The following is a 72089-nucleotide window of genomic DNA, read 5'->3' as shown; positions in this document are numbered from 1 at the left end:
CATCGGTTTGGTAAATTTGAGACCGGTACCTATACCCGATACCATTTGCTAATCTCTTAATTTAAATAATTCTAATTCTAATTTAATTTAATAATAAATCACTACTGTTTATTATGGTACGGTTCGATACCGGTCGGTACTGGTACGACACCGGTATTTGAGGGTAAAAACCGGTGAATACCTATGCAGAACCGGTACCGAAAATACATCGGTTTGGTAAATTTGAGATCGGTACCTACACCCAATACCATCTCGTATTGGAAAAGTAGCAGTCAATCCCCCGGGCCCAAATAACTCAATTTTCTCCCATGAACTATTTGTGTTCTATTTCGTATGGTATTTTGTAGGACTGATACATGGATAGCTTACAAAATCTATTTTTTCTTGTCGTTCTTTTTTTTTTCTAAAAAAAAAGACTATTAAAATAAAACTAATCAAAAAGACTTCGAATCACTGAATCTATCAAAATTTCTTAGTAATAGCTAATGTCTGCTCACGTGATTTGGAATAGAGTACTATGTACTCTATCTAAAAAACATCAAGCAGATCCATCTAAGAACTTTTAATTGATATCTGAAATATACTAGGTTGCACAAAAAGTCGTTTTTGTATCAATCTAAAGTCAGAAAGGTTTTTATAAGATCAAAAAGGTCCGTTGAGCGCCTCATGGCTATGTCATAATAGATCCGAACACTTGCCCCGGATCGACTTCCAGATCATAATTGCTCTAGTGAATAACTAAAGAAAATAGATAGATGGGAGATAGTCCAATCTAGTAAAGGGGCTTTGATGGATAAGCCCCGGGGGAGAATGATGATGGAACCTCATTGGTGGTCTCTGACATCAAAATACAATTGGCTGAATCCCGTGAAATCATTTCATAGAAGTTCATTGAGATCTTCTTTTTATAAAGGAAATCAACTTCGACTCTTGAATAATCCACATCACTTCTGCTTCTATTGTAACAAAAGATTCCCCTTTTATGTGGAAAAGGCCCGTAGAATACCTGTTCAGAACCGGTACCGAAAATACATCGGTTTGGTAAATTTGAGACCGGTACCTATACCCGATACCATTTGCTAATCTCTTAATTTAAATAATTCTAATTCTAATTTAATTTAATAATAAATCACTACTGTTTATTATGGTACGGTTCGATACCGGTCGGTACTGGTACGACACCGGTATTTGAGGGTAAAAACCGGTGAATACCTATGCAGAACCGGTACCGAAAATACATCGGTTTGGTAAATTTGAGATCGGTACCTACACCCAATACCATTTACTCTTCTCTTAATTCTAATTTTAAATTATTATATAATTCTAAATTTAATTTAATAATAAATAATTACTGTTTCATTATTATGAATAATTATTATGAATATATGAATGAATATGAATATGAATGCTACATTATCTCTGCCATGTTTTAAGATGCTCTAGATTTTTTTTGAATTATGTATGCTATGTTTCACTAGCTACACACCTGATTTTAGGGTCTTAAAATCAGTAACATAACCAAACAGGTTTCTGGTTATATATATAATTAGATATACACACATACACATACAAATACGTACACTAACACATAAATAGACACTTATATACACATACAAAGATAAATTTACATATAGAAATACATATACATACACATCAATAAAAATTATCAAAATAGCTAAAAGTTTAATTTTATGTAAAAAAATGTCATATTTTTTTTAAATGTGCACTAAAAACTGGTTTACGAACCGAAACCCGCCTTTCAAACCGATCAAACGGAACCGTTTCCAAACCGAAACCGATTTGACGTAGAATCGGTCAAAGTCAAAACCGGTTCCAGACTGGTTTGGGTTCAAAAAATAAAAACGATATGTGCATACCCCCATGTGAAAAGACTCGCTTAGTCGCTTGTCTCTCAAGGGCCTTCCATTTATTTTACCTATTTGATCCTTAGAACCTCATTATAGTTAAATCTAAATCATTAACAAGCATGGTAAATACATTCTTTATTACAATTTTTGGGTGTTACAATTTTTTCGTGTTTTCGTTCTAATTGTTTTTTAACGATTTAAATTATACGAAATCCGTCAGTGACGAGCCAGTTGAATAAAATTCTTATTTCGGTGTTGTACTCAAGACTTTTCAGTCTACTCTAGATGATCATAAAGTCAAGAAATTTAAATTCTTACTTCAATCAAACAAAAATAAATATAGACTTAATCCATGAATCTATGTGTGGGTCTAAAAGTATCCACAATGCTAACACCAAATCCAATGCAACATTTTCCATCTACGAGGGATTTGTTTAACAGCAAATTTTCTTGATTCCTATAGTGTGTAGGACCTGAATAGAAGAGCTCATCCTCTCAGATTAGGAGTGGTTAGTATACCGGAGAAGATTAAGGAGGGAAGATTGAGATGGTTTGGGCATGTAAAGCAGAGGGAAACGATGACACCAGTTAGAGTAGTGGAAACTCTTACTGTCCAGGGGAGGAGAGAAGGAGACAGACCCAAACTGACATGGGATGAGCAGATTAGGCATGATTTAGTAGAGTTGCATCTTTCTGAGGACATGGTCCAAGATAAGACTTCATGGAGGCGTAGGATTAGGATTAAGGACTTTTAGAAGATATTGCAGTAAGGTCTTAGGTGTATTTTAAGGAGGTAGGTTTTTCTTAGTCTCTAAGGGACTTTTCCGGTGATTGCCTTCTTGTGTTTATGCCCAAATGATGTTGTATGCATGCTATTATACATGATTTACATTATATTGTGTCACTCGGATCAATTTCTTGGTATGAGGGACTTCTTATTTCTATATTCTTTGACTTGGTGTGTTGGTTTGTTGTTCGTTTTCGAGCCGATGTTCTCTCTGGAAGCAGCCTCTCTATCCCTATAAGTAGTTTTGCTATTTGTAGGATTTACTGAGTATGTTTGTTGTTGTTGTCTTTATTAGTGAAGCACCACCCATTGATGAAGGAAAAAAAATCATGATAAAGCTGCGCGTCAACAGGGCTTGGGCCTGCCCTATTGATTTGAAGGCCAAAAGTCCAAGCCTCAAAATACTTGGGCCGACCCTCCACGTCAATGCATATGGTTGTGGGGCCCATTTAATATAAATGTTTTTTTTCTTATTTTAAACATAGTTATAATTAGATAAATTAACAAAAGCGTGTTATGCTTTTTTTTATTAGAAAATAAGTTTAATACAGAAGTTACATGTTATAAATACTTTTCTAAAACTGAATTTATAATTTCGATTTCTAAAGTAAAATTTATTTTTAAATATATTTTAATAATATGAAAATAGAATATAGATTAATTATAATAAAGTATATTACCATTAAAATTATAATGTATAAAATAGTGATTACATGGAAATGTAAGTATTGGTAAATATATTTTTGTGTGGCTGGAGAGAAAATTTGTATTTTTGATGCATATGTAAATATCTAATGTGTCCTGACAAGTTGTTTTAGTGGTTAGTGACTTGATTTTTCTCCTTGACGTACCAAGTTCAACTCCTACTAGCATCACTTTGAAGGATATTGGTGGTGGCAATGAAGTTTAGAACCAGACATCTCTAGAGGTCGCCAATTCGAAACCGAGCTGAACCGGGTTTTACTGCAGTGGGCTATGGGAGGGCAGGGTTTCTCCGGAACTGATGGTTTGGTGGCTCGGGTATGCATCCAAATTTGACTGTTATGAAAGAGGAGATATATTTGCTCGATGCTTATCTAATGATTTAGTTAGCCGTTCAAAAAAAATATCTAATATGATAGCTGAGTGAATGCGTAAGGTTTTAAATACCAACAAACGTATCACCTTGATTATCACATTAGATTTCAATCACTTTTAATAAATACTCAGTTTTTTCTACAATCTTATATCCTTTTTCAAACACCTACTTTGTAAATAAAAATATCTAAATAATGTATTAAACATATCTTTTTCAAACACCTACTTTGTAAATAAAAATATCTAAATAATGTATTAAACATACGTCTGTCTAAATAATGTATTAAACATACGTCTGTGTGTGTGAAACCCACTCTCTCTCATTTAAAAGGTGTTTGAAATATAAATTCAATTTCTTGACGCGACCAACTAAAATCGAACTGAAAACAAACTCTAATTTTCTTGGTAAGTATGTTTGTGGGGTTGTGACGTGATGTGGTGCGTATATAAAAGATAGTATATTTTTAGTCTTTTTATAAACTAGTTTAAGTTTTAATATTAATAAAAGCACGATAAAATAATATCACGCTACACTTAACATGTTAAATTGGTAAGGTCACGATGAACACACAAACTCACAAATACACACACTCAGAAAATAAAAGATTGCACACTTGTTTTTACTGCTCAATATTTCTGAATGAATAGAACTGAAACTTCAACTTACATAAATAGGGAAATAAACTTAAACGTGCATATGCACTACTTGCAGAAAAATAGCTAACAAACCATAAAACTAGCAAGAATAAGCCTACGTGACTGACTCATTCTATTGACTTATTAGAGTGAAAAACCAACGGTAAATAAGTTGCCAACTAGACTGCCAAGTGAATGTTGACATTGACTTTCAACACCCCCTCTCAATGTCATATTCCACAATTCCCATACTTGCACTGTGCTGCTTCAGCTTCACTTCAGACAAGCTCTTTGTCAAAGAATCTGCAACTTGTTCTTCTGTACCAACAATTTCCAGGCTGATGTCACCACTTAACACTTTCTCTCTAATAAAGTGATAGTGAACTTCAATGTGTTTCGTCCTAGCATGAAACACTGGATTTTGAGCCAATTTAATGGCAGAAATATTATCACACCATAGCTGCACCGGATACTCCACCTTCTGGTTTAAATTCTTTAACAGTTCGACAAGCCACACACACTCTTGGGCTGCCATAGCAGCAGCCCGATACTCAGCTTCCGTCGAAGATAATGAAACAGTTGGTTGACGCTTACTACACCATGAAACAGGACTTGACCCGAACAGAAAAACATATCCAGTTGTTGATCTTCGTTTATTCACATCACCTGCATAATCGGCATCACAAAAACCAGACAGCTTAGGTTCAACTTCTTTTCTGAATTGTATACCCTTTCCTGCAGTAGCCTTAATATACTTCAGAACTTCTTTCAAAGCTACCATATGTGGTTTCCTCGGATCTTGCATAAAACGACTAAGGACCCCAACTGCAAATGCAATGTCGGGGCGAGTCAACGTGAGATAAATCAAGCTACCGACCATCTTTCTATACCTTGTTGGATCATCCAATTTTTTTCCTTCAGTGGCATACAATTTAATATTCCTGTCCATAGGAATTTTTGCTGGCTTACATGAAGCTACTTGGAACTTGTGCAACAGATCACTGGTATACTTTCTCTGATGTAAAACCATTCCATCTGTAGTGTAGTCTAATTCTAGGCCCAGAAAATGTTTGAGCCTCCCAAGATCTTTCATCTTGAACCGAGTGGACAGATTAGACTTTAATAGCTCAATTTCTTCTTCAACATCCCCTGAAATGATTAGATCATCTACGTATACAAGAATAAACACAACTTTCTCACCAAGTTTCTTGACAAACAGACTAGAGTCGGCTGAAGTAAGTTGGTATCCATTTTGTTCTAAAAATTCTGCAATCTTACCATACCACGCCCTTGGTGATTGCTTCAATCCATAAATTGCCTTTTTCAACTTGCATACATATTCCGGATGCTCTAGACTTTCAAATCCCATTGGCTGAACCATATGAATAACGTGATCGAGTTCACCGTACAAGAATGCGTTATTAACGTCCATTTGCCAAAGTTTCCAGCCCTTGCAGGCTGCTAAGGCAAGAAGAACACGTACTGTTGTGATCTTGGCCACCGGACTAAACGTATCTTCGTAATCTAACCCGTATTCTTGAGAGAATCCACGAGCCACCAAACGAGCCTTAAATCTGTCAACCGTTCCATCTGTTTTCTGCTTTACCTTGTAAACCCACTTACACGAAACCAAATTGACATTGTGAGGTTTCGGGACCAATTCCCATGTTTGGTTTGAAACAAGAGCATCCATTTCTGTTTTCATTGCGTCTAGCCATTCTTGTTTCTGACTAGCTTCTTGAAAGCTTTCTGGTTCACAAAGTATGTCTTCAACTGTAGCAACATGGGAATACATGAACGCATACTTAGAGTTCGGTCTCTTTTCCCTTTGTGAACGTCTCAACCCAGCTTCTGATTCTGATGTTTGTGACTGAACAGGTTGCTGAATAGGCTGATCAGATGGACTTTCTTCAATGGTTTCATGATTCTCAGTGTCTTCTTCCACCATTGACCATTTTACTAGAGAAGACTCCAAGTCTTCAACCAGCTGTTTTGTGTCTCCTACTACCTGATTATCAGCCCCCCACCAAGAGGATGTTTCATCGAATACGACATTTCGAGAAACATGTATGTTTCCGGTGTTTGGATCACAACACCTCCAACCTTTCCTCTCCGGGTCGTAACCTACAAAAACACAGCGAACTGCCTTTTTCTCCATTTTATGACGGAGATGATTAGGCACAAACACATAACACACAGAACCAAACACTCGAAAATAATGAACTGTAGGTTTGGTTTTGAATAACCTTTCAAACGGTGAAGCATATTTCAAGGTTTGAGATGGAGTTCGATTGATTACATAATTGGCTGTTCGCATCGCCTCAGCCCAGAATCGACTTGGAAGATTCTTGTCATGAACCAAACATCGTGTTACTTCACCAAGATGCCGATTCTTTCGCTCGGACACACCGTTTTGTTGGGGTGTGTTCGGGCATGTGAGTTGTCTCCTTATTCTCCTCTGCTTTAAATAGTTATCGAATTCATAAGAGAGGTATTCTCCACCATTATCCGATCGCAAGCAACCCACCTTATGGCCTGTTTCTCGTTCAGCCTCTGCTTCAAACAACTTGAATTTTTCGAACACTTCTGCTTTGGTTTTCATGAAATACACCCAACAGTATCTTGAATAATCATCTATAAACGAGACCATATACCGCATACCTTTAATTGAAGTGTGCTTGGAAGGACCAAAGACATCAGAATGCACCAGGGCCAGAGGCGACTCGGCTCGAGAATCAGATGACGAAAACGGCTGCTGTTGCGCTTTACCATATTGACATCCAGCACACACAAGACTTTTATTGACTTCGACTTTTGGTAACCCAGCAACCAAACTCTGCTCCATCATCAGTTTCAGTTTGTCGTATCCAACGTGTCCTAACCGATGGTGCCACAAGTCAGCATTTTGTGTACCCTTTGTCTTCTCGACATATGCATGTTCAGCAGACAATACATACACTGTCTCATTTTTATGGCCTTTTAGAATTGGAATTGAGGGAGTCTCAAATTCCTTAAAAACCTGCACATCTTTTGGACCAAATAACACATAATTACCTTCTGAAGTTAATTGAGGAACTGACAGAAGGTTCTTCTTAACCCCGGGTACATGATACACGTCTGACAATTTCAATTCCCGCTTACGATCTTCCGAGGGAAAATTGACATTACCAATGTGGGCAATGGAATGTCTAGAATTATCTGCTATGACTACAACCCTGCTGCCACCATACTTCACTGGGTTGCTTAATTTGGCTTTGTCACCGGTGAGGTGATTCGAACATCCCGAATCAACGATCCACTCATCAAGTCGGTTAGGGCGTTGGTCTATAGTTGTTGCTATGTGTGCAGTGACTCCTTCTTCTACATGAGCGGCTAGGGCATGAACATCCCATGCTTCTTCGTTTTCAACTGTTGCTGTATTCCCTTGTTCAGTTGGTGCCGATCGACAATCCTTGGCCATATGGCCCTTACGACCACACGAATTGCACCGGTATGGAAATCTCCGGCGTTGATTATTGGATTTACGGTATCCATGACTACCAGAGGTGTCGTTCTTTTCCTTTTCAGATCCCTTCTCTATCCCCCTCTTGGACTGGGCCTCTTCATTGTTGTTATTGGGCCTATTATGTTTGTAAGATGAGCCCTTATACCGATCTCTACCTCTAGGCCTGTTATTTGCATACAAGGCTTCTGCATCTGGTTTCACTGTTGTATTAATAGACAGATCTGCAAATTGCTTACCTAGGTTTTCCTGGGATGCCAATAAATTCTCGAACTCTGCTAGAGTTGGCTGTGTAGGCCACCCTTGAACCGCCGCTACGAAGCTTCGGAACTCTTGTTTTAGACCGTGTATTATGATACGCTTCATTCGTGCCTCACCGATCTTGGATTCTGGATCAAGCTCTCCTATTTCTCTGCACAAAGTCTTGATCTTATGAAAATATTGGGGGATTGTTAAATCCCGTTGGGACACCGACAACAGCTCGTTCTCTAGAAGTTGCAACTTTGAATCATTCTTCTTAGAGTACAAGGTAACAAGTATATCCCAAGCCTCCTTTGGGGTCTTGGAGTCTCGAATATGCTCCAATATTTCATCTTCGACTGTGGTCTTCAAAACAAATAGGGCTTTACCGGCTTTCACTCTCCATTTCCTCAACACGCCATTCTGATCTTCACGTAATGGTGCTACAGTCTCCGAACCGTTCACTACCTCCCATAAATCTTGGCCTTGCAAGTATGACATCAAACATGTAGACCAAGAATTATAGTTGCTGTTGCTCAATTTCTTCACACCACCAACGAGTTGGATCTCTGACATGACGTAAGCTAGAACCGATTGGCTCTGATACCAATTGTTAAATTGGTAAGGTCACGATGAACACACAAACTCACAAATACACACACTCAGAAAATAAAAGATTGCACACTTGTTTTTACTGCTCAATATTTCTGAATGAATAGAACTGAAACTTCAACTTACATAAATAGGGAAATAAACTTAAACGTGCATATGCACTACTTGCAGAAAAATAGCTAACAAACCATAAAACTAGCAAGAATAAGCCTACGTGACTGACTCATTCTATTGACTTATTAGAGTGAAAAACCAACGGTAAATAAGTTGCCAACTAGACTGCCAAGTGAATGTTGACATTGACTTTCAACATAACATTGGCACAGTGGCGAAGTATTATGGGTGCATGGGGGTGCATCCGTCCATCCCAATGTTTCGGTTAGAAGTGTATAAGTTTCGATTTTTCGTCCGAAAATTTTAAAATTATATAGGATCGCCCCCCCTCCCCCCCAATTATTTTTCCTAAATTGTATATTCTAGATGTTTATAAAATTTGTATATAAATGATGGGTAGTTTATTAAATATGCACTTTGTTTTGTTTGGAACTATTATTATTTGACCCGACTTGAATCGAATAACCAACCCGACCTGACCCAAAACATAACGATAGGAAAAAAAAATATTTGGGTCCCATCACTTTACGCCCCCACGAAAATTTTGGTCAAGCTCCGCCACTGATTGGGCAAGTGCACCCATCGTTGGTGTAATATAGTGATGGTAAGATACCAAGTTTGTCCAAGGATACAACGAGTTTTAGTACCGAGTCTTTGTTATCGTCTAGTCAAACAAAAAATAAACATTAAAAAATGGCTGAAAATAAAAAGTAGGAGGTAAATGAAAAGATAGTAATCAATGACAAGAAGAAGAGGGTGTTTAGGATACCTTACCTTTTGATACTTTGTTAACTAACTCTTATCACAGGGTAACAAGGACTCGATTGTCCAAACGAGGAGCTGTGTGTCTTATTACATAAAGTTGTGTAGTACCTGGGTCAGGATCTTAGCACACTCGACCATATCGTTTTGAATCAGCAGGGAAACGCCACTGAAGATCTGATCAAATCATATCCATACCGCCCAACAACAAGGAAAGTATATACCACTAGGATTTTGTATTAGTTAATTAAATGGTTTAGTATCGTTTTGTCGTTTAGTGTCGAGACATGTGGCGTGCCTTCTGGACACGAAGCGTATCTAGAGTTTTCTTGTCTGTGCTTTGCTCTGTGATCTTTTGGAGGTGTTGGTAGTATCCGGATAAGAGACATAGGGCGTGTCTAGCGAGTCATGAGGCATGTCTGGACATCTTTTATTTATTTCTTCAGATTTTAGCTCGTTTTGCTTCTTTTGGTCAACTTGCCTTCGTTTTGTTCTGGAAAAAAAAAATCTATTTTAAATATTTTTTATCAAAAATTAATAAAAAGTAGGTGTAAATTGATATAAAAGTATGTGCACTTTTGCTTATATCAAATATTCTCACACTTGAATCTTTGCTTATCCTCAAGCAAAATTTTACAAATTTTGGCTTTACAGTAAACCCAAGTTTTCATTTTGATGCGTGGCCCAAGAACTGAGCATCTTCACGCCTTTCGATTACTTCAACTTTTTAATTTTTGTTTTTAATTAATAAATTTTAAAAGAAACGTAAAAATATAAAAAGCCTACAAAACCATTTCTTTTATACTAAATCACACACTTCATAAATTTGTTCGCTCAACACTCAGCCGATATTATGTTAAGGTGAACACTCAAGTCGGAATGAACCAAGAAAATATCATAAGCTTGACAAGTAACTGAATTATCAACCGATTAACAAAAATGAGTAAGCATCAAGAGGTCTTTTATTGGGTTGTAAACTAGGCTTGGGGGTGAGGTGTGGATTATTTGGGAAGAGTGGCTAAAAATGTAACAAAAAATGTTTTTTTAAATTTTTCATAACTTTTCGGAATAGTTATAAAAACTTAAATCGAGCTATAACCATTTTGACGTTTGGTTTATAGACTTGATTTATATTTTTGAAATAGAGACGAACACACTATACAAGATGTACCGGAATTTTTTTATTTTTCATTCCGCACTTTGAGGGTCCGATCTTCAAAAGATAGAAAGTCACAAATAAGTATTTATTTTGAAAACTATATTTTTCTTACAAATTTTGGGTTAAAAAAGAATTTATTTTTGGGCTTTTGTTGAGCTTTTATGTGGGCTAAGAAATGAAAAGATATAGGGCTCAAAAGGGCTAACTAGTGGGAATGTGTAAAATGGTTATGCTAAGAAACGAATGGGCTAAAAACAAAAAAAAAGCTAATGCCTCTATCACTTGTTTACTAGCATCCAGTTTCGGGTTTTTAGACCGTATATGTTATTCACATTCTAAATTTGTAGGGAATGTTCGACTATCACACTTTTGACAAATGAAGGAAAACACAATATATATATATATATATAGGGTAAGGATAGTGTAAAAAGGGCCTAAAGTGTGAGAAGTGTGAGAAGTGTATTATAACACTATATATAATACTATATAACACCATATAAACACCGTATAACAATATGGTTAATACCATATAACACTATGTGACATTATATATCATTATATAACAAATATAACACTATACATCTATCATAGACATGCTATCAGACAACCTATAGTGTTATATTTTTTATATAATGATATATAGTGTTACAAAGTGTTATATGGTATTATATGGTGTTATATATTGTTATACGGTGTTTATATGGTGTTATATAGTATTATATATAGTGTTATAATACACTTCTCACACTTCTTACACTTTGAGCACTTTTTACAGGATCCTCTACCTATATATATATATATATATATATATATAGGCTAATTATAATGAGAAAACTCAGTCCAGTTGACTAAACCCTGAAAACTCTAATGTGTGGCTAGGATTGATCCACGTTTAAATTGTTATTTGAAGAAGGAGGGGCATGATAGTAATTTTGCATGTCTCACTTTTGACATCTATAGATGGCGATGGTGATGTCTGCACACGCAGACTTCTTTCCTTGTATCAAACCTACCTTCATCTTGTCATGCTTTTAATAAATGCTTGTACTTGGAGACTTTCTTCTTCTCTCCTTTCTTAATATCACAACCTTCCAATATCATAAAGAATGTGTTAAACAAGCCGCTCTTCTCATCAGTTTCTTTCTCTTCATTTACTCACCATTGAAGAGAACTTGCATTTAACATGGCTGATTTGAACAACCAACAACATCTAACTGTTGCCGGCGGTACGGAGGTAGCCAACCTCAATGATGATCCCGGTTCACCATTAAATGTTGTCCCACATAATCTTTCACTTCATTTTGCATTTAATGAAGATGAAGATGCTTTGGTTGAGGGTAGAGTTTCTCCAGATCCTAAACCTATTTCTTCAGCGATTACACGTGAGTGATTTTTTTTTTATGTTTCATTAAATGTACAGCTTTAAATGCTTGTGTAGATATTCGTTCGATTCATGTTGGTTCCTTTATTTTTTCTGTTGTGTAAAATAAGGATTTATTTGTTTAGTTGTACATTGGATTCTTGTTGCTTATTTTTTTTTTTTATGTGTAGCCTCAATTCTGAATCAAAATGGACTAGATGATGATGAAGATGGTGTTCAAGATTGTACTTTTACTCAGTTGTTATCAACAGGTCATTGTTTTTATCTATAGTTTAATTGTTGTTTGTAGTTTATTTTTATTATTATTATTATTATTATTATTGTTATTATTATTATTATTATTAAACAGATGATGTTTTGGGTAGTTTGGTTGAAAATGTGGTATTTTTTTTTCCAAGGCAAAAAACAAGTGTAACCATTTTTTTTAAGAAACAAGCTTTTAGAAAACATGTCGTTACACTTGTATTAATTTTTTATATTTTTTTGGAAACCAAGGTATTGAACTTGGTACTATGGTTAGGTTATATATGATAGTATGTATTGAAAAGGTGACACTATCGCATACCATAATAATAATTTAGTAAGTATACGTTAACAAAGTATGACATATGGTCACCATTAAAAAAATGCAATAGCATCTACACTTTTTGGCGTCATCAATAAAATGTACTTCCACGTTTTATTTGAATTTTTTTTTGGAAAAGGTGTTAATGTTGTATTTTTGGAAACTATAGTATCAGTTTGTTATGTTTTCATGTTACAAGTAAATTTGTGTTTTAACCTATACGTGTTATGATTTATTTTAATCAATACACTTTTTCTAGGTGTTCATGCGGACGAGGAATTTTATGTTCACCACACACCCAATGGGACTAGAATGTGGTGTCCTAATGTTCCTATTGTTTTAAAGCCTGTTGTTGGTTCTGTTTATGAAACGTGGAAGGATGTGTTCAGTATGTACAAGGATTATGCTGTGTATTCTGGGTTTTCTATTCGTAAGGGGCAAACCAAGAGATGGAAGGGGGTTGTCACTCACCAGTACATAAGGTGTACTAAATATTCAAAACCACAGATTAAGCGTAAAACTGATACTTTGGAGCATTCAAGCTTGACTATTAGGCAAAGTAATTTCACAGTGACAGATTGCAAGGCTAGCATACTGGTTAAGTTTTGTGAGGGCAGCTCTACGTGCACAGTGGTAGGGTTCAATGAGCACCATAATCATCCGTTTGTTGAGCGTTTCAATCGTGACCTAAGTAGGACTTCAAGGAAACTACCATTTGCATCCAAACAGTTTATCCATAATATGAGTTTGAACAGAATTGGTCCGATTGTTTCTCACAGAGTTTTAGTGTCCCTGATGGGTGGACATCACAATGTACGTGGCACGCCAACTGATTTTAAGAACTGGAGCCAGTCGGTTAGGCTTTATATTGGCGATCGTGATGCGCAACTTGTTATAGATCGTCTCAAAGAAAGATCCGAGAGCTTACCAGACTTTTACTATGAGTTTGTTGTTGAGAAAGGGCAATTGAGATCGATTTTTTGGGCAGACGAAATTTCCAAGATAAACTACGAGGTGTTTGGGGATGTGTTAGCTTTTGATGCGACTTATCACACTAACAAGTAAGGTTTTTGATAGTTCACTTTTTTTCCCTTTAACATATTATTTAACTTTTGTTTTTTTTTTCTTTGTCGCACAGGTACAACATGATTTTTGTTCCTTTCACAGGCGTTGATAATCATAAACAATGTGTGACATTCGGTGCTGGCTTGTTATTCAACGAAACCACTGAGTCTTACAAGTGGTTACTTGAATCATTTCTGAAGGCACACAAGAAGCAACCAAAGCTAGTTCTGACGGACCAGGATCCTTCAATGAAAGCTGCCATTTCAGAGGTTTTCACAGACTCTCGGCACCGCCTTTGCATGTGGCATATTATGAAGAAACTTCCCACCAAGGTTTTTATTAATTTATGAATCTATTTTGAGAAGTTTTTTTTTTGTTTCATTTATTTTAACAGTTTTTGTGTTTTCATTTGTATAGATTGCTGGAGACTTGTTTCAAAACTCTGAGCTAAGAGCATTGATGCATCGTTTGGTGTGGAGTATTCACATGAAGCCATCTACATTTGAGACGCGGTGGCAACTTTTGATGGAGGAATATGGGTTACAAGATCACGACTGGTTGAAGGACATGTACTCAATTAGGGACCAATGGGTACCTGCCTACTTCCGTGACATCCCAATGTGTTGTTTGATGAAGACTACATCAAGATGTGAAAGCTCTAACTCAAGCTTCAAGGTCAACTCTTCTAGTGCTAACACACTAGTTCAGTTCATGCTATGTTACGAGACTAGGATAGACAATCAGCGTTACAGGCAACGCGTTGCAGAGTTTAAAACTTCATCTAGTGTATTCATGGACAGTACTGACCTAGCTATTGAGAAGCATGCTTTTGAGTTGTATACACATGCAATTTCTACGGAAGTAAGAAAAGAGATATACAAGGGGAAGCTGTTTTGTTACATTGTAAACACGGAGGATTGTGAGGAAGGTTGTGTTTACTATGTGAATCATTTGGACAAACGTAACAATGCAACCAACACATTTACGGTAATTTTGATGTATCCTTATAGTTGCATTTTTTGTTTTAAGTTATTCATTACGCTTTTTTTCATAGAAGCTTAATTATGTGTTTTGGTGTTTTTATAGGTTATACTTGAGTTGAGTAACCAGTCGGTATCCTGTTCATGCAACAACTTCATCCGTATTGGATATTTGTGTAGGCACATTTTTTGTGTTTACCGGGTAAACAATATTGAAAGAATCCCGGCCCAGTATGTTGTTAAGCGTTGGACTAGGGACGTGCTTCCTAAAAGTTTATTTTCTATTGAGAGTCGATATGGCGTTGACACTCGTCCACAAGCTGCTGCTAGAAGTCAGATCCTTGAGATCGTAACTGAATGTGTGGACGCATTAAGAAGCGATGTTGGAGGACTTTCCTCGTTCGCTGAGCAGATAAAGGAACTGAAATGCAAGTTACTAAATGGAGGACCAGTTGATGACGAAGCCAACAATGATAACTATGCTGCTGTTGAAGAATTGCTTGGTGTTTCTTTAGATGGGGACGTAACTCTCGACAACCCAGACGGGATCAGGAACAAAGGACGCGGCAAACGCCGGCGATTGTCTAGAGCACCTCAGGATGGAACGAGCAACTCTGCTGTCAAACCTCCCAAAACACCCAGGCTTTGCCGAACCTGTATGAAGTACGTGACTGGGCATGATTCAAGAAATTGCAAGAAAAAGAAGAACAAGAATAAATCAGGTAACGAGGACGAGGACGAAGACTCAAGCTCTGCGAGCCAGGAGTCCACTTGATTTGGTATTTTTATGTTGATGTGTGTGATGTGCGTGTTTTGAAAACTTTTATGACGCCAGCTTTTTCGTCTCCATTTTAGTGGAGCGCAAGTAAACTTTGATCACCCCTTTTGGACATGCACATGTTTGCATGTGTAGATTATCTGAAAGTCGATGCACATGCATATGTTTGCATGTTAGGATGTATGTGGTTTTGGTATGTCGTATGGTTTTAAGTTTAATGACTATGTTTTAACTGATCAGTTGCATTATGAAATGATATCCCTAATGTTTTGTGTTAGAAGTAAACGTTGCATTGTTTGTTGAGATTAAGAAATGGGTGGTACTTAGTTGGATTTATCTTTTGTTAGTATGCTAATGATATTTTCGTTAGTATGTACCTGTTTATGCTATGTATTTTTTAGTTTTTTTTTTTAATGTGTTACATTTTTTTTACCATGAGTATTTTTGTAGATTCTTTGCTGTGTTTGAATCTGAGATTTTTCAATCTTATGGATTTTTTGTTTTTTTTATACCATGTTACATATTTTTGGTCGTTACATCCATTTTATGTATATAATTAGCTAGAAAATGTCCCTTTTCGTTACAAAAGCCAGTAACAAAAAAAAAAAAAAAATTATAAGCACATATAGTAGTTTGTGTTTTTTTTTTCTGTTTGTATTTTTTTTTTTTACAAAACACTAGCCGTAGATACATTTTTCCATAATACATAGAACAAGATGTATCTTTTTGTTACTTTTTCCCTTTTTTACCTGGTGGTGCATTTAATTTGTCATTTACTTTCATATCTAATCACCACCATCCTTTTTCATTATAAATAAGTTTCAGCACCCCCCAATGTGTATATCCCCAAAGCATTGTTACCTACTTATCACACACAAAGCATAACAATGCACAAGAGGCCATGTTTGGTTTCCAAAGTTCCGGATGTTGAGGCGATCGATCTCAAGCCTGAAAAAAATGAGTTCAATAATGTTGGCAAGAGACTTCGAAAGTATGCATCGACTCCAGTCGGCGTTGGCGATATTCCTGAAACAACCCCTCTACCCGTTATGCCCATACGCAAGCTTAGGGAGATTTTTACCAGTGATGGGCACCCCCGCGGGAAGAGAACTAGTTTTCCGACCCCCAAGGTTGAACCCGATGTGAAGCCTACGGCGCGAGCAATACCGAAAAACGAGCCTACTGTTAACGCTACAGTCAAGATGGAGCCAAGAGTAGTGCCCAAGGGTGAGCCTACAACATACCCAAAAAAAAGAGATGTTGAAGATCCCACAACCAGCGATTGGGTTGATGATGTCTCATGGATGTGTGAAATTGAGTGGGATTCATATTTCCCAATAAACATATCAGTTTCCCCTGTGCCAGCAAACCCTTGCAAGTGCAAAAAATGGTTCACATGAACAAGCTCAAGTAGAAATTAGGTGTTGTTGGTGTGTTTTATTAATTATGTTGTTTTTTAAGATGTATGTATGTTTTTAGGTTAATTAGAAATTAGGTGTAGTATCAGGTTATCAACATTATGTAAGGAGTAATTTATGTGTCTAATGTTTTTGTAATCTTTTGTGGTGTAATATGTAATGGAAAAAAAAACTATCTACTTTGTGTGTTGTTACTTTATTTCTTGGGATGTATTATGTTTTTGGTTTATTTTAAAAAAATTAATGAAAAGTTAAAAAAGTAGGAAGTAGATGGACGTGGGTAATGACAAAAGGATATATTTACCATGGGACCCACAAATGGTTGGTTCATATCTTTATATTAGATCCATCATTTCAACTACAAGCTTCCAACTATCTCCATCTCCAACTACCCAAACTATATTCATCTATCTCTCAAAAAAGATGAAAAGGTGTTCATGTGGGAGGATTGCTGTTATTCGGACATCATGGACCGACGATAACCCAGGAAGAAGGTTCTATTCATGTCCATTTAAGGTAAAAGATTCAAACCCTGGTTTTATTAAGTAAACGTGTGTTCTAATCGTGTTTTTTGCCCTTTTTTTTTTAATGTAGCCTAGCAACTGCCCTTTCATTGGTTGGGTCGACCCACCGATGTGCTTACGGTCAACTAGGATCATACCAGGTCTTTTGAGGAACATCAACAACCTGCAAGCTGAACTGTTTACCCGCGAACAAGAAATTCGGAAGAAGAATAGGGTTATATGGTTACTGATATTAGCGTTAGTGTTTGGCAGCTTACTTGTTAGCATTGTTTGTTATGATTAAGAATTAGTTAGTACTTAGTTGGATTATGCTTATTAGTATGTTTAATGACATTTTCTAGTATGTACTTGGTGATGTTTGGTTGAATCTGAGATTTTTCTATGTTATGGGGTTTTGGGTTTTGTTTTTACCATATTACATTTTTTTCCCACTAAGATTTTATGTAGACTTTTGATGTTTTGAATCAGAATTTTTTATGTTATGTTTTTTTGGTTCTTGTCTTTACCATGTTACATTTTTCTTTTGCCTATGATTTTTTTAAATTTTTGGTGTATCCGAGATACATTTTTTTCAGCGAGTTTTTTTTGTACATTTTTTGTTATATGTGTGTTTGATCATGTGCCTTTGAACCTTCCTTGAGTATTTTTTTTTCCCCAACAACATTGTATGTTTTTTTTAGATTTGATCACTTGACTCTTTTTTATTTATTTATTTTTTTTCCCTAAAGTGTGTAACCTATGTATGCCCTTTTTTTTTAAGATATCAATTTTTTTTAAAATCATATAATAATGACACGAATTATTGAATAAGATACACTGGGAAAAACATAGATTTATCTCAATAGTTGAGTACATAATAACTTCAACACTAGATATGGTAAACAACATAGGATAAGTAAAGTAGCCCCTATATTGCATGAGAGAGGGAAAATTGGGGCACATTTTTTTTCACACCGATAATAGCAACATGATGTAAACACCACTATTTAGTCAAGAAACGATCTTGGTGTGCCATACTCAATTTCAGTGCTAAGTGGTTCTGGGCTAAGCTCACTCTCCCAGGGGTTGTGGTTGGCCCACGAGATAAGGGTGTTTTGAGAGTAACAAGAGTAATCATCATCTATAGGATCATCTTCAGGATCATCGATAGTTTTTTGATCAACTGCCGGGGAGGTCTCCTGGGTGCCGTTGACTGGTTTTGCTTGGTCTTCGAGCACCACAGATGAAGTTTTTTTGACGGGGGTAACTTGTGTGGTGAAGTAAAATGATCCCCAGTCAACATCCAAAAGTTCATCATCTAGCGACATCTCATCATGTGTTCTTGCTTCAGCTTTAGTGTTAGTAAGGAGATCACTTATAAGCTTAGCATCGATATCCAGATTTTCTTCAACAGTGGGCGGCATTGACGGAATGCAAGGGGTTTTTGTGATTTGAGAACACTCTGGGTTGCAATCCGATTTTGGAGTTTGGAGTTCGAATGAAAGAGTTCTCCGTAATCGTTTGGTAACCCGTTTTGAGTTCGCTGGTGATGATGGACTAGACATAGTAAGGTGTTTTTTTAGTTCTTTTTTATGGTGAACAAGTGATGAAACTAAATTTTACATTTCACCTTATTTTTATAGACAATCAAATGATGTTAGGTGGAAAAATTAATTATATTGTTTACATCAGTTTACATCAACATTAAATGTACTACACTGACCAACATAGGAGATAATTATTTTTTTGATTTAAGGAGTTTCAATTTTCTTTAAAGATTTGGACTTTTGATTTTGGCATCGTTTTTTGTTTTACCCAAATGCGACAGGTGTATATATATATTTTATATTTTTATTATTACATGCAAAGAGTCAATTTGGAATTTATTAGATGTGTGTACTGTAGTTACGAAATCATGACAGAGATACATTAACAATGAATATACTTAGAGATAGAAGTAGTGATTTATTCCTTTTTTATTTGGACATAAGAAAGAGCTAGAAGTACACATATTTTTTCCTTTTTATTATTTATGCCTTTTCATTGGTGTAAACATTAATAAGTGACAAGTTTCCTTTTTGTCCAATTTAGATTCCCCATATTGGGGCAATTAATGAGACTGTACTTTTATATATTTCTTGGATATAGTGTTCGATATGTATGTACTTATGCAGTCACTTCCAAGTTGGCACAACTACTTTGTAAGACTTCACCTTTTTTTCTTTATAAAAATACTATAATAGTATTTCAATTGAGTTAACATATAAGTTCAACGTTTCCCACAAGTACAATCTGAGAACTATCATGGCTTTTTGTCCATCTTAGATTCCCCATAACAACTACTTTATATATATTATTATAAATATTTCTTGGATATGGTTTGGGGTACATGCGTGTACTTTTTTTTTGCAGATTTGACAATTCAAAGCTGGCATTTATGAAAATATATTATAATGAGTAGTTAGGTTTTGCATAGCAGGTAACTCGCCCCTCAATTTAATATATATTGTTACATTTTTTTTTGGTACTGTTTGTTTGTACAAAGAAAGGTATTTTTTTGTAACAAAGCAATTCTGTAATGATAGTTATGGCCGCTTGACTAACGCTAATTATTATAGCAAAGAACACACATATTGATAGTTATGGTCGCTTGTCAAACTTTCCAGTAGTTTACTTATGCTTCACCAAAATGTTTAAGATGTCCGGATCAACGACAGACATTAATAGTTAGATACATATAGGCAACTGACAAAGTACGAGTTTAAATTGTTTAAGTTGTACACCATAGTCCCATCCACAAAAAAACATAACATTACCATACGGAGCAGCAACTTACACTGATAATGCAGCATCACGAACCTTTCCCTTCACCACATTGACACCACAGAGTAGTATGCGTGTAGCGAATTTTTTTCGGAGGGTAAGAATCTGTTTTTGCTTTTGCTTCCAGTTGCTACTAAAACCACATTCAAAGTGTTTACCAACGCCGTTAAAATTCTGCATGTGGTGCATAAGGAATACTGCACTATCCATTGGATGTGCACTTGTCGCCCAATGGATATCACACCTTTTAATCTTGGCTGGTGCAATTTTATCCTTTAACGGATGTTTGCAATGCTCCAAATAATTGTCCAGCATATGCTTCTGTAAAAAAAAAAACGATAAACTAATCAGTTTTTGTATGAGTTCTTGTTTTTCATCCTAATGTTTTTATGGGAAAAGAAAATGACTAACCACTTTGTATGGTGTATCTTTTTTGTAGTAGTCTTGATGATCCCTAATGCCAGCTAAGGGTGTGCGATCAGGCTTGTGGTCTATGACGGTTATTTCACCGTTTTCCAGATCGAAAACAAGCATGTAATTTTCATCATTCTCGAGGATTGGAAAGAAACCCATTTTGATCCCAATGAAATCATATGCGCCGCCTACGACCATCCTTTCGCCGAACGTTTGCATACGTTCATCATCATCACAAGTAGAATCCGTCAAAAGCCAGCTGTCCTGTTTTTTTTCCAAAATAAGTTGTGTCAATAAGGTGGTGCAAGCCGCGAATCACCATAATTCAAAAGATGCATTTAGATAGACATACTTACAACGTTCCCAAAGACTTAATAAATCCAAAATCACAGTCAAAGATCAAGTAATATAGTATGAATACTTACTATCACAGTTGTGTTAAAATAAACCCGCGTTGGGCAGCCGTCGGTTCTGTCAAGTTCTTCATAATTCATCACATCTACCCAAGCATCAACTACATCAGAGCAGACCTTCACTTCCTCCCTCAAAGTGCGCATCAGCGTTTTTGTGAGTTCTAAGCCGTATATACTCTCGAAGATAACATCTCTGCGCAAGACAATGTTAGATATGTAGATTAGATTCTGGATATCAAGAAACTAGGCCTATTATGTTTTATGTATATCTTTTATAGGTGAACTTACCCAGCAGATTGACCAAATTTTTTTGTTACCCCGCTAGACAAGGAGATGACCATTCCACATGTCCTGTTTTGCGAAAAATCATATGCAGTTATACATTTAAAACATAATAGACTATTTAAAAAAAAAACATACTATTTGGAGCAAAAACATTCCATAATCTATCAGAGGACCAAAGTTTTACATAATGTAACAAGTAATATTTTTAATATTTTTAAACTGAAGCTTACATTGAGTACTTCACATCGAATAGAAAATCCCAAATACGCTGTTCTTCCGTTGTAATGTCTATTCCCATTTCGTCTTCATGGTCATCACGTGAGCGGGCGAACCTACCAACTGGTTTTCTTCGTCTTGATTCGAGTTCCTTTATCCAAGCATTACGTGTGATATCCTTTTCAGCCGTTCCCTTCCCTGCTCAATTTTAGTTATTGTTTGTTAGTTTTTAATAAAAAAATGCCAAGTTTATTATAATCTTCGAAAGAAGTAAAAAAAACATGTAGAACTCACCTTCTTGATTTTTGTCATGCGTATCATCGACATCATCACCTGCAATTTTTTTTTCGTATTGATAAGTCGGGTTATCCGTTGTGTACAGAAATAACACATGTTCATTTTTTTTGGGGAATTATGAGTCACCTAATTCGGTGTCTTGTGTGAGCAGGTGAAAGGTAGGCGCATCAAACAATCCTTGCATGTTTTGTGTTTCGTTGTTCTTGTCTTTTTATATTCATTCACATGTACACAGACACATACGTGTTAGTTTGTTTTGTGTGTGATTTGGTTTTATTGACTTTTCTACACTTGTGACGGGTTATATGTAAGATGTAAAACTTACTTGTTGTAGTTATCGTCTCTTGATCTTTTGCCTCATTTTCTTTGTTGCCTATGTCTCCACACCTTTCTCCGCACCTTTCTCCATCTATCATCTCTGGTGTTTTGTCAGCCCTACCCCGATCTATTTATTTTAATGTGGCCACATACACACATGTTACGCTTAGTTTGCAATTTTAGGACATACATTTGGTGGTTTACTACTTATAGTTAGTTAAACATTTTACATTTTTTCATCTGTAGAGAAATGTAACATTGATGTCATTAATTTTTTTTTATTTTTCCATCTACAATTACTGCACGTGTATGTTGTCGTGTAGGAAATTAAAGTGGAGTTTCTATTTCAAATAAAGAAATTAAAGTTAGCTTTTCCTCACATAACGTTTTTGTTAGGATTGTCATCACTAAAGTTACCTTTTGCCGACACATCATTCTTCATTTGCTTACCATCGCCATTCCCCTGATCATTGCCAGATGCTATATACGTTTAAAAAAAATAGTATCAGTTTATTATCACCCAAGACGTTTTTGTTAGGATTGTCATCAATAAAGTTACCTTTTGCCGACACACCATTCTTCATTCGCTTACCATCGCCATCCCCCCGATTATTGCCAGATGCTATATACGTTTAAAAAAAATAGTATCAGTTTATTATCACACAAGACGTTTTTGTTAGGATTGTCATCACTAAAGTTACCTTTTGCCGACATATCATTCTTCATTCGCTTACCATCGCCATCCCCCCGATCATTGCCAGATGCTATATACGTTTAAAAAAATAGTATCAGTTTATTATCACACAAGACGTTTTTGTTAGGATTGTCATCACTAAAGTTACCTTTTGCCGACACATCATTCTTCATTCGCTTACCATTGCCATTCCCCCGATCATTGCCAGATGCTATATATGTTTAAAAAAAATTGTATCAGTTTATTATCACACGTGCGTGTATTATACTTTTTTTTGCACCTTACCTTTTTTCAGTAAATCATCACTCGCTGCACTGCGTTTTTTATTTCGCACATCCACATGATTCGGTTTATTCGAATATGTCAATTCTCATTATTTTTGTGTTAGAAATGAATGGGTTTAAAGAGTCAGTACATGACCACGATACATTAAATGTACCCTAAGTTTTTGAACTACTATACATAGGCATTTCTAATGGCACTGTTATTTTTTTCGGGAAAATGTAATCAAAATGGAGCTTGTTAATCCATATTTCAAATAAATTTTTAACGTGTAGGAGTAAATTGATTGTACGAAGAACGTAAAAAGCACTTTTATGGCTCAACGAATCTGAACGAATTACGATAAGTATATTCTTCTTCCAGTAAGTCTTACCAAAAAAGTTATCTCGAACTCTATTTTTTTTGAGCTACAAATACATATGAATACTTTTTTCGTGTAAACGATTATTTGCAAAATAAAAAAAGATAAATATTTTTTGTAAAAAAGGTCATACCATTGATCTTTGCCACTGCAGCCGCGTTTGGCACATCATCTTCAGGGTCTGCATTTAAAAAAAAATATTCAAATTAGTAACAGCTTGTAGAAAAAACTGAGTACATATTCAATGAAGTGATACATATCCGTTTTCCTGTTGTACCTTCCGTGTAATCATTATCTGGGTTTTGGACTGTCTTGTTAAGAGACATGAGCACCCCAACAATTTTTTCCCTTGGGGAATCAGGCCACAGCCATCCCCTTGTTTTTTTTGAGTGTACAATTTTCTCAAATCGTTGTATCAATTTTTTAACTTGCTCGTTGTCTGGATGAGCATTGAACACTACTTCCAATTTTTTTTGCACCGTAACTCTTTTCGCCTCCATCACGTCCAAATGTTTTTCTATCAATGCAATCTCATTCTACAAACAAAGTTATAAAATACATTTTTAACCAATTTTCGAAAGAACATAATTATTTTGTAATTGGTTGTAATTATTAATCTTACACTCACAACTTCATCATTAGCATGTAACTCTGTTTTTCTTGGATCCCGTCTAACCACACCAACTTCATGCAAATCCTCTCCACCAAAGCCACCTCTTTTTATCTCAAACCGTTCTCTTTTTTTCAGTTCGTATTTGCTCCAGAATACGATTGGGTATATTGTCCGGTCAACTGGAAATCCTGTGCATTTAACTCTGTCGACATATAGCAACTGTGTAACGGCGAAAAAAAAAAAACAAGCGGTAAGATAACAAAACAAATGTTGTATGCCTATATTGTTAGTAAGTTTTGTTAAACAGGCCACTTACAGCCAAAAGTGTGAGTGGTCCAGAAAATGGAGATTCAGGATCAGAACTCTTCCAGCCATCTTTACATGATTTGATTTGTTGGATCAGATAGGCACACCAATTGATTTTACTAAAATCCGTGTCTCCTGTAAAAGTTTTCAAAATCCACTCTTTCATTCGCCCATTTTTGTTACACTCAACCATGACGGTTAAGAATAACATCAGGAAGTCTAGTCGGAAATGAAAACTGTTGGCTTCATCACTTGTGAGTATAGATCGTGCCAGGTTCGTTGGTGCCATAAATCGTTTACGATATCGTTTTCTCCATGCTTCAACAGCAACATCAAGCTTTGAATATGTTCGTACATTTTGCATGTCTATGCCCTTCTTAGGAATCCCTAGAAGGTCATGGACAGACTGAACATCAACATGTATTGACCCACATGGCAATTCAATAGCCATTTCTTCTGGGTTAAAGTGGTCCACAACATAGTGGGCAATTTTTAGAGGTATCCCACTGATGTTGAATGACAACATTTTTCCAAAACCCATCCTATTAACGTCTTCTTGTTGGTTCCTCGTTAGAGACTTGATGCATTTGAACAACTGCATAGGTGACGAACGTGTTTTTAATTTAGGCCACTTATGCGTCGTTTTTGCGTGTTTGCCACTTCGGGTTTCCACCCGATCATGTTTTACTTTTTTTGTTTTTTTAACAGCAATTGCATCCTGTTTTGGTAGAGCTGTATCTGCAGTCATCTGTGAGTCACCATCTGCTGAAACTAAGATAACAACTTTTGGTTAAGATTTACATATTTCATAAAGAAGGAAAGTAGTAGTGGGGTGTGTTTACGTACTTATTAGTTTCCTTTTGACATTTTTCTTTGGTTTGCTATCTTCACGCCATCGCTGAGCTGTAAATATACATTTTTTTGTAAATAATTAGCATTAAAGTACCTAAGCCAAGTATTGAAACATATATTCATTTTATTTAGACTCTCAAAGATCATGTCTAGCACAGTTTTGTACCTCCTCTTGTACCTGTTGCCGGCCCGTCCTGATCGCCCTCGCCTTACAAATGTTTTACAAAGTCATGTACACATAAATATTAGATTCAAGAAGAATGTAACCAAAGCTTCCATACATTAAAAAATGTACCTTTATTTCTTTTCTCAATGTTTTCCATCGGAGTGTCCAAGTCACTATCTGGTAAAACTGTGGCACCATATTTGTTTTATTATTTATATAAAGCATTACTATTAGACAATCGAAAGAAAAAAAATGCTTTTTTACGTACTTATTAGCTTTCTCCTGCGTACCTTCTCCTCACAATGTGCATCCTTAACTACATTTTGTACAAGTTTTATATAGATCACGAACTAGTAACAACCTTTACCAGAATATTTATTAAAAAAAAAGAGTAATTTTAAACCTTTTCTAGCCCCCCTTGTCCGCATTGCTGGTCCGCATGTATTAGTATCCGGTGTCACTGTTTTTTAGAAAGCTTATGGAAATTAGACATAACATGACAAACAAACATGTAATGAATTAAAAGTAGTTACGTACATATTTGTTGCCTGTTTTTGCGCTTCTCAACCACCGGGGTATCACGAACCTTTTTAGCTGCATTTTTTATTTGTAGTCAACATCAATAAATACAAAATGGTTTTTAATCTGTAAGCATAATTGATCATAGTTTATCTAATTTATAAGCACCTGTGGTCATTTTTTTGTCGGATTTTTTTTGCTATTCTTAGCTGTTACAACGGATCCTGCAAAAGTATGAGATAAAGAGGCAGTCAATATATGGACCACATATCACCAGTAGATAACAAATATAGGACTCCAATCAACAGTAGATCACTATGGCCCAGATCAGTTTATAGCAAGCAGAGTTTTGTTTCCTTAGAATGAACAAGTACACACTATAATTTTTTTTTCTCAATCAAAATTAACCCACAAACCACCCCCCCACCCCCCCACCCCAAATTGATCATCTGTTCATCCCGAAAAAGCCCTAATGTCACCCCTGTCATTAACAGAAAACCAGATGTATGAAGTAACCGAGCACTTTGAAAACTGCTCTTTGACACTTTAAAACTATATTTTTGTTTCAAAGATTTTCATATGTACTTTTTTTTATTTTGTCAGATTGCTTCAGAAGGTCTCAAACATTAAGATCACATCTAAAATAGTTTTTGTATATTCTCCATGTTTTTTCCGCGTGTGCCCACTCGAATCGTTGCAACTCAGAACGTTTTTTTCAATGTGCAAGTACATAAATATTAGATTTTAAAAAAATGTAACAAAGAAACTTTTATACGTAAGAAAAAACATACCTTTTTGTATATTATCCATGTTTTTCCCGGGTGTGTCCAAGTCACTGTCTGTTGTAACTGAGACAACAAGTTTGTTTTATTATTTTTTTCCAAAACATAAATGTAAGACTAGTGGAAAAAAATGCTTGTACGTACTTATTAGCTTTCTTTTTTGCAACTTCTTATCCTGATGCGCTTGCTTATCGACAACCGGCGTACGGCGAGTCTTTTTAGCTGCAGTTTGTTAATTGTAAACAACATTAATAAACTAATTTCCAATTGAATGCGTAAGCATAAATTATGAAAGGTTTTGTAATTTTAAACACCTGGGCTCATTTTTCCTTGGATTTTTAGTCGTAAATGCGGATGACTGCAAAATGTCACGTATGCCAACAAAGCATCAGTTTACACATCAGAGCAAAATGTCACGTATGCCAACAAAGCATCAGTTTACACATCAGACGACCATTATTCGGACAATATTTATGCCCTTTATTTTTATTATCCTCAGAATTCTTGATTTTTTTTACTTATGATTTCTGATTATGTATTGATAAACCGCGAATAGCCGTTTTTTCTAATTACAGATTATTAGTGTAATTTATTTTCTCAATCAAATAGAAGCAAGAAACATATACTACAAAAAAATTGTGATGTTCAATACTTTCAAACATAAACCCCCAAAAGTCAATTCTTTTAGAACCACACACAAACTCTAACCCTTATAAAAAATTAAAGAAACAACATTAACAACAAATCATAAGCCTTTAAAAAAAAACCAGAAACAACAAATCTATGAAACACACCCAAACCTGTATATATAAAAGTCCGGATTCTACATAAACAAAGGCTTACAAAATATATAAAAAAAAACCTTCATTTTTACCCCTCCCCCCCCCCAAAACAAACCAGCTTAGTCGGCACCAGGCTATGCAAATGGAAGAAATTTTTTTGGGAAGAACCATGTCTTTTTAAGAAAACCCAAATGTTATTTGCAGAACATAATCCCCATAAAGTCCATTCTTTTTAACATCCTTCATTGTTATGACGCACAAGACTAAAAAAACCATGGCAAATTGTGAATCTATTTGACACTTACATAATCAAAGAGTAAGTAAAAACCTGAAACGACGTACCGGAACCCTAATTTTTCCGGCGAACGTTCTTTTCTTCGGTGATTGTCGGAAATCTTCGTCGATTGATGAAGATTCAAGAGACTCAGTGATGAAGATGAATGACAGAGCGTGAATCTCAGGTGATTTTGGGGTTAATTTCAGAGGTTTGTTGAAGACTACAAGAGAGAGAGAGTTTTAGGAATTTTTGAAGAATTTGAGGGTTGTGAGTCTCCGGTGAGTTTTGGGTATTTTGAATTTTTTGTAGACTGAGATAGGTTTTGTAGATTAGGGGGGTAATGATGTAGTTGATGTAAGTTTGATGTAAACTTCTTACACCATGCAGTCTTTATTTTGTTATAAGAGATTATATCACTTTCGGCTTTCCCATATTTCCCTTCAAGTACCATCAATATATTAAAAAAATGTACAAAAGGCATTCAAAATCCAACAATGAGAAGATTAAATCTCAGCCATCCATGAAGGTTAATCAATGGCCATTAATCGGTTTTCAGGGTTTAGTCAACTCAACTGGGTTTTCAATTTATCCTTGCCCTATATATATATATATATATATATATATATATAATATAGGGCTTGGTTATATAAGAAACCCTATCTTTTTTAGAAAACTATGGAAACCCATTGTGAACCATTGATTACCTTTCATCTAACTTGATCAAAGGCTCTCATAATTTTGGTAAGAATTATATTTAAAAGAAATCTTATAATACATATTAGTAAAGGAGAAAGGGCATTTAAGGCATTCAAAATTCTGAATTTTCTCTTACACACATCAACTTTATTTCTCTTACACACATGTTATCTCTCTCTCCTCTCACCTCTCTCCTCTCTCTTCAATCAAGAACATGATGAACACCAAACACAAGTTTCTATCTTCAAGTTCAGATCTAAATCGTATGAAAGAAAAAATGTTTGAAGATTGTTGTTTTAGAGAGAGAACGACGGCAGGATGAAGGTTTTTAGAGAGATGAATTTTTTGTTTTAGAGAGAGAAACAACAATCTTCATCATGTTCATCTATAACACCAAGAACACACATACAAGTGTGTGAGAGAGAAGAAGTTTGAAGTATGTTGTTTCAGAGAGAGAACGATGACACACGCACGAGTGTGTGTGTGAGAAGAAGGTTTGAAGATCTTCTTCGTGTTCATCGGACGGTTACAGATCCGGTAAGTGTTCTTGAAATATCATTTCACACTTGATTTTTTGTTGAAATGATTATTAATATGATTTTTTTTGAACGAGTTTTTTTGGTGGTTGGTGACGCCGGAGTTCGAAACGTCGTCGGAGTCAAGATCTAGTAATGGTTAATGTTCTCTCTCTCTCTCCTCTCCTTTGTCTTCAATCAAGATCTAGTAATGGTTAATGTTCATGTATTTTAAATAAATCGAAAACTTTAGGATGAGATTTTGAACGGGATTTTTTGTTGGTTTGGTTGCTTGTTTGGGGATTTTGATCTTAACAATAATTGTTTTTTTTTTTTGTTGGTTTGGTTGCAGGTTTAGCCTTTTGATCTGAACAGTAAGTATTTTTTTTGTTGGGTTGTTTGATTTACAGAAACAGACCCATAACATGTGTTAAGCACCTGTTAGAATAATATATAACGTGTGTTGATTTACAGAAACATATCCATAAAGATATTCAATTGACAAGCTGGATGGATGCGGGGATATTGAACAAGTCAAATCTTTTGGGAAAGAAGTTTTCATTCGTTTATAACATGTGTTAGTGGTTCATGCTGTAACAGATCCATAAAGAAGTTTTCATGCTGTAACAAGTTTTCGTTCATGCTGTAACAGAACAGCATGATGTAACCAGACATGTGTTCATATATAACATGTGTTAAGCCCCTGATAGAATAATATATAACGTGTGTTATCCTTGTTAATTAAAAAAACAAGTAATAACTATTTTATTTTTATTGATGTTTAAAATATCTGATAATGTGGATACCGAGCGTAATACTTGTACAAGTATTACATGTACAAGTTAGTATGTAACGTGTAATATTAAACGAGCCATTTATGGTATCACATGTACCAGTAATTTTTGGAATATACAGATTTTGGAATATATAACATGTGTTAAGACTCTGTTATAATCTTTGTATAACTTTAACTTTAGGACCTTAACATAATATGAAACGGGTCATTTGTTGTGCAGATTTTGGAATATATAACATGTGTTAAAACCAACGGTCTCGGCAATTGGATCTTATTTCCCTTGAATCCATCACCGTCCTAATAAACAAAAAGATAAGATAACCGTTAAGTCGTTAACTCATAAATATTAACACATTCATAGCCAGATGTTCAGACTATAACACGAAATATAACGTGTGTTAACTTGTGCATCCAGCAAGATGATGGCATGTAAACGTGCATTATGATTAGCGGATCACGCATGGTAACACATTTATAGGTAGGTTGGGAATAAATTTTTAAAACCCTTGTGTGTATAATTCGATGGTGACACTATGTTGTAAACGGGTGTGTATAATTCTTAAACGGTTTTTTGGATTCGTTATTATTGTTGGGGTTTCCTAATCACTTGTTTTTTGTTACATGTTTTACAAGTGTGTTGTTGAATCCAAAAATATCAGGTTTGTTTCTCTAAGACCGAAAAATGACTGCCCTTGGTCAGATACTAACATGTGTTAGTGTACATGTAAGGTCAGTCACATTTGTTTTCATTAACATGTGTTACGTTTATGTCAGCGTTTGTTTTCACATTTGTTGTCGTTAACATCCGGAACATATGATATATAACGTTTCTTAACATGTCAGCAAGTGTCAAATATTGCGAACCATATTGGGAATAAATAAATTGAAACCATCAAGTTGTGCACTTTTATATCAAGTGGATGGTATCGTTTAAAACGTAGAGGGTGTACAACATGTGTTAGGCTGTATATGTACTAACATGTCACATTTAATCACATGCATGTTACTCCCGTAATTTGTTGGTTTCTAAAAAACGATGGTATCGTTTAAAACGTAGAGGGTTTCTAAACGTAGAGGATGGTATCGTTTAAAACGTAGAGGGTGTACAACTAGTTGGTTTCTAAAAAACGATGTGCCAATGATTAGACTTCAAAAAAAAAAAAAAAAACCGATCATGTGTTAGGACACATGATAAGTGGAAATATTTTTTTCGGAATTGCTATGTCTAGCAGTATAAAGTGTAACATGTATTTTGGTACAAGCTTTAAAAAGAAAATAGAAAAAAGACAAAAAGACAACCATCAGGAATTTCCCTAAACCCAGAAGAATCAAAGGGCAGTTGATTAAATCCAGAACCATGACGAGGCATTTTAGAATACCCGACGTTTAGGGAAGCAACATGTGTATCGCTGAACTACATCGAAAACAACATGAACTAGCGACAAAGTGAAGAGAAAGACATAAACGCGCACAATATCATGACAAAATCTGGGTCGAAGATACTTCATGAACATTAATAAAGCAACCTCTGGAACATTACTTCGTTGAAAGAATCCATTAATCATACAATCTAGAACATTTATCTGGTGATACAATCTGGAACATTTACTTGAATCACTTTAATAAATCGCCTACATGACCATTACTGACTCTAAATGTATCTCCATGCTTGTACAAAACGAAGAGAAACAACACAACAAGACTCTTTCTGGTACAAAAAGAACACATGCTTGTACAAACCTGGAACATTTCCTTCATCTTCAATCTCAATCTCAATCTCACTAATGTTATTTCAGATCAGATGTTGGAGGATGCTCCATGGTTCAACAATGGTGGAACTAGATCTCAATGAAGAAGAATGACTTTATGAAAAATAAAATCTTTATTTAAATGTAAAAAGTAAAGGTATATGATGGGTTGAAAACATGATGGGACATGACAGGACAAATGGAGGAAAATATCTTTGGGAATATATGCAAAATTACACATATACCCTTAAAGAAAAAGTAGGAGTATGTTAATGGCTGACACGTGGCGTAATATGGACCATGCAATGAGTTTTCAAAGTTTTCTAAAAATAAAGGGTTTCTTGTGTAACATTATCCTATATATATATATATATATATATATATAGGGTTAGGATCGTGTGAGAAGCACTAGGCTAATTGAGAAACTTGAGAAGCATTCTGGACTAGGGATGGGCTTTTTTTCCCAAATACCCGTACTCGTACCCGTACCGTACCCGTACCCGTACCTGTACCCGTACCGATCTTAGGTATTTGGTACATGTATCGGTACCCAGTTTTATTGATTTTGGTATTCGGTACTTTCGGTATTGGTACGGGTACGGGTAAAAACGGGTACTAGTACCGAATTCTATGTATACCTTTAAAAGTTTTTTGTATTATGTTTTATTTCATATTATGGTATTTATAGTGTACTCGTATTGATTTTACCTATATGGTACCCGTATCGTATTGGTACTCGTACCAATTTTACCTATTTGGTACTCTTACTATAATGGTATTCATGTCAATTTTACCTATTTAGTACTCATACAAGTGCTCAAAAAGTAAATAAAAACAAAATGGTACCAAGCGGGTACTGTACCGAAAATACCCGTACCAGTACCCGTACTCGTACCCGTACCGTACCTATATATTTGGTATGGTATTTGGTACCTAGTTTTGTTCAAATTCGGTACCGGTATTTTCGGTACTGGTACGGGTATAGGTACGGGTACTGTACCAATCCCATCCCTATTCTGGACCACACATTTTCTTTAAGCTTTTCGTAATATACACATATGTATAATTTAAAATTGACTATATACACATGTGTATAATTCAAGATTTGACAATATACATATATGTATATAGTTGATTTTAAACTATACATATGTGTATATTACGAAAAGCTTAGGAAAATGTGTGGTCCAGAATGCTTCTCAAGTTTCTCAAATATGGTGGACTTCTCTTAGGATCCCTACCCTATATATATATATATATATATATATATATATATATATATATATATATATATATATATATATATATATATATATATATATATATATATATATATATATATATATATATATATATATATATATATATATATATAAGGTTCCAGCGTGAACAACCTCCCAAGAGTGAACTACGTGAACAAATCTTGATCGCTGATTAATATGATCTTGATTATTTAAAGGGGTGGCATGATTGTAATTAATAGGTTAGATTTTATTGTTTTATTAAAATTAAAAGGGTAGAAGTGTAATTATATTATTTTGCTTATTTAAAACTAGGAAAGAAAATTATTTCCAATAATAAGAGAGTAAATCCCGTAAATATACCATGTATTATACACATGTGTACTATCGTGTTGGAATGTATAGAACAGTAGAACACAGCAGTACACATGTGTACTACGGAGCTAAGACAACAATGTTGCGGGTCACATGTGTACTATACCATGTATTATACACATGTGTACTATCGTGTTGGAATGTGTAGAACACAACAGTACACGTGTGTACTACGGAGCTAAGAGTTATACACAATAAAAAAGATGACTGAAAACTCTAGTTCAACAAAAAAAAGACTAAAATTATAATTCGAATCTTGCTACTATGACCAAAAACAATGATGATGATTTAAATATGTTACGATTTTGAAATTAATAAGACAATAATTTAAATTCAATATTTATATAAAGTTACAATCTTACCCTTGTTAAATGTATATGAAATCAATGGTTCAGATCAGTTCACGCGGTTCACTCTTGGAAATTTGTTCACGTTTGAACCTAATCCTATATATATATATATATATATATATATATATAGAGAGAGAGAGAGAGAGAGAGAAAATCATGCGAGAACCACCTCTTATTGTGAGAACTGCGAGAACAAATGTGAACACACCCAAAATGCCTAAAAATAGCTAAAAATCACACAATTTTTTTTAATATTTTTTATATAAAAATCGCTACTTTTCGAAGCCAAAAAAATATTGTTTTTTTATTATTTAAAAAAAAAAATTTTAACCACTAAAAGTAGCGATTTGAGCATAAAAAATATTAAAAAAAAAATTTTTTAGATTTTTTTTTGATTTTTTTTAGGTTTTTTGAGGGTTTAGTTTTTAGCATTTTAGCTTAGGGGGGAGGGGGGGGGGGTTTAGGTTTTTGGGGGGTGGGGGAGGGGGGTTTAGGTTTTTTTTTTTTGGGGGGGGGGTTTGGGGGTTTTAGTTTTTAGCATTTAGCTTTTGGGGGGGGGGGGTTAGGTTTTTTTTTTTTTTTTTTTTTTTGGGGGGGGGGGGGTTAGGTTTTTTGGGGAGGGGGGGGGTGGGGGTTAGGTTTTTTTAGCTATTTTAGGTTGTGTTCATATTGGTTCTCAAGGTTCTCACAATAAGGGTGGTTCTCGCAAGAGCCCCTCCCTATATATATATATATATATATATATATATATATATATATATATATATATATATATATATATATATATATATATATAGATATATATATATATATATATATATATAGGGGAATTATAAAGAGAAAATTCACTTGAGTTAAGAAAACCCAAGAAAACCTTAGGTAACAATTTTATTTTTTTCCAAAAAATTAGGGAATGTAAGTTACATGTTATCGAACGTTTTGTAAAAAAAAAAAAAAAACCGTGGTGGGGTTTTTTAAAATTCAGTGTTATATATGCTAAAAAATTGAATTTTAAAATTTTTTATAAAAAAATCCACTCGGCGCTTTTTGTTTTGTTGTGTTTGGTTTTTTTTGTTACGAAACGTTCGATAACATACAACTTACATTCCCAAATTTCTTTAGAAAAAAAATTGTTACTTAAAGTTTTCTTAACTCAAGTGAGTTTTCTTTCTATCTCCCCCTATAAATATATAGGGCTCGGTTCAAATGAGAACCACTACGAGTTGTGAGAACCGTGAGAACTTTTTCTTCCCGTGCGAGTTGGGCGAAATTATTTTTGCACAAACGTAGATGAAAATATTATAAACACATCTGTAAAAAAAGTAAAAAAAATTGTCGAGTCGGTAGTTTTGACTGATACAAGTTTTTTTGTACGCGCTGGTGTAAATTTTGTACGAAGATAAAAATAGTTTTTTTACGTCTCATGGGTATGCGGCATTTTTTTATTTTTTTGTTGAAACAAGTGATTTTTTATGACTTTTGAGAAAAAAAGTTTTTCAGAAAAATCTTTTAGATGACTTAGTTCTTACGATTCTCACAACTTAAGATGGTTCTCATTTTAACTCATCCTTAAACATCACATGAAAATTAGTGGGAAAGTTTAGTGTGATTTTCACATGCATTAAAGAAGATTTTATTTATTCTACTTAATTATACCTAAAAGTTTATTTTTATCTTTTCAAATAAAAAACGTTTTATACGTATTTTAGCTTTTGAAACTTGTTTGATGTGAGTTACTTTTAGACAAATTATAAATTTTTACAAAAATGAAGTTTACTGCTGTTTAAATTTTGAAAAAAAGGGGTAAGAAAGCGGTTTCATGAGAGTTTTGTGAACGGATTGTTTGTAGGATTCGCAAAAATTCAAACTTTTTATTATTACCTTGTGTTTTCATCCTCACACTTAAAATGCACATTGTAACCAATGTGCTTACTAAGGTTATATATTGTAGGATAACGTAAATAAAAAGTGTAAAGAGAAAAAATAACAATACTTTCTTTTGGTGGAAGTCGAAGCGATTCCGAGAGATGTGTTTGTTTGTGTGCTGCCTTGGCTATCGTTATTAGTTCCCGATTTCTCTTGCATATCCTTCCTTTCCACCGGCTTATCTTTTTATTCCTAAAATAACTGAAAAGAAAATATAATATCCGACTTGAAGACTTGATCGTTTCATGCCTTCAAGGATATTTAAATATTCCAGGCCTTTGAAAATTGCATTAATAGGTTTCGTTTAAAAGTGCTGATTTTGTTTTCGAGTAAAATGCAAAAATACTCGCTGAGTTTAGGCTACTTTTGCAATTTCAGTTCAAAAATGAAACATTTTATATCTGGGTTCTTAAGGTTTCATTTTTGTTGCCATTTTCATCTAGTTAACAAACTGGGTTAGAATTTTTTGTTAACTTCTCCTTATTTTTGTCGTTCTCTTCATTTAATTAAAATATATTATGGCATAAAATAACGATTGTACCCTTCATACAAACGAGGAAAACGACAAAAATGGGAGAAGTTAACACAAAATTTAACACAGTTTTCCAATTGGATGAAAATGACAACAAAAATGAAACCTCAAAGATCCAGATAGAAAATGTTTCATTTTTTGAATGAAGTGACAATAAATGGCCTAAACTTAGGGACCATTTTAGCATTTTACTCTTTTGTTTCCAGAAATTATTTTTGGCTTTTATTTATCCAGGGTATGCCATCATGGCGGCGACACGTTTTAGGTCTTTAGTGTCACACCCTGGCTTTGCGGAAGCGTGGTTAATTTGGTGTGACTTCTTAATACCATAGCTTAATCATAACAAAGCTATATAAATTAAAAACATGCAAGAGTCATCCATTAAGTTTTAAAACCAAATATACCATAACATTGTTTTAACGGAAAACACCCTAACAACCATAATCTTGTTCAACCGACAATACAAACTCAAACATATCATAAACACAGTTTAAGGATTGTGACTTGTCCAGGAAAGAGTCACATTCCCTAAACCCCGGATGATCTTGGAAACTAGTGCAGCGGGAAAACGTGCCATACCGTGCCAGATCTTTTAATTCCCTGAAATACATGTAAGTTGAAAAATCAACAATAATGTTGAGCGAGTTCATGTGTAAGTGAGTAAGTAAACCTTTGTATTTATCAAAAATCCTGGTATGTAGCAAATAAGGAAAAAGAGATCATCAATGGTTTGCAAGGCCATTGATATGTGTGAAATGCAAGTAGGAAGGCTCAAACCTAGCAGATTTATGCGTCGGGTACAAAGTCATCCCAAGGTCCGTTATGCTGGGCCCGGGACTGGGCTCGCTACACCCAAATAGATCTATCGCTCCTGCCCCTCGGTCCTACCCTGAGGATTAATGATATTCGCTAATTTACACATATTTTAGTCCCCCGTTTTACCCCTATTTTATGCGTTTTCGGCCGTAAAACCGTCATTCGGATACTTAATTATCTACATTTTTGTTTACAAGCCTAAAACAGCATACCAGACAAGATGATAGCGAAAACGAGGACTTTCCGGACAAAACGACAACGCTGCGAAGATTCTGTTGGAAAAACTGACCTGGGCGTGTTGCACGGTCATGCGGTCATATGCACGACCGTGCATATCCGACAAACAAAGAAGACCCGGCAGTGAATGGACCGTGCAACTCTGCGTGCAAGGCATTGCAGGCCAACCCAATATGGAACGACCGTGCCTCATGCGGAACGGTCGTGCGTATCCGAAGACACAGGAAGACCTCGGAACTGAACGACCAAGGAACCAAGCGTGCAACATAGATCTCGGTGAAGAACGCCCGTGCCGATTGTGGAACGCCCGTGCGTGGCCGAAGACCAGTCAACGATCTGTGACGTCATGCAGTATGGTGGCCCACCACCAATAATGCTTAAAGTGCACGGTCGTGCGATCGGGAGAACGGCCGTGCAACTTCGAAAAAGCATTTAAACAGAACAGAACCATTTTAGTAGTAACTCTGGACATTTTGGGAGCTCTGCAGGCGATTTTGAGGCTCCGAAGGCTTCTGCTTTCACTCGGATTCAAGCCACATTGCCCGGTTTTGCTCATTTACTATCCAGATTCTCATTCTTATGCTTGTTTATGGTTTGGTTTCTCAAATCTTTCCATAATTTTGTTATGTTTCAAGCATTTAGACTGATTATTATGTATTAATGTAAGCCTTTGGGCAAAAACACAACAATCCCTTGCTTGATTATAACCATTAGTATGTTAATCTATGTTTGTAATGAAACTTTGAAGTATTTTCTATGATTATCTTTGATGATTAGTTTGCAACCTTGTTATTGATATTGATTTCTTGATTATAAGTAATTGTATTGGATGATTGGTGCTTGGTTAGGTAAGATAGTTGAAGAATGAAGCTTATTTAATCATGTATTAGTAAACTTTAAACTTTGTTAACTAGCTTAACTTGGTTAAAATGTGGGCACCATGATACTCTAACGGGTTAGTGGTTTAATAAAATGTAATTATTGTTAATCAAGAAAGCTTGCCTTCACGGAAGGACTCTAACGGGTTAGATGGTGTTGTTACGAATTCTTGCCATGATTTGTTAGCTTAGTTAGTAGTTTCGGCCAAAATTGCTATCTTGGTGAATTTATGCGTAAGATTTGTAAAATGAACTCGGTTGTGATTTAATTTAATTTATGCTTGTCTCGGTGGTTGCATTGTGTTTATCGGTGTTGCTTTCCTTGATTAAGTGAGGTTAGAAAACTCCTAACGGATGACTAACTTATTTTTAGGAGATTTTCATAGACATTTGTCAATTGCACGTTAAAGAACAATTTTAGGTGGTTAAAGTGTGCTTATCGTTTTAACTTTCCGAATGATTGTCATGTTAGGATTCCCGAAAGGGATACTAATTGTCTCGAAATGGAAAATTGACCGAATGCTTCTAGTGCCAAAACTGACTTAGTTGACATGCTGTGGTTGTGTATTAAGCAAGGCTATTAATATATAATTTACTATGTTTTATAAGTTTTTATTTATGCTTACTTTAGTTTAATTAAACCAAGACAATTTATGTTTTTACCGGTAATTTAGTGGCAAAGGTCTAGTACTATTTCTCCGCCCATTTCCGTGGATCGATACTTGGTTCTTACCGATACTTTACTACATATATGACGGGGTACACTTGCCCTTTCGTGTGTGTTTTGATGTAAAAGTAACAATCACTTTTATAAATTTAAAACCAATTCGTGTGTAATTTCATTGTAAAAATATGTGTAGTCACGCACGTACCAAGTTTTTGGCGCCGTTGCCGGGGACTGGCGAGTTTTAGGAACGACCCGAGTCATTGTGTTATCGGTGTATATACTTGTTAATATTTGTGTATATTTTCATGATTATTTATTTGTTGATTTATTTGTTAATATTTCTTGCTTTTAATTCAATTAATTTATTTTCGTGATTCTTTTGTACACTTGTAAATTTTTATTCCATTTATTTGTTCAAATCCGGATTTATTTATTCATTTATTCGTTGGGTTTTCGGCTCTTAAAAATCATTTTTGTACTAGCCGATTCGATTATTTTCGTTGCTTTAATTTTTATAAAAATTTCGGCCCATTTTCGGATTTTTATAAATTTTACAGCCCATATTTATACATATTCTGCTTTTATTCAGCAAAAAAAAAAAAAAAAAACAGCATTATTTTATTAATAAAATATTCATTGTGTCAGTTTTTCGTTTGCAGGTTGATGTCCTCAACTCCCGCGCCCGCTATTGCTGAGCCGACTGACGAACCAGCGCATAATCTTAGAAGAAGTAAGAGGCTGCGCGAAAGGTCGCTTGTCGTTGCACAACGCATAGCAAATGCAATCGACGAGCCGGTGATTATCTCTGAAGACGAAAGCTCAGGGGACGAGGAGAGAGTCGTCATGGCGGACGACGACCGACCGCTGAATGAAACAAACCAGCCCGGAAGGGCAGGCCTGGAGCCGAGTATCCTTTAGCCTACTATAGATACTCCTACTTTTGAAATTAGACCTAGTATTATTAATATGGTACAAAATTCTGTACAGTTTGACGGACGTGAGCATGAGGATCCTGGGAGACATATCGCTGCTTTTCTCGCTGTCTGTTCGACATTTAGGATTACAGGTGTTTCGGAGGATGCGATTCGGTTGAGGTTGTTTCCGTTTTCGTTACGTGACAAAGCTAGAGCTTGGCTTATGTCACTTCCTGCCGGGTCCATCAGGACCTGGAATCAGTTGGCGGAGCAGTTTATGCAGAAATATTTTCCACCTGAGAAAACGAACAAACTACGGAACCGGATTGTTTCCTTTCGCCAGGACGAGGGCGAGTCGTTGCATGCAGCTTGGGAGAGATTCAAAGATTTGTTGATTGATGTGCCACATCATGGCTTCTCCAAGCGACAGCTGGTTTTGACGTTCTATCAGGGGCTCAGCTATAATACGCAAGAGCGATTAGACGTGAACGCGGGAGGCGATCTTGGAACTAAGACGCCGACTGAAGCGTATGATATTATAGAAAAAGCTGCGTTGAAATCCAGCTCGCGTCGGGAAGGAGATAGAGGTCGATCATCATCATCTCGCTCAGGAGTGCATGCTGTAGACGACTACACGGCCATTACTGCACAATTCTCGGCTCTTACATCGAGATTCGACAAGTCCCAGATGATTGCGCATGCTGGCTCGGGATGTGACCAGTGCGGAGTGTCACACGAGCCTGGGGCATGTTTTCAGGGAGTCGTATATGAGGGCCACGAAGAGGTAGATTTTGTGAGTAATCAAGTGAGGCCGCAGAACAACCCGTACAGCAACACCTATAATCCCGGTTGGAGAAACCACCCAAATTTTGGGTGGCGAGCGAACGCAGGAAATCAGAACCCATTGGGGTTCACTCAGCGTGCTCCAGCGCCTCGGCAGGGTCAGCAGTACCAGCAGTATAACCAACCCTACCAGCAGCGTCCATATTCGTACCAGAATCAGGGCACTGGGAGTAGCTCCCAGCAGCAGGCCCCTCAGTCTAGTTCCAAGCTGGAGGATATGATGGCTCAGCTTCTCTCTAGCTCTGAAAAACGATACCAACAAAGCGAAGATCGTTTTCTGGCTAACGAGGGAGAAATGAGGAGTCAGAAGGCCTCGATTCAGAATATCGAGAATCAGGTTGGTCAGCTGGCACAGATGATGTCCAAAAGACCCCCAGGCGGTCTTCCGGGTAATACAGAACCAAACCCGGGTGGACACAGGGATGTGAATGCTGTCATGACCAGGAGTGGAAAAACTACCGGACCCGTCATATCGGACTCAGTACCGATCACTGAAGCGGTCCCGACTGACACACCGGACGAGGTGCAAGCCAGGCTGCGCCCAGCAAGTACAGCACAAGTCCAGGAGCCGATCAAAGATTACACCCCTCCGGTACCTTATCCAGGCAGGCTGAAGAAGCAGAAGAATGAAGAATAATACGGTAAGTTCCTAGAGTTGTTTAAGCAACTACACATCAATATACCGTTTGTTGAAGCCTTGGCCCAGATGCCAAAGTATGCGAAATTCCTTAAGGATATCCTCTCGAATAAACAGAAGCTCGAGGATATATCATGTGTGGTGATGAATGAGACTTGTTCTGCCGTTCTGCAAAACCGTCTGCCCACGAAAATGGGAGATCCTGGTAGTTTCACGCTCCCGTGTTTGATTGGAAACATGTCTGTTAGCCATGCATTGGCTGACTTGGGAGCGAGTATTAACCTTATGCCGTATAAGGTTTTTACTAAACTGGATCTGGGTGAGCCGTCACCCACTAGGATGAGCATTCGGTTGGCAGATCGCTCAATAAAGTATCCGCGCGGATTTGTGGAAAACATGCTTGTAAAAATCGATAAATTTGTTTTCCCCGTGGACTTTGTTATCCTTGACATGGATGAAGATTCAAGGGTACCTTTGATACTTGGACGTCCTTTCCTCAATACAGCGAGGACGATTGTTGATGTGGCAGCTGGCCAAATCACGCTCCGAGTGAATGATGAGCACGTGACATTCAATATCAAAAGATCGATGCAGCATCCGCAATGTCACGATGACAAGCTTTATTACGTCGACATTGTCGATGCATGTGTGTGCTCTCATTTTCAAGGTACCATTGACGAGATTGATTCAGACACACGTCTGTCGTGTGGGGACCCGATTGGCATTACGCAGGAGGGCCACAATTTCGAGCAGCCAGTCTATCAGATTGGTGATGATGGTTCCCAGAGTCCGGAGAGATTTCTTGAAATTGACCATGTGAAAAAGGGGGAAGCAGAGCCTTCGGTTGAAGATCCGACGCCTTTGGAGTTGAAAGAACTCCCGCCACATCTCGAGTACGCATTTCTGGACGAGGAGCGTCGCTTACCGGTCATAATATCGGCATCATTGGAAAAGGATGAGAAAAATCGGCTTCTCGAGGTTCTGAGACTTCATAAGAGAGCCATTGCATGGAAAATCATGGATATCAAGGGCATCAATCCTTCTTTTTGTACTCACAAGATTCTGATGGAAGACGAGTACAAACCATGTGCACAGCATCAGAGGCGTTTAAATCCAAATATGCAGGACGTGGTGAAGAAGGAGGTGATTAAATTGTTGGATGCCGGCATGATTTATCCTATTTCTGACTCTGTGTGGGTGAGTCCGGTGCAGGTTGTACCTAAGAAAGGTGGTATGACTGTAGTCTCGAATGATAGGAATGAACTAATTCCTACCCGTACCGTCACTGGGTGGCGAGTTTGCATTGACTACCGCAAGCTCAATGATGCTATTCGCAAGGATCACTTCCCGCTTCCATTCATCGACCAGATGTTGGAACGTCTGTCGGGGAAGTTGTATTACTGTTTCCTTGACGGATTCTCTGGGTACTTTCAGATTCCTATCGCTCCTGAGGATCAGGAGAAGACTACCTTTACATGCCCCTTCGGCACATTCGCCTATCGGCGGATGCCTTTTGGGTTGTGTAATGCACCAGCGACCTTCCAGAGATGCATGGTTGCAATTTTCCATGACATGATCGAGGATTCCATGGAGGTTTTCATGGATGATTTTTCGGTATTTGGGGATTCCTTCGATCACTGCTTGGAAAATTTGAGAAAGATGTTGAAGAGGTGTGAGGAGACGAATCTGGTCCTGAACTGGGAGAAATGCCACTTCATGGTGAAGGAGGGCATAGTTCTAGGACACAAGATTTCGCATGCTGGTATGGAGGTCGATCCAGCCAAAGTGGATATCATTTCACGACTTCCGCCTCCCACCTCTGTTAGAGCGATACGGAGCTTTCTCGGTCATGCCGGGTTCTATCGGCGATTCATTAAAGATTTTTCAAAAATCGCCAGACCCATGACCCGTCTGTTGGAGAAAGACGCTCCGTTCATATTCGGAGATGATTGCTTGAGAGCCTTTGACCTTCTCAAGCAAAAGTTGATTGAGGCCCCTATTTTAGTTGCACCGGACTGGAGTTTGCCGTTTGAGATTATGTGCGACGCGAGTGATTACGCCATAGGGGCCGTTCTTGGTCAAAAGAGAGAAAAGCACTTTCACCCGATCTATTATGCGAGCAAAACTCTTCACGACGCTCAAGAGCATTATACCACGACTGAAAAAGAGCTCTTGGCGGTCGTTTTCGCATTTGACCAATTTAGATCGTACTTGGTGCTTTCGAAAACCGTTGTGTATACTGATCACGCAGCCATCCCATATCTCTTCAGCAAGCAGGACGCTAAGCCACGTCTGATCAGGTGGATCTTGTTGCTGCAGGAGTTTGATATTGAGATTCAAGATAAAAAGGGTGCGTTGAATGTAGCGGCTGACCATCTATCTCGGTTAGAGCATGGAGACATCGTGGACGCGCGTTGGGATTCCATAAATGACAACTTCCCACACGAGTCTTTGATGAGTGTTGAGATATGCGATGAGTCGCCATGGTTCGCTGACCTTGCGAACTACCTTGCTTGCGGGATTCTGATTAAAGGGTTGACTCACCAGCAAAAGAGGAAATTATTTTCGGATGTCAAGCACTACATTTGGGATGACCCTTACTTGTTTCGGGTTGGTGCTGATCAGGTGATTAGGAGATGTGTTTCAGGGAAGGAGGCGACCGATATTCTGCGCCACTGTCACGAGGGACCTACCGGAGGCCACCATGGAGCCAACTTTACCGCCAAGAAAGTGTTGGACTCCGGGTTTTATTGGCCGACTATATTTCGTGATGCGCAGAGTTGGGTTAGAGCGTGCGATGCTTGCCAGAGAGCGACAAATATATCGGCACGTGATGAAATTCCTCAGACCTGGATTCAGGTTTGTGAAGTCTTTGATATCTGGGGGATAGACTTCATGGGACCATTTCCCACCTCACGAGGTAATAAGTACATCCTGTTCGCGGTTGACTATGTATCGAAGTGGGCGGAGGCACAGGCCTTACCCACCAATGATGCCAGGGTGGTCGTGAGATTTTTGAAAAGCTTATTTGCCCGGTTCGGCGTTCCGAAAGCGCTTATCAGTGACAGAGGGACGCATTTTTGCAATTCTCAGCTCGAGAGAGCTTTGTCCCGTTACGGTGTGCATCACCGTCTATCCACGCCCTATCATCCACAGACAAGCGGGCAGGTGGAAGTCACGAACCGGGGGCTGAAAAGAATCCTTGAGCGGTCAGTAGGTGCAAACCGCAAGGATTGGTCAGATAAGCTTGATGAAGCTTTGTGGGCCTTCCGTACGGCTTACAAGACGCCTATTGGGACTACTCCCTTTAGGCTTGTTTACGGAAAGGCATGCCATTTACCGGTTGAGCTGGAACATAAAGCGATGTGGGCGCTAAAGACCGCAAATCTGGACCTAAAAGCCGGAGGTGAAGCCCGGTTCCTCCAGATTCACGAGTTGGAAGAGTTGCGACAGCGCGCTTATGAGAACTCCGTGTTGTACATGGAGCGCACGAAGAGATTGCACGATAAACGCTTGAAGGACCACAAAGAATTCCAAGCGGGCGATCTTGTTCTTCTTTACAACTCGCGGTTGCGCTTATTTCCCGGGAAGCTTCATTCACGTTGGACAGGCCCATACACGGTTAAAGAGATATTTCCGTATGGGACTGTTGCAATAGAGAACGCGGATGGCGTTATTTTCAAAGTAAATGGGCATCGCTTGAAGTTATACGTTGCCGGGCCGACAGAGTCGGTGATGGAGGTCATTGAGCTCCAAACCCCGCACACATCATAAGTGTAGGGAGGAGAGAGTCTACGCTGCTGACTCGTGGATCAAAAATGCAGCAAGAGCGTATTTTGCGCTTTAGGGGTAGTTTAGTCATTTAGGATTTACTTTCTAGTTTTAGCTTGGAGTCTTGCTATCGACTCGTCGACAAAAATTTAGCATGAGTCTACGCTACTGACTCGCCGACAAAAATGTAGCAGGAGCGTCTTTGGCGCTATAGGGGCAAAATTGTCCATTTTTATGTTTTTATAGTTTTAGCGTAATTTAGGTTAGTTAGGTAGTTTCCGTTAGTTTGTACAGTTTCTATTCGTGCCGAGCGAAGGTTCTATGTTGCAATATTGTTAGAACAGTAGGCGTGTTGAAAAAATGGCGAAAAACGGCCAAAACAGTTGCTGGAAATGCCTTCTGCAGAAAATTCTGATCTGTAGCTGATGCACGCCCGTGCCAGGATCCGCACGACCGTGCGTTTTCGAGGTCCCGGCACGGCGGGTCGCACCCTCGGTGCATCACCGAGGAAAATGAGAGTCGTCGGATTCGCACGACCGTGCCAAACGACGAACGACCGTGCGGCAGGCTGAGGGCAGTTTTGTCATTTTGCACCTTATATATACCCTCATCTGCTGCAAAACCCCTCATTCGCGAACCCTAGCAACTGCAGCCGTTCCAGAGCGGTTTTTACACCAAATCGCACGATTTTTCGCACGATCTCGCACCCAACTTCGCACGGTACGTCTCTAGTGTTAGATTTCTTGTTTTCTTGCTTTCTAGGTAGATTTCCTCCGATTCAACAAGGGATTTATTAGGGTTCTCTTCATAAACAAATCGAAACCCTAACCCTTGTTGAATCGAAGTATTGTGAACACCCGATTGTGATTCCGACCCCTGTTAGCCCAATACTTGTTGAAATTTGCGAAAAATTAGGCTGTTATTAAATCAGGGGTTCGAAATACTGCAGAATCGGTGTTGCACGGTCGTTCGTGTGTGGAACGGTCGTGCCTTTCCGGGTGTTCACTGCTTCTGATGTTGGTTCAGAGTTGCACGGTCGTTCCGATGTTTGCACGCCGTGCGATTCCGAGTTTGCTGGGCAGATGTTGCACATCGTCGGTGATGCACGACCGTGCAGATCGTCGCACGCCCGTGCCGTTCGCCCATATCAGTTTTACAGAAGCTTCATAATTTGCTGCTCAGCTGTTTTCAATTCCATTTTCTCCTGTTTCTGTCTTTCTAACAATGTTCCCCATTACAGATGAATCATCCCTTCCTACAGTTTGACCCCAACGACGAGCGTGAAGCTTTATGCATTCCAAAAAGAGACGAGTTATGGGTCCGGAGGGGGCAATTCGGAGTCCCTAGATGGCTGGATTGGGAAGTAATGCAAGAACTAAATCAGTATGACCGTTTAGAAAACATGATGAGTCGTCCACTTATAAATCTGGTCGGTTGCAACCGACCCGTTTACTTGGAGCTTACCATAGAGTTCTTTGCATCATATGCTTACGAAAAGCCAGTTGCTGCTCGACGACCCAAATTCCGCTACAAGGATCGCATAGCTTTCAAATTGTGTGGAAGATGGCACAGGTGGTCGGTTGGTCGTTTGGGAAGGAGACTCGGGATCTACACTAGGGAAGACATGGATGACCCCGAGGTCTTCACAGATAAATTCACCTTCCCGTCTGATGCAGCAAGGGATGAGTTTTGGGCTGCAAATGCTGTTGGGGACCCATACAACCCAAGGATGTCAAAAGCCTCACGACTTAAAGACCCTCTGGTGCGAGTGATGCACCATGTGTTTAGCCACACTATATGCGGGCGCATGGACAGTCTTGGTAACTGTCCAACACCTGATTTGATTTTTTTGTATGCATTGGTGGAGAAGGCGCCCATCAACTTAGCGGCGCGAATGGCTGAATACTTTGTGAAGTGCTCAGGGAGGACTCCTAGCAGTCAAATACATGGCGGTCAGTATGTGACCGAAATTGCATACAACGAACACCTTATAACTGAGGAGGTACTTCAGAGTCTCACTCTGATCACCGAGGGGGTCCATATTGACATCAGATCACTGAAGGCAATGGGTTTGATTGTAGAGACTGATCAGGGGGATAGGTTGAGGGGGCTGAATAACGAGGTCTGGGACCCGTTACCCCCGCTCCCAGCAGAGGAAGAGGAAGAAGATGTAGAGATGCATGAGCAGCACCAGCCACACACACTGCCACACCAAACACCGCCACACCAGCCGCAGCACCATGAGTTCTACCAGCACCAGGACTGGCCTGAGTTTTATCAGCAGTTCCAGCAGATGCGTGTCACGCAGGAACAGCATGGTACGTACATCGATCAGATTAGGACCAGCCAGGACCAGATCCGGGCTAGTCAGGATCAGCTCAGGACCACGCAGGATCAGCTGAGGCAGAGCCAGGAGAGCTTATACCAGGGGGTGAGTGCCGGGTTTTCGTACTTATTCGGGGAGATGCACCATGCATATCCCGACTACTTCCAGCACCCTCCACAGTTCCCACCGTGGAACCCACCTGGTTATGGTGGTGCGGGCCCATCCTTCACGAGAGACGATGACGGCGATGACGAGTAGGAGTTGGTGGTGATGTTCGTTGGTGGTTTTTATGGTTATTATTAGTACTTGTTATTTCGGGTGTTCTTTTTGCTTAGTATGTCGAACACCCTCGGATTGTATTGTATTTTAAAACACTTTACTTTATGTTGTGTCTTTGTTTGGACTAGTAGTATTTATGTACATTATGGTTTATTTGGGTTTATTCTGTTACTGTTCTGTTGTGCTGTACCATATGACATATTTGCAGATTGTGGCTATCAAGTCTTTGACCGGAGCATATGACAGACGCAGCTTTGGAAGCCTCGATTCATCAGATATCATCTTGAGGGGAGTACTATTACCCTTTTTCTCTATATTTCGGGTTTCGCATTGGGGACAATGCGAAGTTCAAGTGTGGGGAGGGGGTTAACTTTGTTAACTTTGTTTGTCCTCATATTTATATATATATATAAAAAAATCAGAAAAATCATTCAAAAATACCTGTATTTTGTATATATTTTAGTAAATAAACCGGTTGGTTGTGTTTTAGAAAGCATCGGACTTGATAAAAACTCGACAAGCAAAATATTTTTGAAAAAGGAAACCGGAAAGCGTGACAAACAAAGAAAGACTTACATGATAGTTTTCACACTTTTACCCATTCCATCCGTTACGTGAGCATATTTGAGCCTATTGTTATATATTTGTTCATTTCGGAGTAGGAGTGAGCCGGATGTCATGTGTAATATAGAACTTGCCACTAGTATGCTTGTTAAAACCATGAACTTGTGGATTTGTGTAAAAGTGATAGAGGCACTTAGATTACCCCTTTGTTGTAAACCTTGTTCTTTGTATTGTGCTCCCCGTTCACCTTATATTACCCTTTAGGATTAACCATGTCGAGCCTTCCCGTTTACCTTTGTTTACCCACATTATCGCCCACTTAGCCAAATTTAGCCTTTGTATGTTTTAAACCCTTTTTAGTGTTGAAACTCGGGCAAAATAATCGTTTAACTAGCGTTTGTTTCAGTTTATTGTATAGTTTGCAAAAAAAAAAAAAAAAAAAAACCCTAAAATAGGGTGAAGTTGATAAAATCGAGCAATTTTGAACACTTAAATGTTAAAATTTCGTTGATAAGCTCGATTGCGCAATAGTCGCCTTTTTAAGGCATTTGTATGTATAGTTGTTTACGTTGTTGCTAGTTAAACGATACTACCGAGTTTTAACCATTTTCACCACTTTATATGTCTACTTCCATACCCTTCGCCCAAGCCTAACGTTACAACCCGTAAAGACCTCTTGATTTACACTTATTTGCATGTTGGTTGGTGGAGACGAGATCTTATGACAAGCTTATGATATTGCATGTTTCATTGACGAGGCATTGAGTGTTTGCACATACACATTATATGTATGTTTCATAAATAAAACCGAGTGTATGTGAACATTGTGAGTCGTGTGAAGATTAACATGTTGAGTCGATTAAATGTGAAGCCACGGCTTTTTGGTTGTCGCTTTATAATTGCATATGCTTGTTGGGTTTGAGTCTTTTGATGTTGTCTTTCGACAAACCGGCTAACCGTTTATAGTAGTTTTCAATAAAATAGTGTGTAAATTATCGTTCTTGTTTATTTCCGTCTTTTATTGCTTTTTAGTTCAGCTTGCTTGAGGACAAGCAAGGTTCAAGTGTGGGGAGATTTGATATTCGCTAATTTACACATATTTTAGTCCCCCGTTTTACCCCTATTTTATGCGTTTTCGGCCGTAAAACCGTCATTCAGATACTTAATTATCTACATTTTTGTTTACAGGCCTAAAACAGCATACCAGACAAGATGATAGCGAAAACGGGGACTTTCCGGACAAAACGACAACGCTGCGAAGATTCTGTTGGAAAAACTGACCTGGGCGTGTTGCACGGTCATGCGGTCATATGCACGACCGTGCATATCCGACAAACAAAGAAGACCCGGCAGTGAACGGACCGTGCAACTCTGCGTGCAAGGCATTGCAGGCCAACCCAATATGGAACGACCGTGCCTCATGCGGAACGGTCGTGCGTATCCGAAGACACAGGAAGACCTCGGAACTGAACGACCAAGGAACCAAGCGTGCAACATAGATCTCGGTGAAGAACGCCCGTGCCGATTGTGGAACGCCCGTGCGTGGCCGAAGACCAGTCAACGATCTGTGACGTCATGCAGTATGGTGGCCCACCACCAATAATGCTTAAAGTGCACGGTCGTGCGATCGGGAGAACGGCCGTGCAACTTCGAAAAAGCATTTAAACAGAACAGAACCATTTTAGTAGTAACTCTGGACATTTTGGGAGCTCTGCAGGCGATTTTGAGGCTCCGAAGGCTTCTGCTTTCACTCGGATTCAAGCCATATTGCCCGGTTTTGCTCATTTACTATCCAGATTCTCATTCTTATGCTTGTTTATGGTTTGGTTTCTCAAATCTTTCCATAATTTTGTTATGTTTCAAGCATTTAGACTGATTATTATGTATTAATGTAAGCCTTTGGGCAAAAACACAACAATCCCTTGCTTGATTATAACCATTAGTATGTTAATCTATGTTTGTAATGAAACTTTGAAGTATTTTCTATGATTATCTTTGATGATTAGTTTGCAACCTTGTTATTGATATTGATTTCTTGATTATAAGTAATTGTATTGGATGATTGGTGCTTGGTTAGGTAAGATAGTTGAAGAATGAAGCTTATTTAATCATGTATTAGTAAACTTTAAACTTTGTTAACTAGCTTAACTTGGTTAAAATGTGGGCACCATGATACTCTAACGGGTTAGTGGTTTAATAAAATGTAATTATTGTTAATCAAGAAAGCTTGCCTTCACGGAAGGACTCTAACGGGTTAGATGGTGTTGTTACAAATTCTTGCCATGATTTGTTAGCTTAGTTAGTAGTTTCGGCCAAAATTGCTATCTTGGTGAATTTATGCGTAAGATTTGTAAAATGAACTCGGTTGTGATTTAATCTAATTTATGCTTGTCTCGGTGGTTGCATTGTGTTTATCGGTGTTGCTTTCCTTGATTAAGTGAGGTTAGAAAACTCCTAACGGATGACTAACTTATTTTTAGGAGATTCATAGACATTTATCAATTGCACGTTAAAGAACAATTTTAGGTGGTTAAAGTGTGTTTATCGTTTTAACTTTCCGAATGATTGTCATGTTAGGATTCCCGAAAGGGATACTAATTGTCTCGAAATGGAAAATTGACCGAATGCTTCTAGTGCCAAAACTGACTTAGTTGACATGCTGAGGTTGTGTATTAAGCAAGGCTATTAATATATAATTTACTATGTTTTATAAGTTTTTATTTATGCTTACTTTAGTTTAATTAAAACCAAGACAATTTATGTTTTTACCGGTAATTTAGTGGCAAAGGTCTAGTACTATTTCTCCGCCCATTTCCGTGGATCGATACTTGGTTCTTACCGATACTTTACTACATATATGACGGGGTACACTTGCCCTTTCGTGTGTGTTTTGATGTAAAAGTAACAATCACTTTTATAAATTTAAAACCAATTCGTGTGTAATTTCATTGTAAAAATATGTGTAGTCACGCACGTACCAATTAATGACCTCAAGTTTCCGCCTACCCATTCACATGATCTAAAAAGTAACCCTCCTTACGCTAACCATATCATGTATAAAGTAATCATAAACATTGTAACATGTATTTCACCCCCGCAGTTTAGAAAACTGAAAACAGTTAAGAGAAAAGGGGGACATGAACTCACAGTCAGTGCGTCTCTACCAAGCACTCCAAATCAGGCAGCTGTGCAACGACCTACATGTACTAATTCTATTAGACGGATGGCCGTGCCTTAGCTTTATAGTTTGGGTTTTTGGGAAATAGTTAGACAACTATTTCGTGTTTATATTTTGCATGTACTTGGTAGTTAATCTCCTTCCCAAGGATGGGGGATTTAATACATGTGCGTTCAATTTATAATATTAAGTCTCACTTAATATATCTTCATTCCAAATATAAATATTTTTCTCAAAAATATTATATTTCCATTTCACATAATTTTCCCAAAAATAATACGTTGACAAAATTACGCGTTCATAAATATTTCCGTATAATGCGTAAGTTACGTTTTAACGATCGAGTGGTAATAATAATTACCGATGTAACTTATATATTTATTGTGAAAGCGTTCGTATTATTTTGGATTTGTCAACGTTTGCAAATATTATTTTTACTCTAAAAATAATATTTGTGTATTTTCACAAAATAATCATAAACAGTGTTGTGAAAAATTATATTTACCAAATATATATTTATCACGTTTAGTTTTGTGAAAATCCCACCTCCGAATATTTGTAAATAAAGTCGTGGCGAAATATATTTTGAAAACATGTCGAAAATAATTCTAACACTTGTAAATAATTCTAAGTGTTAGGTTTTAGAAAAATTTCGCCAGAGTTTCCTCTGTAACTGGAGGTGGCCACGCTTTCAAGCGTATCATTTTCTTTTACAAAATCATTTCAACAACTTCTTGATTCAATCAAACAATTTCCAACACATCAAACTAGTCGACAAGTATGTAAATCGCATAATCACATGAACTTGTGGTTTTTCCGAGAACTATAGTGTAGATCCCATTATATTTTGTGGATCTATGTGTAACGTAACTTAATCCTGTAAAAACCTCGTTTTTAGAATAAATCTATCTTTACAACTTCCCGTCATCTTTTGCAAAAATTATTATTTTGTCGGATCTTTCATTTCACAAGTGTTTATACACTTGTGGTTTGTAAAAATCACACTTGTTAGTGTGTTATCCGTCTTTTAGAAAACATGATTTTCTCGACACTTGGTCCTTTGAAAATACCACTTGCAGATACGTAGATCCGCTAGTTTTAAACACTATTTTACAAGTAAAAATACTTTTACACAAGTTCATGTTTCTCGTGTGGTAGAGTTTCACCTTTTAACCCTTGTACCGATAGAAACAAGCTTATGTCAAGATCTATGATCTTAACAAAGTCGGGTTAAACGATGATCCGAGCTACCACAACGTAGATCGGGCCTCAATATTCACAACTTACAAATACTACAACTTTTACACAAGTATTAAGCTTTTATCCAACAATATTCATGCATTTAGTAGACTTTAAAGATTCAAAATGCAAGTTTTCGAGTTTTAACCGTTACAAATCTTATTAACCACCTTAGATTAGTTCAAGAGGGTGTTTTAAGTGTTATACCTCTAGCTCGGGGCTAGGGAAGAATCTATGCGAAAAGGTGGTGGATAAAAGCAAGATAACGAGGTCCTTTGCCTTCCGTTAGCTCCAAGACTCCTTATGCGTGATCCGTAAGACTTGTATGATGTTGGAATGTATGGATCAAAAGCCGAAAATGGATGTAGAAGGGGGAGGGGGTTTGGCCGAGAGTTGGGAGCAAGAGAGGGAGAGGTGTGTTGGTGAATGTGGAGTGTAAGAACTCTTGAGTAGATGATGATACTTATAGGCATTATCAAGTCCTTAATCCATTGGGTTTAATGTCACCTAGATATCCAACATATGTGATTAAAATAATCAAACTTGGTACAAGCTTAGTTACATTGGGACCGAAATCGGTCATGGGGGGGGGTCTAGTTCGATTCCAACAAGTTGGTTGGTGTTTAGTTTAGTTAACTAGGTTAGATTAGGGGTTAACTCGGTTAGTGGTGTGTTGTGTTCTAATGCGGGTGTTAGGGTATTCAGGGACCCTAACTGGCTCAGAAAAAGACCAATATTGTTAATGTCAATATTTTTATGTTCCGGGTATAATCCGGTTGTTCGGTTGGATAGAAATCCGTTAAAGTGCTTAAATAAGCTTTTAAGTGTCGTAAATAATATTTTTAGTGACACACTCATTCTGCAAAGTGTCAGGAATATTTTCCTCATGTTTTGGCACTTTATTAGTTAGCCAGAAGCTAGTATGTTAATAAAAGTGCTGTGTTTTGTGCTTAGAGTACGTTTTAGGCACATCCAGTCATTATATCTTATTCCTAGAGACGCAGTTCTACAACCCTTGTATCCCTACACTCACTATGGGTGTAGTAAATTATTTCTGGCTGATACAGGCCCTTAGAGGCAGTGTCTGCCTGATGCTGGCTTTATCAGCATGTTCAATAGGTTATCCATTCTAATGCTACTGTGCTTTAGTGCATCATGTTTGTCACTAAGGTTCAACGTGTAAATAATGTAGTGACGGTAATTAAAGTATGATGCAGGAATATACAAGTACTAGAAATCAAGTAGCAGTTCGTCAACAATTTCAGTTAAGCACCGTAATTAAGCAGCAATTAGTTATTAATTAAATCGTACGGATACCTGGTTTAGTGAGGGTTGTCACATTTAGCTGGACCAAGCGTGGTCTATCATGTGATACCACTTGAGGATGTTGAGTATCCCATGAGTTTGCTTCTTTTGATGGCATTTTCTAATCTTGTATCGATGGCTTCCACGCATTGTAATGGATCATCTTCCACTCTTTGACCGACTCCAATTCTTTTTCTCCGAACCTTAACGTGAGCTTACCGTCATTCATATCGACCATTGCTCGTAAAGTGGCAAGAAAGGGTCTCCCCAAAATGAGTAGCACAACCTTGTCTTTTTCCATATCTAAGATGACAAAATCAGCAAGAAAAACAAAGTCACCTACCTTGGCCATTAGGTTTTCAACTATTCCTTCTGGATATTTTGCTAATCGATCTACGAGTCAGATAGTCATCTTGGTTGAAACTGGACCTCCAATCCCTAGTCTTATGAACATGGAAGTGGACATGACGTTGATACTTGCCCCTAAGTCTGCCAGTGCATTCTTCACTACTAACCCACCTACTGAGGAGGGAATAGTGAAGCTACCCGGGTCATGCTACTTTTGTGGTATTTTGTTGAGCAGGACCGCTGAACATTCCTCCCCCAATTCTATCAAACCGTTTCTTGTTGGACATGAAATCTTTCATATATTTGATATATTTTGGCATCTTGTTATAACATCTACATAAGGTAGGTTTACATGGAGTTGTTAAAGTAGTCTTATGAACTTCCCGAGTTGTTCTTCGGTTTTCTATTTTACGAAATGATATGGGAAAGGGACTCGTTGTTTTTTAACGAGTTCCTCTGGCTGAGTTTGGCAATTGGTTATTTTGTCTGGTTCTAGAATGGAGGAGTGGTTTGGCTTTCTTCAGTGGTTGGTTGAGTAGGAGATGGGGGGTCAGAGAGGTTGTCAATGGATTGGGTGGTATGTGAAATAGGTATATTTTTTTGGTGGTGGTTTGGGTGGTGAAGGATATGTTTCTTCGGGGCCAACTTTTTGGCTTCTGAAGTGCGCCTTGAGGCCTTTCGAAAAGTGTTTTTGCCATTTGACCTAGTTATTGTTCGATAGCTTGAATAGTGGATCTTTGGATGCGTATGCCTGCTTCGTGTTGAGAAAAACATTTTTCATACCTTTTAACAGCTTCTTAGAAGAGGTGGGTGATTGTATCTTCTAACTTGGATAAGTCATTAGAGGAATTGTTACTTTTATATTGGGGGTGAGGAGCAAACTGCTGCTCGTTCCTTTGAAAATTATCCCTTTAGTTAAAAGTCTGTTTTTGTTTTTGTTGTTGTTGTTGTTGTTATTATTGTTGTTGTTGTTGTTGTTGTTGTTATTGTTGTTGTTGTTAGGTACAAATCTAGATTTCATACGTCCCCCACATTCTTCGCAAGCCATAACTGCAGAACTTTATTTACTCGCTTCAAGCCTTTTAAGTTTAGTTGTTAAAACTTCGATTTGAGCTTGAAGCGAGGTGGTTTCATCAACTTTGTATGCACTAGTGCTTTCACCTTGGCATTTCGAGGTGTATGCCATTGAAAGCTGCTTTGGGCTATATCCTCAATCTGCGTGAAAACTTCAGTAGGGCGCTTATTTCTTAGAATTCCCCTGAGTTGGAATCTAGGATTTGGCGCATTTGGGGTTATAGCCTGATGCAGGCCCAAGTGTGGAAGATCAAGCTATGACATTTCTGGAGGCCCATGATCGAGCTACGAAGGGTGATTTACGAAAAAATGTCTGCCTAACTTTCGGTCCAAAAGACGCATTCTAGTGGGAATTACAGGCAATTTTGTGTTTTTTTCATGTTTTATGCACTTTGTTTTTGGACTTGTGTTTGTCCCATGGACTTTTATTGGCCTGTTTCGAATTTCTGTTCTTATTTATGTTATTCTTATGTAATTCAGATGGTCATTCATCAATTTTGCATTAAACCATCTTATCATTTCAAATTCTCTGCCTTTTGGGTCGAATTTGGGGTTTGGGGAAGATTATCACAGGTATTCATAGAATCAACGTGATCAATTCTTCATTATCATTTCACATGCTACATCATAGCCCATTGTTGAAGATGGAAAGCTATTTCCACACTTCTAGTCCATGGTGCAGACATTTTCTCAAAAGTTCTTTAAATCGTTCCCATGTTTCGTATAAAGATTCCCCATCTTCTTGAGGAAAAAAATTAATTTCAATAATTAATTTAGTAGTTTTAACGGATGGGAAATATTGATAAATCTCAGGTGGTTATAAAACCATTGGGAAATCTATTTAGCCATCCCTTTGCTCGGTCCTTTAATGAAAATGGGAACATGTGGAGTCTAATGGCGTTGTCCGAAACACTATTAATATTAAAAACCTCACAAATTTCCAAGAAGTTGGAAATACGGAGATGCGGGTCTTTGTCGGATAGGCCATAGAAAGTAGATGAGTTATGAAGCATTTGGATAAGAGGTGATCTTAGTTCAAAGTTATTTGTGTTTACCCCACGGGCGGCAATTGCTACCTAAAATTATCCAAGGTTGGCCTTAGAAAGTCCATAAAGGTCCTTTCCTCCGCAATTGGTTTTATAATTACTTCGGCCATGAGTATGTTCTCTAACGAAGTCTGCTGCAAAAATATCGTTCTGGCTCGTGTTCTGACTCGTTGATGAATGAGTATTGCTCTGAATCACCCATAGGGGTGGAAGTCATGCAGTACCTGCAAAAAGAGACATAAACGAACGCGTAAAGTGTTCCAAAAAGAATAAAAAATGGAAAATAAAATTCTGCTACGCTTCGATGTCGCAACCCCCGATCCCTGCCCGGGAGCGGGTGTCGCGAGATCAGATAGATGGTGGTCTCGGTGTTTATTAATTTAGCTGCAGAATACACATGACTGTAGTTAGGAAATATTTTTATCAGAGTAAAACACCAAACTTTTTATAACAAATCAATGGGATAAAACCCAAGTTCATTTGACAATACGTTTGTAGGGATAAACCCTAATTATTGAAAACAAAAACTCCTTTTTATTTAGGTAACTTTTGTAGCCACTTTTCCAAGCCTTCAGTGCTCTCCAGCTGGCTTCTATTGGCTTCCACATTGTGTTACCTGAAATGCGTTTTAAAAACATTTTATTAGCAGGAAATACTGGCAAGTACATTCCATTTTTGGAAAGCATCAGTTGTTTACACATTACAATATTAAGGGCGATTACAATGTTTATATCTACACAATTACTCATTCAGTACTATTCACACCAGACTTGTGGGTCATATTACTCATTGGCTAACTCTTTGCCCAATGGTAACATATTTCACATTTTGTATACAAAACCCCAACATACCGGCAGTAATTGTAGAATACAAAGACTTAATCACTTAATTGTATTTGAAAACATTGAGGTTTTGGTAAAACATTTTGACTCACAAAAAGTGTTTAATAAAGAGAAATGTACTCACATTGTTGACTTAGGTGATACTACTATAGCTTCCTGGTGATTCTCTTGGTTATTATCTATTAAAATTAAACAATGCACACGTGTTAGTAAAATAATCCAAATCACATTAACCGTACAACTCGAGACAAAACTCCAATAATGGTCCCATCATTCAGGTACCAGGCGTGAAAAAGAAGCTTACAACGATCTCTGATTCGGAGAACAAGAGGGTGTAAAACAAGGGCAAAAAGAAGAAGCCCTAAAGGATCCCCCTGCTGAACCCCCGTGGAAGACCAAATATAATCATTTCCCACATAAAGCCTAGCTGGTTGCCCGTATATAAAATCAACCCAAGCAGAGATGGATGGACACATTTTCCTTACCTCATTTAAAAGAGCAGTTCTATCCACAAGGTTAAAGGCATTCGAGAAATCGACGGTAAGCATAGCCAACGACCCGTCTCGGTGGTGCGCATTTAAGAGCCTGTTTGCACTATGAAGAACCGCCTCAGCCCCGTTTGGAACCCCGACCCCAAACTGAAAGTCGCCAAGATATTTGGACATATCCTTTCCCACCCCCTTCATCGCTACCTTGGAGACCACTCTCCTCCAGATCGAACCCACTGCAATAGGTCTAATCCCATTATCGGGCTTGAGAAGGGGCGTAAAAGGAGCAGATGCAACAAACTCCGCCAAACTCCTCGGACACCCCCCTCGCAAAAATAAGTTAACCACAGCTGAAATCGCCCTGAGTAGGCTAACCGCAATCACGGACCCTTCATCACAAAGAGCGTCCAAATGGTGTTGAGCCCTCAAACCATCTCTCCCACATGACGTCCCTTTCGGAAAGGATTTGATACACCCAAACACACTGTCGGTCTCCGCTACAAGATGAGGTTCTAACGAAAGGAAAGCGGGCATGCTCAAATATTAAAGATGAAAATTTAATGTGATGATTCGTATTTGCTGGGTATTAAAGGAAGACGATTAAATTTTGAAATACTACTCTTACATCCAAAAGATGCGGTTGCCACGTCTTTTGGCTCATCGTGTATTTTAAAAACACTCAAAAGATGTAGTTAAATAAGAACATCTTTTGGCACATAGTTTTTTTATACATAAGATGCAGGTCAGAGAGGAGGCCCACGTCTTTTGGAAACACCCGTAATGTCTTTTGATAACTTAAGTACAAATGGAATCCTTTATTACAATTTTTAGGGTGTTATGATGAGTTAGTAACTTAGTATTCATGTGACCTAAGCATGTACGTTTTAACTTAATTATGTAAACGAGTCAATCAGTTTCACTGTATGTTTAATTAGGTATCACTCGCTTTCTAGTCGATTGGATTTATTTTCGTTGTGTCACCGGCATTCCATTAATGTAATAGCATGGTTGGCCAATTGAATAAAACTGCTCAAGACTTTTCTCAGTTCTCTCTAGATGACCATCAAGTCATGAAAATTAATATAGACTCAGTCCATGGAAAAACAGCTAGCAAGACCACAACCAACGATAATATCTTGCGAACTCATGAATCTGGGGTCTAAAAAGCATCCACGATGCTAAAGGCTTTAAATACCAATGAGCATCACCTCAGCTTGTCCTGTCAAGTTAGATTCCAATCATTTTAAGAATATACTCATAAAATTTTCTAAAACGTTACATACTTGTATCCTTTTACGCACTCACTTTTTAGTATAAAAAGTATTAAAACACACTCACCTTTTAGTATAAAAAGTATTAAAATAATGTATAAAACAACAATTTTCTGTGTCTGTGTGTGGAGTCTACTCTCTCGTTGGAAAGGTTTGGAATATAAATTCAAACTTCTTGACGAGACCAACTAACATCGTATTCAAAACAAACTCTAAATTTCTAAATTAATAATGATCGATAAACCAACAGTTAACACTCCCTTTCAGCCATTTCATAAATAGTACAAGGAAACCACAAATAAAAAGATATTATCTCATACAAAAGAGTGAAGGAAATCTAGGATCAACATGCTTCTTCATTTTATTCTATCTCTTTATACACTTCCTTTTACAACTCTTCAAGATTCTAACACAAGTGCTATAGCAAAGCCAAACTGTCCAACCCACTGCGGAAACGTGACAGTTCCTTACCCTTTTGGTATTGGCAAAGACACGGGCTGTTCCCTTGACGACTCGTTCTACGTGACTTGCAACTCGTCTTACAAACCTCCAAAATTGTTCCTTGGTTCAACCGACGATAACATCGAAATATACAGCATTTCAGAGTCAGAATTCCGCATTCACAATGAATTTGCAAATAGGTGCTACAACCGAAATGGAACAATCTCCGAAGATTACGATTGGAGTATTGAGTTAAGTGCATTCACTTTCTCTGAAAAGAACAAGTTCACAGTCCTTGGGTGTGATGACTATTCTATCATCAGCGGGAGAAACGACGGCGGAGAATTTTCTAGTGCCTGTATGGGGGTATGTAGCAAAGCACAGGATGTGGCTGAAAATGGGCAGTGCCCAGGAGTGGGCTGTTGCCAGACATCTATACCCAAGGGCCTAGACTACTATAGTATTACACTTAACTCCTTTCAAAACCACACAGGTGTTTGGTCCTTCAACCGCTGTGGCTTTGCCTTTGTTGGTGAGGAAGGCACTTTTGTCTTTCAGGGCACCAATGATTTATCTCTTGAGGGGGGTGTTTGGGAGAGGATAGATGCCACTGTCCCTGTTGTGGTAGATTGGGTAATTGCGCGCGACACTAGGAATTGCTCCGAGCCTTCTGCTTGCAAAGAAAACAGTTCCTGCTATGTGGTAGAAGGCGGTGGGTATCGTTGTAGATGCAACAATGGTTACGAGGGTAACCCCTATCTTGATCCCGGATGCCAAGGTATGTTTCAAGTATATATCAATATCGTCTTCATAGCAACTTTTATTATTCAGGTGATGCTAAACGTACCCTCAATATGTTTAACAACGCAACTCCTAAGAGGGGTAGGTTCAGTAAAAACCAAAGGGAAGGAGTAACAACCCATATTATTTCTAGTTCACTTAAATTATATGCTACATAATTGACTGAAGTGCGACATAGTTGATTATTATAACTAGATGGAAACGGGTTTTATTATTTTTGACAAAAGTTCTTTGGATTAAATAATTCGTCACACATATGATTTTTAACAATGGTCATGTTACACTCAAGGGGTTGATTTTGATTATACCTACCTCTCTTGCTTTCTAATCGTACACCGTCATTGAACGGTCGTTTGAGCTTAAATCAAATGGTCGTTCGGGGTCCTATATGTCAAATCATGGTCCCATATGAATTTCAAATTGTCGTTTGATGACATGAAACAGTGTCATGAGATAAGAAAGTATAGTAGTCCCTTACAAAAACGGGTCTTTCTTAAGGATTTTCCAACATACAACATTTACCATAGAAGCTAGTAGCGGAACTAAATCAGGTCACAAATCCTAAAGTAGAAAAACAATTTTGTTAATAATGAAGACAATTAATCAAGCCATCCGAAGCCGTTATTGGGCTGCATGTTTTATGTTTCTCGTTTATTAGTTAACGGGTCGAAACAATTGTTTCTCTTTTATTTGTTTGGGCCTAAGGCTACATGTAATACCTTAACACGATTTAACCGAAAAGACGCATAGGAAAAATATGAACCTTAAAATTTCTTTTTTTATTCCTCTCCTAACATACTTAGTAACCATTTAAGGACAACTTATTTAAAAGAATTTCATCATTCATCTTTTAATTTAAATATTTCTAAATATTTCAAATATAACATGTGACTACAACCAAGTGACCACCCTTCCGTACAATCAGCGTTCTTTGACTTGAGCTTCACCCGCTTGTCCCTTGTGATTAATAGTAATGATCCGTGTAACATGCGGTCACCACATACATTCACATTATTAGTACTTGACGACATTAGGCGTAATCTAAAAATACGTAATTAAACAGCCATATCACGTTTCATTCTTAAATGCATTCCATCCGAATAACTCCCTGACTTCCAATTTTACAATTCCGTGTCAATCCTTTAGTGATCCAACAATGATATACCTACACTTCATTTCATTCTCTATAGTAACTTGATTAGTACCATTTATGTTTGTACATATGAAACCCATGCCTCTGAATGAACAAAATATATTCATTAGTACATACTAAATCTAAAATGCGTGCTTACATATCTTTTATCCAAACCTTACATATACCTTGAAATTCTGTTACATTCGGACTTACTAATCCTACCCCTAACTTACTTATTTACAAAACATGCATATACAAATGTGCACTCGTCATCATTTCCTAATCATGCCCCTTCTATAGTTCCTATCTATCAACATGCCATTTAAGACCATAATTACATGTACACATACTTATATCATTCCCTTACATTCGCATATATGAGTTTCATACCCGCCCCACCTCGCACAAACTCTTCGATGTGGTTTGGGTGCATTTCGGAAGTTTAACGGGGCTCGGGAATGGCTCTAAGAGGTATCGGAAGCTCGAGACGTGAAATAACATTAATCAAGCCATAATATCATCTTAACACTAAACCCCATTCCCCGAAAAGTAAATTTTTTTACTTCTTGACACATCATCTTCTAGATTCTGACCCGTTTACTTTAGCGTGACGTTCCAAAACATAGACATTTAAATACGACTTACTACAACAATATTTACCTTGGTACTACCATTACTTATACCTTATTTCATGATTCCCTATATTCAAACATGCCATACTTCATCTATAATATAAAGAAGTGAGTTCGGAAATCACTTACTAATACATAGTAAATTTTGCTTACACTCGTACCGGGTTGAAAGGACATGTTCTTACTTTCTTTAAAGACATAACAACCAAAGATACAATCTAACGGGTTTAAAAGAAGGACATATTAATAATTTTATATGCATTCTTAAAATAGAAGTAAGACTAACTTACTTTTGCCCGTAGGATCTTGACTATCTTGTTGTTCTCATGACCCGTTGGTTTTTAAGCTCGTACACCTTGCTTATATTAAAGTCAAATTTAATGGTCAGAATACGTAACGTGGAATTCAATCAATACAACCATTAATATTCATGTGATGTCATACCATACATGTAACCGGTTCATCAACTAGTTCGAAATCAATTGATTATCTACTAGCAACCCATTTTGACCAATTATGTAATTATATGCATAAACTAGTTTGCAAGTGTTTTACACACTTAAAACACACTTGAACAGACGTAATACATTAATTAGATTCAACTTATATTGTCAGCCAAAAGATATACAAACACTCATCCTTAGTAAATTTACAAAACTTACTTGTTTATTTATAAAAATTCTTGTATAGCTGCTATTTTACTACCTTTTTTGACCCACTTACGATTTTTGTTAGCCTTTTATGTTCAAAGACAAATCGTAGACAATTCAAAGAGCTTTCCAAGCATATAAAATACACTATCACACTATTTTTCTATGATTTTATATGATTTTTATAAAATCAGGACAACTTATAAAAGTGATACAATTCAGCTTGTTGTCAAAACTAAATAGTTAACATAACTTGCTGTTTTGATGCGCCAAACATCATAACTAGCTTCTCATGTTCAAGTATGAAATGTAGTACGTTCTACTAGCGTTCCAACCATCTATCATACACCCTAAACGGAGATGTTATGGTCTCATTACAGCCATTACCAAAACAAGTGCGTAAGAATATTTACTTCCGATCAAGTTTGTAAATCTTTTAAATTATGGACCAAAACTCAACTTTAAATAGTCTAACCATGTTTATAGGCTAAACTAAGCATCCTAACTCAGTTTGACATACCGTGGCGTACCCATTCAAGTCTTTACTTCTCATTTGATCACGTATTTAACAATAGTCTTAGGTAGGGGTGTTCAGGATTCGTTTCGAATTCGAAAAATTCGAAATTCGTTTAAATTCGATTCGATTATCAAGAATTCTTTTCGATTACAAGAATTCGAATTCGATTCAATTCGAGTCAAGTAAATCGAATAGGAATCGAATACGAATTTATAATTTCAAATTCGATTCGATTCGAAATTCGAATAAAAATTATACATTTTTATTTAATATTTTTATATATAATACACATATAAATTTTATTAAGCTATACTATAAATTATTGAGAAATTGGCCTGTAATAATCTCACCTAGACCTTATTGGTCATTAATAATCCCACCTCAGAATATTCTCCACACCAGTCCCACCTTTCACCTATTTTTCCTACAATGGTCCCCCGTTAAAAAAACTTAACGGAGTTAAGCTTTTTTCCAAATTACAAACAGATTTTTTAGGGCTTTTGATTAGAACGACGATACGAGTCCATTGATGTAAAACTTGCCTCGAAACGGTGCCCCAAATGATGAAAACGGCGCTTCAATACGGGTGTTTAAATTTCCAATTAACCAAAATCAAGTCACTTGGAGTACCACTTCGAAGTAAGTTTTACATCAATGGACTCGTATCATCGTTCTGATCAAAAGCCCTAAAAAATCTGTTTGTAATTTGGAAAAAAAGCTTAACTCCGTTAAGTTTTTTTTAACGGGGGACCATTGTAGGAAAAATAGGTGAAAGGTGGGACTGGTGTGGGGAATATTCTGAGGTGGGATTATTAATGGTCGATAAGGTTTAGGTGAGATTATTACAGGCCAATTCCCCTAAATTATTTTCAAAATTTTTTCCAAGTATTAAAATTACCCATTGCCAAACCCACTGCATTGACCCATAAGTATAACCTAGGTAACAAACCTATCAATAGATTTCTAACCATAAAAATATTAACTTGTAATGTGGAGTGATTATTCTTACTTCTCGTTTTGAATTTTAGAATTGTGGTACTTTATTTGAAACTTTTTAATGTGATATCGTGATTTATGGCTGCTTTAAAATTTATGTTTCATTTTGATTGTTTTTTACATGTTTTAAAGAATCTGAATTAAGTCGAACTTATTCGAATTCGATTCGAATTCGAAATTTTAATCGAATACGAATCGAATACGAATTAGGTTTTTTATTCGAATTTGAATCGAATTCGATAGGTTTTAATCGAATTCGAATCGAATATGAATTCAAGGAAAAATAAAAATTATTCGAACAATTCGATTCGAATAATTCGAAAATTCGATATTCGATTCGATGAACACCCCTAGTCTTAGGCTAGGCTTTTTATCAAACACTTGGTGTGCGTACTACTATCTAAGCACAATGTACAAGTATTTCATGTTTTGATTCCAACTTCTTGCATTCATTCATCAACACAACTAAGCATCAAATAAATTTCATACTATACTTCAATGTAACTAACAATAATTCATCACATACAACATAATAAATTGAATTTGCACATGATTTGGACATGGGTGATTCACCCATGTTGCCACCTTCACCATCTATGGTGGGTTTCATCTTCAATCATTAAGTCACTTAAAATCATTGATAATCCAAGTCCTATTTGGTGATTCTAACACACCTTCATACTTAGTTTCATACAATTTCAAGAATTGATCATAAACCCATTTCATATATAATCACAAAATCACAAGTTACAACTTACCACTTGTTTATTAGGTTGAGATGATATGGAATCCTCATTCATGCAAAGCATCATTATAAATTTTTGATCTTGATTTGGAAGAATTGTGATGCATTGAATGAGATGAACTTCTTGCTCTTCGTCTCTCTCTCTATACACGACATATATGCACACACTAGTGTTTGTTTTTTATAGAAACTTTCATTCAACTTGCTATATTTAGCCCCTCAATTTTGCCATCTTAAATCATTTGCCACAAACCTTGTATTTTACTATAAGACATATAGTTTTAACTAAGTTAAATAACTTAGTTATCACCTTTAATTCCATAACTCATGAAACCATACTAGTAAGTAAAACATTCGGGTTTTGGGGCAAGGATATTAGGGGTAAATAACATTCGGGTTTTCCAACAACATTATGTCAACCGGAGATATGTGGCGGGGAGGTAATTAAATATGGTGACGGGTGGAAGTAACTTGCGGTGGGAAGGATATTATGGGTAAATAAGATAGGGAATTTTAATTCATTTATTTATTTTTTTGTTTTTTTAAGGTAACTATGTTTTAGTCGTTTTACTATTTTTTTATTAGAAAAAAACAATATCATTTAGTGTTAACCAGATGTAAGCCCCCGTCCTAATGTGACTAGGGCCTTACAAATTAAGACGTGAGATATATGACTTTATGTGGCATCCTTATTGTGCAATAGTTATGCGTGATAATATATAAGTCATCAAATCATAGATGAATAAGTCATTAAAGCTTTTTAAGGTTTTTTTTTTTCTTTTTTGTTTGATGGTTTTTAGTTGTTTTTCCTTTTTTTTTAATTTAATAAACAGATAGCTTAAACTATTATAACTTTTATAATAAAAAAATTGGTTTTAGTTTTACTTCTATAATAAGAATTTTATTTTATTTTATATTTTTTTTTATCTACGTCTGTATATAAACTTTCTTCAATATCGACCTGTTGTTAGATGCTTAATTTTGATAACGTTTCGACCATCCGACCATCCGCGGTATATAAGTTTCAAACAAGCCGCGGAACATGGACATGTAATAGTTACATGAAGCCCATTGATTGGGGTGATTAAGGTTGCAGTTTTTGTGTCCATCATCTCATGCAAGCTTTAATGATTTTTCGTTTTTTAACCATTGCAACGTAAAAAGTTATTTTTCAACTTCTACAATAGTTCGAGTTGTAATTCGAGTCAAGCTCCTGTATGTTTTCACATTATTTTCATTCGAACGTTGGATCTGAATGAGTAGATCTTCAACATTGTTGAAGTTTAATTTCAGTCAACATAAATTCTTTGATGTTAATAAAATTACATATTATGATGTTTACTCGACGTTTTAGTAATTCTACTTGTTTTTATTACAGACATCAACGAGTGCAATGATCCAGGAACTCATCCTTGCTACGGTGATTGCAAGAATACTCCTGGGAGTTATAATTGTACTTGTCCATCAGGATCATTTGGTGATGCAAAAATAGAAAATGGTTGTCAACACCCTAATAATTCAAAGTCTTCTTCATCTATATTCATTATAGGTAATATTTAATGAAAGTATGCGCATGTGTATGAGGGTGTTTGTGATTGAGTTTTGAAGGAGATTTTTAGACTATTGAGTTTTGAAATCAATAATGAGTTTTGAGTGTTTGGGCAAAAAAATAAAAAAAAAATTATTATTTGCATTTAGAAAGTTACAAAACGCAGTTTTCCAAAAGCAGCTCCCCCCATACTGCAACAAAATGCAGTTTTCCAAAAATTGATTATTTCCGTTTAGAAAAGGATTTTCACTTGTTTATTTTTTTAATATATATATTTGCTAAACACTCAAATAGTTGATTATTTGATTACTGTGATATCAAGCAACATAATCAAATCCAAACACTATCTTTCAACATCACGTTTTGTTACAGTTAATTATCTGATTCTGATTATTCAAAACGCATAATTTATTTTCAAAACTCAACCCCAAACACCCTCTATGTCAACTAGTATAACTTTATAAATCTTCAGGATGTTAGTTTCTAAAAAGAGTTAATTACTGTTTTCGTCCATGTGGTTTGTCAAAAATCACTATTTCAGTCCATTAGTTTAAAAATTGCGATTTCAGTCCCTATGGTTTCACTTTCGTAACCATTTCAGTCCACCTCGTAATCATTTCAGTCCATGTACTTACAGAATAAATGGATTGAAATGGTTACGAAAGTGAAACCACAGGGACTGAAATGGTTACGAAAGTGAAACCACAAGGACTGAAATCACGATTTTTAAACTAATGGACTGAAATGGTGATTTTTGACAAACCACAGGGACGAAAACAGTAATTAACTCTTCTAAAAAACATGTTCACATAAACTGAGATAAGGACAACCACTAATTGAAGTGTTTTTTTTTTCCGTTTTCAATTCACATGTAGCAATGGTGTTTGGCCTATTAGCAGTACTATCTGGTATATTAGGAATTTTCTATTGTATAAGGAGGAGGAAGGTAATGAAGCTTCGAGAAAAGTTCTTTGAGAAAAATGGAGGCTTGTTACTAAAAGAAAAGATCAAATCACAAGGGTCTCATGATGCAATGACTTTGTTTAGCATTGCACAACTTCGCAAAGCTAGTAATAATTATTCTCAAGAGAATATTATTGGTCGAGGTGCTTTTGGTGTAGTATACAAGGGAGTTTTATCTGATAAACGTGAAGTTGCAATAAAGAAGTCTATAATAGTAGATGAGAGTCAAGCAGAGCAGTTCATAAATGAAGTCTTTATTCTTACACAAGTCATCCATCGAAATGTGGTAAAGCTATTAGGGTGTTGCTTGGAAGAGGAAATCCCTGTATTAGTTTATGAATTCATCTCTAATAACACTCGTTTCCATCATATTCATTCTAGATTGGGTGGAATGAGTTGGTTATCATGGGAAAATCGGTTGAGAGTAGCTGTTGAAGCTGCTGGTGCACTTGCATATCTTCATTCAGAAACCATAATGCCAATCATACACCGAGATGTCAAGTCTACCAACATATTACTAGATGATAACTACACCATAAAAATTTCAGATTTTGGTGCATCAAGGTTGATCCCATTAGATCATGAGCATGTAACGACTCTTGTTAAAGGCACACTAGGGTATTTGGATCCTGAGTACTTCAACACAAGCCAACTAACTGAGAAAAGTGATGTATATAGCTTTGGAGTGGTCCTTGACGAGCTCATAACCGGGAAAAAAGTAATTAGCGCTGATAGATCCAATGATGAAAAGAATATAGCAACATATTTTGTCAATTCAGTTACAGAAAACCGGTTACACGAGATTATTGAGCCTCGGATATTAGATGAAGGGACTCTTGAGCAGATACAAGGTGTTGCTGATTTGGTGAAAAAATGCCTTAATTTACAAGGTTGTGACAGACCTACAATGAAAGAAGTGGTATTGGAGCTAGGCAACTTGAGGAAATCTACAGCTCATCCTTGGATTCAACAACAAACATTTGAGGAGACTAGAAGTGTAGCCCATGAAGTTGGGCAATGTGATATTTTTGAGTTCTCAGTAGTTACCTCTGGTTATGGTAAAATGGGATGTTAATCTAGCAGCACATTTGTACATGCTAGTTGTTTGAAGAATAAATCAGAGTTAAAGCGTTTTTTTGATAATAGTGTGAGCATCGTCACATTACACCAATCATATATGGTTAGTAAAGTTATATATAATTGTTGTCTTTTATGTTTACCCTATTGCTGCACTACTTGTAACAAATTATATAAAACCTATGGGTGTAAGATTTGTCTTTACGTTTTCTTAATCATGTTGTGTAAAATTTATCTGTGTATGTTTTTAGTCATCAGTAAATCCATTTGAAATGATTATACTGCAAAATAAAATTGTTCAAAGTATTTTTCGTAAAAGTATAAAAATATAAGTTCAGTTAAAAAAATAATAATATTATTTTGTAAGAACTGTAATAGAAAAATGTGTAACATACGTGTTTTTGGTGGATGATGTGCAAGATATTCAATGCTAAAGCGTTGAGATGTTAATTTTATTTAGGTAGCAACTAGAATTTTGACCCGTCGCGCGTTACGGTGGCGTCAAAAGTTAAGTCAGTCGTATTTATACTTTATATTTAACCAGACTCTTTACTGAAAAAAATTATGTCGCCGTCGAATGAAACGTATTATATTTGACCCAACTCGCTTTCGAATACAGTTTACGAACATACAAAGTAAGTATAAAACGTATTATTTTTTACCTGACTCACTTGAGAAAAAAGTTTATGTCAAAACGTGAATTTAAAATGACAGGTACGTTAAAACTGCGATACACAACACACTACGCCGGCGGCACCTTAGCTGTTTATAGCGGACGACACATTATGTGATGCGGTGACCATATAAAACACGTGTTTGATGTATCTGATTAAAATCAGTGTAACCTATATAAGCATTTGTGGTTACAATGTACAATGATGACAATAACGTTTGATACCCTCACGTGACATTAAACGTTTTTAACTTTATTACACACGGTACGTTCGTGACATTAACGCCATTAGATATATATATATATATATATATATATATATATATAGAGAGAGAGAGAGAGAGAGAGAGAGAAACAGGTTCGGGAGAAAACGCTCACAAGTGTGAGAACGGTGAGAACGCATCCTGGCCCAACACGTGCCCCGCGGCATAGAGAAGGGCGGATGGGCTTTTTTGTCTTTTCATTCTTCTTTTATTTTCACAACGCGGTATAATATTTTCTGGCGTCTAAGTTTTTTTTGGGGTTAATCGTATTTAATAAACTTTTTGGCGTTGAATTAATTGTTTTTGTGTCACATATATATTTTTTTTGCGTTATATCATTTTCTGGTTAATTTTTTTGGCGTTTGTGGTGTTTTGTATAATTATTCACTACGAGTAATTAATATTTGCATAAGATTAAAATAAGACCAATTTTTCTTTTGGCGTTTAGTGAATTTTTTGGCGTTTTAATACCCTTTACAAGGTGCTTTGCCAGCAGCGGTTCTCCCAGTTTTCATTCTACTAGCGTTTTGGTGTTTGTAGTTTTTGGCGTTTTATATAATAATGTATTTTATTTATAGAGAATTAGATAACAAAACAACATATAACTTGATATCAATACAATATAAAATGAAAACAAAATTAATTAAAAATGGTAATCTAATTTTTCTTTCCAATCTTCAATGTCATCAGCCTCTTCTTCTTGAATTTGTTTTTGCCATTTTGAACCTTTTTTGAATAATTTAGCTAGATGCCAACTTTCCATCATAAACCCTTTCTTTTTCAGAAGAAGCTGCTTAGTGGCATCCTGTTTTTTAGTGTGATATTCTTGTTTGGTGGCATGTCATTAAAGATCAACTCTTGCTTGATGTTATTTGTAATAATGGAGTCCAAAATAGCATTTTACACTTGTGTTGAACCCTTTATTCCATCCATATAATCATCAAGAACAAAGCTCACATGATGGCATATCACTGTCATCAGTCTCTTTTTCTTGAATATTTGTCCATCTCATTCAGCAAAATATTATTGAGTTAACCCCCTCAGAAAAAGGATCCATTTCAGTGAAAGCTTTGCCATCTATGGTGTTTTCTAGGATATGGCGTTTTTTGCTTTTTCTGGGTGTGATTAATTTCATTGTGTATAGACCCCTCTCTTATAGGAGTTTTTTGGCGCGTAGTTTAGGCGGGACTTTTTGTAGGTCCCTTTTCTCGGAGGATCGAGAATAAACCTAAACCTTGTTATACAAACTCACTAGCGAGTGCGGAATTTGTAGGTCCCTTTTCTCGGAGGATCGAGAATAAACCTAAACCTTGTTATACAAACTCACTAGCGAGTGCGGAATCCAAGCTAGCGAGCAAACCGGGATGATGCAAGAACAAACACAAGAACACACAAGACTCAACGATTAACACCACTTGTATTAATGCGTAGAAAGTTTCCGGTTACAAGCACAATGTTTACAATCAGTTTGCAAACTCTCAAAGTGTGTGTGTGTGTGTGTGTTTCGGACAGAATGCTCTCAACTCTCTTTCTGTCTATCTGTGTGCATCTCTGCTTCACACTACACTGCATGGGTGTATATATACCCAGCCTATGATGTCTGGTCGAAGGATCCGATAGATGGTCCGAAGGATCATCTATCGAAGACAAGTCACTCGAAAGATCAGCAGGGACCTCGAAAGATCACCTTTCGAGGTCTAAGCATTCGAAGCATATCTTTCGTGGGTATCGAAGGATCCACATCATCCTTCGATCCCTTATCCTTCGACTCAGACACTTTACATTACAACATATTGGCCAAGTCAAACTAGGAGGATAGTTGACTTGGTCAACTTACAGACTAACTTAGGACATCGTTTATACACAGACCGAATACAGACAAAGTACAGACACAAGTGCACCAACAAACTCCCCCTTGGCTGTAGCTTTGTCTTTATCTTCTATAGTTGTAGACTCGTCTCGAACTTCGACGGTCTTTGGTCTTCGAGTTACCAAAACTCTGATGTCCTTACAAGTCTTCAATGTCGGAGGATCTTCAAAGTCTTCACGTCTTGAAAGCAGAGAGTGTATCAACAAACTACCCGTATCATGTAGGAAGTGTGTTGACAAACTCCCCCTTAACATAAGCTCCCCCTTGAGTTATGCTCGTGAAATACTTTAACTTTATGAAGTGAGATCCTTGTGGTGTTGATGATTGTCAGCGGCTACTCGATCATCTTCATTTCTTGAGCGCCTTATCGTCGTGTCTTCATTCCAAAGCTTGTCATCGACCATGTTCTCCTAGCCTTTAGAATCTGCACATGCAAGAAATCTAAACGCGTAATGAGAACAACTGCTTGGAATATAGTATAAACAAATGACACACGAATGACCATGTCATAATCAAACACTGTCCGACAGTTTGAAAGTTGAATAAATTTGTCAATTTCAGTCTTTAACTTTCAAAACATGCAAATTTCGACCGTTTATGAAGATTTAGTCAGTTCGGTTTTCGTTCAGGTTTCAGGCAACGAAGACTCGAGCTCCAACATCGTACGATCGAAAATAAAGTAGAAAGAAAATCTTTTTGGTTTTTATAAAGTTTATATTAAAACACAGATTTTAGGCGTGTTTTTGAAATTAAAAGATAACAATTTAAAATCCTTTGAGTGTTATCAAACGACATCACCGCTAATGTCGTGCTGATATGCACCAAACGACGAAACTGTTTAAAAGAAGACAATAAAAGTTAAGCAGTAAATAAATATATACAGACATTCTTTTTGTGAGTTTCGAGGGTAAGAGAATCATATCAGTGTACTGTCATGCCAAAACACTCTTGTTGTTCAGTTAGTTAACATTAAGATAAGCATCCTATAACAATTATCGGTATTGTTGTCCACTTAAGCTCAACTTATC

General features: G+C 36.9%; 3 protein-coding genes, 3 long non-coding RNA genes and 1 other non-coding gene across 7 annotated transcripts; 4 read left to right on the top strand and 3 right to left on the bottom strand.

Moving 5' to 3' along the window:
- Nucleotides 1–11940: 11940 nt before the first annotated feature.
- On the top strand, nucleotides 11941–15523 carry LOC110930448 (protein FAR1-RELATED SEQUENCE 5-like). The gene is made up of 6 exons (XM_022173751.2): nucleotides 11941–12139; nucleotides 12309–12389; nucleotides 12963–13764; nucleotides 13842–14100; nucleotides 14186–14755; nucleotides 14855–15523. The coding sequence occupies exons 1-6, from the start codon at nucleotides 11941–11943 to the stop codon at nucleotides 15521–15523; spliced, it is 2580 nt and encodes an 859-aa protein (XP_022029443.2).
- A 4570-nt stretch (nucleotides 15524–20093) lies between these two features.
- On the bottom strand, nucleotides 20094–22275 carry LOC110928298. The gene is made up of 8 exons (XM_035988253.1): nucleotides 22221–22275; nucleotides 22022–22102; nucleotides 21893–21931; nucleotides 21613–21796; nucleotides 21386–21448; nucleotides 21110–21290; nucleotides 20682–20948; nucleotides 20094–20591 (listed from the first exon to the last, which is right to left on the bottom strand). The coding sequence occupies exons 2-8, from the start codon at nucleotides 22077–22079 to the stop codon at nucleotides 20280–20282; spliced, it is 1104 nt and encodes a 367-aa protein (XP_035844146.1). The 5' UTR covers nucleotides 22080–22102; nucleotides 22221–22275; the 3' UTR covers nucleotides 20094–20279.
- An 8-nt stretch (nucleotides 22276–22283) lies between these two features.
- LOC118490241 lies at nucleotides 22284–23268 on the bottom strand. The gene is made up of 4 exons (XR_004888787.1): nucleotides 23193–23268; nucleotides 23056–23118; nucleotides 22631–22693; nucleotides 22284–22340 (listed from the first exon to the last, which is right to left on the bottom strand). It is a non-coding gene; the product is annotated as an uncharacterized LOC118490241 (long non-coding RNA).
- A 2362-nt stretch (nucleotides 23269–25630) lies between these two features.
- LOC118490240 lies at nucleotides 25631–25953 on the bottom strand. The gene is made up of 3 exons (XR_004888786.1): nucleotides 25891–25953; nucleotides 25756–25803; nucleotides 25631–25673 (listed from the first exon to the last, which is right to left on the bottom strand). It is a non-coding gene; the product is annotated as an uncharacterized LOC118490240 (long non-coding RNA).
- A 3131-nt stretch (nucleotides 25954–29084) lies between these two features.
- Nucleotides 29085–29780, top strand: LOC110928297. The gene is made up of 3 exons (XR_002586274.1): nucleotides 29085–29217; nucleotides 29411–29432; nucleotides 29533–29780. It is a non-coding gene; the product is annotated as an uncharacterized LOC110928297 (long non-coding RNA).
- A 25990-nt stretch (nucleotides 29781–55770) lies between these two features.
- LOC118490872 lies at nucleotides 55771–55877 on the top strand. Its single transcript, XR_004890097.1, has one exon. It is a non-coding gene; the product is annotated as a small nucleolar RNA R71 (small nucleolar RNA).
- A 3140-nt stretch (nucleotides 55878–59017) lies between these two features.
- On the top strand, nucleotides 59018–68489 carry LOC110930415 (putative wall-associated receptor kinase-like 16). The gene is made up of 3 exons (XM_022173712.2): nucleotides 59018–59968; nucleotides 66045–66215; nucleotides 67091–68489. The coding sequence occupies exons 1-3, from the start codon at nucleotides 59098–59100 to the stop codon at nucleotides 68251–68253; spliced, it is 2205 nt and encodes a 734-aa protein (XP_022029404.1). The 5' UTR covers nucleotides 59018–59097; the 3' UTR covers nucleotides 68254–68489.
- Nucleotides 68490–72089: the final 3600 nt, after the last annotated feature.

Source organism: Helianthus annuus, chromosome 3 (genome assembly GCF_002127325.2).
Source record: "Helianthus annuus cultivar XRQ/B chromosome 3, HanXRQr2.0-SUNRISE, whole genome shotgun sequence".
NCBI lineage: Eukaryota > Viridiplantae > Streptophyta > Magnoliopsida > Asterales > Asteraceae > Helianthus > Helianthus annuus.
Note: the sequence above shows the minus strand (reverse complement) of the source record. Positions and strands in the feature narration are given on the sequence as shown.

Excerpts from the sequence above, each read along its gene's own strand:
- LOC110930448 (XM_022173751.2), top strand. The coding sequence starts at position 11,941 with ATGGCTGATTTGAACAACCAACAACATCTAACTGTTGCCGGCGGTACG. Across the intron at positions 12,140-12,308 it reads TATTTCTTCAGCGATTACAC|CCTCAATTCTGAATCAAAAT; the intron begins GTGAGTGATTTT and ends TTTTATGTGTAG. Across the intron at positions 14,101-14,185 it reads TGAAGAAACTTCCCACCAAG|ATTGCTGGAGACTTGTTTCA; the intron begins GTTTTTATTAAT and ends TCATTTGTATAG.
- LOC110928298 (XM_035988253.1), bottom strand. The coding sequence starts at position 22,079 with ATGCAAGGATTGTTTGATGCGCCTACCTTTCACCTGCTCACACAAGAC. Across the intron at positions 20,949-21,109 it reads ATTTTAACACAACTGTGATA|GACAGCTGGCTTTTGACGGA; the intron begins GTAAGTATTCAT and ends GAAAAAAAACAG. Across the intron at positions 20,592-20,681 it reads AAGATACACCATACAAAGTG|AAGCATATGCTGGACAATTA; the intron begins GTTAGTCATTTT and ends TTTTTTTTACAG.
- LOC110930415 (XM_022173712.2), top strand. The coding sequence starts at position 59,098 with ATGCTTCTTCATTTTATTCTATCTCTTTATACACTTCCTTTTACAACT. Across the intron at positions 59,969-66,044 it reads TCTTGATCCCGGATGCCAAG|ACATCAACGAGTGCAATGAT; the intron begins GTATGTTTCAAG and ends TTTTTATTACAG. Across the intron at positions 66,216-67,090 it reads TTCATCTATATTCATTATAG|CAATGGTGTTTGGCCTATTA; the intron begins GTAATATTTAAT and ends ATTCACATGTAG.